Below are 72,089 nucleotides of genomic sequence, written 5' to 3'. Positions count from 1 at the left end.
AGACTCCGTGTCTAGTGATCTGAAATGTCTGTTGTCTTGTGCTTTTAGGCTGTTTAAATTCAGTTTGTTCAACAAACTAGAGGAAAAACACTCAGAGTCCCATTTCTCTCCGTGCAGGCAGCAGAGAGGACACATTCTTCAAAATGAAACGACATTAAGCCTCAGAGTGGACTCAGTAGGGGAAAAATACAAAAGCAGATCTCATGAATAAGGGATGAGCTGAGTTTAAATGAAGGAAAAAGCACTAGAAACAAAGAGAAATAAACACATCAAGATGATAAATGTAAAGACTTCACACATACTGAACACCGGGAGTAATATAAAGAGTACATTTGTCAGTTTTGTTGCCTGCGACACTGATGGTAAAGAGCCACGGGAGGAAGCAACTTGGGGTTAATTAAAGTCTCTAATTGCATTAAGAAGCAGAGGTGGAGAGGGGGAATGACAGCAGCTGAATCTGCCACTTAACACTCTCAGGCCGTGCTGGCGGCTCATTTACATCCCTCTTCTAGTCGATCAAGCTGTCATTGTTGGCCCTCACTGGGGCGGACCGGCCTGTCAGTCGCATCACCTCAACATCAGGTGCTGCAGTCGGAGCGGCTGTCTCCCAGTGTGTGTCGGTGGATGTAGACTTCAGCAAGAGAGGGGCTGAACATCCTATGTTACAGCTACACCAGCAAACTTAACAGGAAACTTGACTTAAACTGACCCTAATTGACTGATTGCTAAACCCCTCCCCCAACAGCAATTGTCCAATCAAAGCTTAGAAACCATAACTATACATAACAAGTTTGGATTTATCAGAGTTTAATGTTGTGTTTCTTTTTTTAAATCCTCTGTTTCCAAAAATATAAGAGCTTATGTGTACTGTGTGTTTGATCTTATGCTAGCTGGAAACATTAGCATGTCTGGATAACTAGATACCTACAGTAGTAAGTCAGCTGTATTTCCAAAGGCCAAGTCCTATTTCATACACACTGAAAAAGTTCAATATGCATCTCACACATTGACTGTGTAGTATTTCCACCCTTTTTGTGGTGGCAAATCCTCGATGCTACAGTGCTACAAGAGTACAAGCTAACATTAGCGGCTCTTTCTGGCTCTACTGGATTAGGGGTGTAAAAGGGGCAAAGGTGATGATATTTCCACATCCAAAAGCGAGGACCACACGTTCATGCACTGTACGTGTTTTGGTTTATGCAGGAGCCATTAGTGTTTTTATCAGGATGGGGGGGAATTATTTCTGCGTGTAGCACTCATAAGGTACGCAGCACACCTTTGAACACAGTGGACGCAGCTTTGAAGGAATAAGTAAACCTCCTGGTGCTCGACAGGGAGGTACATCTGAGGTAGCATTGTGGGGTTTTTTTGCCAAACACATTGTCTTGCCTCTTTGTAAAATTCTTCTGTGAAATTAAAGGGGAGAGGTTCTTGTTTGGCATTACCAACAACAAAGGAGGAAATCATTGAGCTGTCATTTTAAACATCAAGTTAATGATTACTGCGTAGGAATGAGAAGTAGAGCACCTGTGACTCACAAAGCCTTAGTGAACGGTCAGTTCCATAAACATCTTTCCAACGTTGAACTTTGATGTTGACCCACTGTCGGGTTTAGATCCCATTCCAACGTCAGGTTTGGACCCAGACCCAACGTCTGGTTTCGACGTCAATCCACCATAGGGTTTCGACCTCGACCTTAACATCAGGTTTCGACCTCGACCCAATGTCAGGTTTCAACCTCGACCCAATTTCGTCATCAACCAATTGTCGAGTTTCCACGTAAACCCAAGGGGTTTTAAGGAGAAGAGAAAGACACAAAAATAAAATAGTTGCAAAAGGTGTTCAGGATTGTTGGCAGGAAGTGAAAAAGCTTCAAAAGAAGAAACAAAAAAAAACAAAAAAACATGTCACCTGTCGTATCTTTTCAAAAGAGAGAAACCTGCTCAGAATGATTCAGTCCGAACTGTCTGAGAACATTTTATGTAACATGTCTGTCCACCTCAGGCTTTCATTTGTTTCATTTCAATTCCAGAAATCAGCTTTGTATTTTAGAGAAAAAAATCCCTCTGAGGTGGTGTTACAGGATTAGTCCTTTGAAAGACACATTTCTTCTCACGTCTTTTCAAAATAAGTCTAAGCTGTCTGAGGCCGCTCATTGGACTGCTTTATATTCCTTTTAGGATGGAAAAAATATCCACCTGTAAAAACGGCCTTGTGGGGGTTTTAAACTCGTACTTTATCACTGACAGACCAGGCAGCACTTACTTAATATTTGTGACATTGTGACTAAACCGCGAGAAAAAAAGAATGAACTGGAAACTTCTCAGTGCACAATATTCCAGAGGCAGTATTTTTATTATAAATATCAATCCAAAGGACATTTAAAAAAGGAATAAACTCAGAGACAAAGACAGCCATCCTTCAAACAAATCAGCTAAAGGAAGACACTAATAGTACTGAATGAAAAATGGTCAGTGCCCTTCATATCTAATGAAACTGAAACTAACTGAAAAAATCAATGAGGAAATGTGGAAAACTTCACTTTTAATTCCTCAGGTGTCTCGCAGATAGAAATGGTGGGAACATGGTGGTACAATATACACAATGTTATACGCACAAGTTCGAAGGAATCAAACCTCAGAGAGGCATTTCACCCATCTATCGCACTTCCATAAAGTATGGAGGCTGGAGCCTATCTCAGCTGTCATTGGGCGAGAGACGGGGTACACCCTTGATCACAATCACAGGGCTGACACATAGAGACAGACAACCATTCGCACTCACACCTTCGGGTAATTTTAGAGTCACCAATGAGCATTGCTGTGTCCGAAACCGCATACTAACATACTGCCTACTACATACTCAAACAGTATGTACTGCATACTGCCTACTAACCTGACTATTAGGATGCCGGTGGCATCATACTCAGAGCCGTCTTCTCCGTATCACGTGACTTAATCGTTTACGTATGTCCGGTCTGATCCCCGGTCCATCTCCACCATAGTAGAAGCTGAATAGCCGCAATGCAGTTTGGGGCGGTTGAGTACAACCAGTGAGCTCCCGTTTCATACTCAAATATCCGGGCTGATCTAGTACACATCCGGGCATTTCTAGCATACACAAAATTGCATACTATGAGATGGGAATGCATGACATACTCAATTTTATGTCACGGTTAGTATGATTAGTATGATAGTATGCGGTTTCGGACACACCGACTGTCTTTGGACTGTGGGAGGAAGCCGGTGTACCCGGAGGGAACCCACACATGCACAGGGAGAACTTGCAAACTCCACAGAGTTGCTGTAAGGCGGCATTAACCACCGTGCAGCCCTGAACAACTCAATATAGAGAGTAAGTTGGATGTAAGATGCTTTAATTCTTGTATGGATGATGGAATTTACTCAGTTTTTTATAGACATATAACATTTATATAAACATAGTTCTACTAATCTTAACAGTATACATGATATACAACTAATCTAAACTAGGTAATATGACCTTTGACCTCTTCTCTATTTGTCAGTCGTTGGCTTTTAAAGCTATCCAAAATAGTTGTTGAACCAAAATGTCGTCTTCTTTTAAAAGTTGTTCTTGCATGTTGCACTTTAAAAGTATCTCCGGCCTGATCCTCAGAGAATGTAAATGTCAGCTGGTTTGTGTGAACTCCATTTTCTCCTCTAAAAGGGCCGGTTCACACCTCCAGACGTTCCCCGCGGCCACAGTTTAAATGTGCTCAGTGAGACAGGACGGAGAGGGAGCGAGGGGGGGGAGAGATGATGGAGCTTCACACAAACAGAGAGTGATGGCTGGGTTTCACAGATGACAGGGGGATAAAGAGAGGATGATGAACAATTCTGATATTATAATAACGTTGAGCGTTGTTTCTTCAAAAATAGAAATTGATTTTTACTTATTTATGTTTCAGTTTTCTGCTATGGCTCTATAATGATTCAATTTGTGATATATACAGCAAAATACCCAAGAGCATGACTTTGTTTAAACATGCAAGCTATTGGATGACAGCCTTTCAGTGAATCACCTATGTTAGCATCTATCCCCAATCAAAAACAGTACAATATGTTACATTTGCATGAAGTGCCGAGGGCAGGGACATGCTGAGGGCTATGATCAAAAGCAGAGAATGAATGCATGTCCTTCACTACATATTGGACGGCACACTGTCTGTCGAGAGGCTTTGAAATACAAACCACGGTCCATATCGTTAATGAAGCTCAACTGGCTCACAAACAAAATGCAGGGGTTGTGGAGTGTGGAGAGAGACAGAGATCAGCTTCCTTTCTTCTTCTGCATCCGCTCTGCTTCTTCTCCCATGGGAGCAGGTGATTTTGTGGGCAGACGGGCCTCGGGGAGCATCTCTGGGGGCTCGATGCACATCAGCTTCAGGGAGTGAAAAGTGACTTTAAAGAGTAGGAGGTGGAAACAACAGAGCCAGTTTGCATTTTGCTGCTAGTCCCCAAGAGGTGGCTCATGTGAAGGTAGAATAATGCATAAAGGTCAGTCCTTAATAGAAACTTATTGCAGTAAAATATGGTCTCTCTGTGACTGTGAAAAATAGTCACATGCTGTTATGATACTTGGAAGACTCTCTGGAATATGTCATTGCCAGCCTGTGTCCTCACATTCCAACTGCTGTGTGGTTTTGAGGGTTAGGGGTTAAGATGAATGCTTTTGTTTGATTTTAGCGTGTTTTTCAGCATGACCTTATCTTTATATTTAGCTTGACTTTAGCTTGACTTACACTTGATTTGTAGCTTGAAATTTTAGCTTGACTGAAGCTTGAATTTAGCCTGTTTTTTGTTTTTGTTTGTTTGTTTGACTTTAGATTGATTTTAGCCTGACCATAACTAGATGTTTATCTTAAATTTAGCCTGGCTAAATTTTGACTTTAGCTTGATTTTTATAACTTGACTTTGAGTTGACTTTAGCTTGATTTTTAGCTTGACTTTGAGTTGACTTTAGCTTGATTTTTAGCTTGACTTTGAGTTGACTTTAGCTTGATTTTTAGCTTGACTTTGAGTTGACTTTAGCTTGATTTCTAGCCTGACTTAAGCTTATTTTTAGCTTGACTTTGAGTTGACTTTAGCTTGACTTTGAGTTGACTTAAGCTTATTTTTAGCTTGACTTTGAGTTGACTTTAGCTTGATTTCTAGCCTGACTTAAGCTTATTTTTAGCTTGACTTTAGCTTGATTTTTATTAGCTTGACTGTAAGTTGACTTTAGCTTGATTTTTTTAACTTGACTCTGAGTTGACTTTAGCTTGATTATTTATTAGCTTGACTGTAAGTTGACTTTAGCTTGATTTTTGGCTTGGCTTAAACTTGATTTTTGGCTTATATTTAGCTTTATCTTTAGATTGACTTTATCATGACTTTAAGTTTAGCTAAAAAAATTTTTTTTGCTTGACTTAATTGGGACATAGAAATCGCCAATTTAACGTACCTTTGTCTTTTGTATATCCTTTGCTCCCTTCTATCGTCATTATGGTTGAAAAATCATGTTGCCATTCTCTCATGGTATTCTTCAAAGCACAGTCGCTAACACTGAGCTTCATGTAATTTATACATTTGTAATTTGTACATATTTGAGTGCCAAAATTCTACAGGGTATTTATGGTACAAGATAAGTCATTCATGGTGGGTTTGTATAATTTTCATTGCACATTTTAGCTTCAGTTCCACTATCCCTAAAATGATCTTATTTACTGTGTAATTTTATATTTTTTCTTACAATGTACTGCTAAATCATTTTTTTTTAAATAAATGTATTATCAGCTTCAAATAAGTGTTTTAATTGTTGGCTTTTTCTCATATTTGAAATGCTAATGTGTTTGTCTCTCAAGGTCAATGAAACGAGTTAAAAAGGAGGAAAATGTTCTGCTGGATGCCACTTTGAATGTCCGCCAGATTAAAGCTAAGAGCCCCCAAGGGCTCAATTTGCAGTCGCATGAGATAATGAAAAAGTCCAAGTCAAAGGGGAAGACAAACTTCTGATTTGCAGGGGTGTTATTGGAATAGCTGGTTTTATGGGAGGGCAGGGGGGAGGATTAACTGGGACCACACTCACCAAGGAGACCATTAAGAAGTCCATAACATCACATCATACTTTTGTAGTTTCCTTTTTCAGACATGACATTTTTACTGATTTAAAACACTCATCACTTTGTTCAGTAAGGCAACATGTCATTGTGTCATTCATAGTGTTGTGTCTCTGGTAGTCCTTAAAGAGGCCTTTGTGACCTTTGTTGGCCTTTTGGTTTAGATCGACTTGGTCATTTTTGAAACGGTGGGCGAAGGGATTTTTCCAAAATGCTTGTACTTTTAATTAATTTTGTCTGACATCTCTTATAACAGTGCTATATTTTTGGCATTGATCTGTGCAAGTTGTGGATTAGTAAGTGCAGGGAAATGACTAGAAAGCTGCATAATGGAAGAAGAGCAAAACTATTTGCACAGATGGGTTAAGCAGAAAAGCTTTCTTTTGCAAATCCTGCTCAGGTTCTACATTTTAAGCGTCATTGGAAGGTTTTCCAGTATAAAACAGTAGGCTACAGCTGGACATTAACTTGTATTTAGTTTGTTGGAATAATTCAGTATATCTTGTATTTGTACCAGGTGTCATTAGAAAATCACAATTGCCAACAAGCATAGTACATCTTTTTGCAGAAGTGAAAAGGCAGCTGAAGTTGAAGGTGAGGTTGGTATTTTTTTCTGGCTTGAAAGTAAAAGCTTGTACATTGATTGAATACAGACTTGTAGCCTGCGCTGTCCTTGGTGCTGAAGTGGTGTTGCGGTTTGACAAAATACTGTCGAGTTTACCGCCTTCCTTGGTCTCCTGTTTTAAGGTGGTAAACTAGTAGGAAAGGCCAGGAACAGGTTGTCCTAATGATGCTAAAAAATATATTTATATAAAAGCATGTGAGGGCAAAACCATCCGCAAACAACATATACAAGTTTTATTGATGACATCATGCACTAGGGTGAGCGGGGAGTTAGGCCCGCAAACAAAGCCCGTCCTGTTTCCTCGTCTATCCTTAAAATGTCAAACTGCCCCTGGCTGCCAGTCCCCTGTTTGCTCCTCCGCACAGCATGCGGTCACCAGAGCGGCTCCGGGGACGAGCTAAAATAGTTCGGACACTTTTCAGAGTAGTCAGAGTACTCTTTGGTGCTTTTAAGCCCCCTGATAGGATGTTCCAAGGTTATACGCAGAGTCAGCCAGAAATCCAGCTCTGAAGTGTGATGATGGTTTGCAAAAGCTCTTTAAAAGTGATGAGGACATTAGAGGGAGCTGTTAAGGTGAAAGAACACCTGCATTTCATCTCAGCAAGCATTTTTACAACAATAAAACCTTAACCGGGTGCGGGTCGCTGTAATCATCCATCATTACTTTTTCTGCAGATGCAAGAATTTTATCTTTTCGTCGTTTCAAATTATCACCTCTTTCACAGGAAGTTTGTCTGTTGTAGTTTAGCAGCACGTCTGAGGTCAACAAAGTTATACCTTTGATTCCTTATATGGGCTTAAAAACTTTCTCAGGATTGTGAGATAAGTATTTTCTTCATAAGTGCTGAATCAATACAATCCTTGAGTCTATACACTGAGAGAGTGTAGCATAAAAATCCTGTTTCCATTTCTCTGATGAATCATTTATATCTAAACACCTTATAGAATATATCATCATCAAGCTGCAGCAAGAAGGAAGACTGTTGCAGAGAAACAGAAACAGCTTCCTGTTGAATTCAAGCAAAAGTATAGTTAAAGCCGTCTTTCTTTCAGCCTGAGATTGAGAAGATTTAATCTACAGACACGCTGCGGTTTTCTCAAATCCCCGCACTCAGCCCTCAGATTAATTACCGGAGATCCCCATGACACTCATCACTGCATTCTGTGCACACAGCCGGTTGGTCTTGGTCTCCGACAAAGAGGCGAAATAAACACTTGTGCCCTTTTATCTATAAAAAGTTACAGGACATTCACCACCCTGTATTTCATCTTTGCTGGACTTTAGGACCAAACTCACTCTTCTGGCTGTGATATGCTTCAATGCTCTTTAGTGTTCGTGCACCAAACGTAGATGTTTTTATAACACACTCTCAAGTTTAATACTCACATTTCCTGCAAACAATTCAAGATGATTTCAAACTACGTCACCTCAGTGTGCAACTGTTTTACCTGTCAGAGCTTGCAGCACAACAGCTGGTACAGGCTCTCGTGATATCACACGATGACTGATGCTAACTCCCTGCTGGCAGCCGTCCCTGCGTGCACATTCAAACCTCTGCAGATGATCTTTATGATCTCTGACCTTAATGATACAGATGACATTGAGGATGTTGTTGATGTCGCTTAGGATATTCATGACGATGATGAAGATATCGACCTTGTTGATGTTAATGATGATTACGTTGATGCTTCTGAACACCCTGCAAATTGCCTCTGTGCACTGCCCGTCAGCACCAGTGTCTGATCACACTTGAAGCTGTTTGTTGGCACTTAATGACTTTGTTCCCTCCCGCTTTGATCTTTGCTTTGCACAAAAGCGTCTGCTGATTGGTTTTAATCTGCATTTTTCTGCATCTCAAAATCTTTCCAAATATGTGAAACCTCGGTGATTTGAGTCTAAATAAAGCTTTGATTGAATAAATTAAAGTCTAACAGCAGCACGGCAATCAAGCCAGGAAGGTTTCTTTCTCTAATTTAAATACGAGAAAATGTAACATTTAGCGAATTTGATAAGTAACTGTTTGCACTGTGTTAATGCTGTCGGATGTCTTGACATTTTTTACTACCTAAAATCACACTCAGCACATAAACGGGGGCCACATGCATGGGGGGGGGGTTACACTGTACTCATCAGATTCAACTCACACTGCTAAGCCTCTTGTTCAGGTGCCAGGCTGACACTGAGATCAGGAGGACTTGCTGCCTAAAATGAAGTGGGTAAAAAATAGTGACAATACTCTGCTTAGCCAGCTTTATAATTAAGATCTCAGACTTCTTTATAAATTCATGCTCTCTCCTTCATGCTACAGATTTAGCCTGCTCTGGCTGTAACCTCAGTTCGCCTCCAGAACCTGCAGCTGCTCCTGTTTGCTGCCTCTCCAGCATGAGAAACGACAGAATAAAACGGATTCAGATATGATGTCGAATAACTAGCATGTGTCATCATACAAGAAAACATGCTTAGATTAGATGTTGCATCATTATGTCATCTTCGTCTTCTCTCAATCCTCTCTCCTTCTTCCTGCAACAACTACGGTCTCACGCGAGATTTCAGCGCGAGACTTCTCCTTGAGCGAGACTTGGTTACAGACAACAACAGAGAGCATAAGGTAAAGTAGCATGGCTGCCACAGTGTTGTCAGACACTTATTATAACGATCTGAGCCTGTCAGTAGCAAAAACAAGCGCTTTTAGTGGCTGTATATTGGCGTATGTGCGGTGCCCCGTTTAGTTAGATTGTATCTCATTACACGGCTGCCGGACGGTGCGCCCTCCCTGAATACTGGATCGATTTAAATAATCGTTGTCTCCACGAGTCACTTACACACAAACACATGGGAAAATAGGGTGTAGGTTGAAAAATCCCGAAGTTATCCTTTAATAACAGATGAGTTCTGGGTGAACGAGTGGCCGAAAGTGCGTTAAGATCTTCTTAAACTCTTCTCACAGGAAGTAACCCTTTCAGCACACGCCTGATATCTCTCCCACTCTAAAATAACCTGACTAAAAATACAGCCCACTACAGAGCCACGGATGATAATGTGCTACTACTTAACAGTTTTATGTCAGAGTGCACATCTATCCGAACCTATTAGTGGCACACGCAGCAGAGAGAGTTCAGACTCACACCTGGGAAGCTTAGGAGTGGATGGCCGCTCTATAAAAAGACTTCAGTGAAGCTACGCTTGTTTGGCTGAGATAGTAAGAAGAGGGAGGGGCGGGAGGGGTGAGGAGGGGGAGTCACTCGGGTGAGCCCTCACTCTGCATGCTCTACCGCAGGGGTCAGCGGGCGGGAGCAGCCGCAGAGTCCATTAGCACATTACACGGCCCCTCTCAGCCAGGAAAGGAGAGAAAGCCATTGAACATCCCATTCCGGCCTGCCACACAGATTAGAGTGGGCCTAATGCAGCCGCGGCGAGGTAGAGGAGGAGGCGGAGGGAGAGAGGAAACAAGAGGGCGAGAGCGAAACGGGGAAGTGAGCGAGCGAGAGAGGGCGGCGAAGAGAGTGTAAGGAAGAGAGATGAGGAGGTAAATGAAGTGTGCGCCGCTGATGATCATTCTCTTTGATGGCGGATCGGTAACGGCATCCGATGGAGCGCGCGCTCATTAGGAGGAGAGAGGGAGCAGAGTGCCACTCCTGTGAGGGTGAAAGCAGAGCAGAAGTTAAGATAGCAAAAGGTAACGCAGGAAGCATCAGTCCTGCTTTATCGGTATCAATAGTGCAACTCCAGAAGTGAAAGTCTTACATGCTACCTCTCCTCCTGGGAGAGGTGTTTGAACACGTCCCCTGTAGTGAGTTGATTGGGAGGGCAGGCATGCTATCGTTTATAGTGTTTGTGGGTTTCTGGGACATTGCAAGCACACCAAGCGTGTGTCAATGCATTTGTTGTGTATGAAAAATTGTCCCCAGGTTCTGCAGGAGTTAAAAGTGCGCATAAAAAAGCTTCTAAAGTGCTTTTTTCACCACTTATAACAACTACAACCTCTGAGTCATTCCCCTCTGCCTCCTCCATCCTCTGGGGGTTCACTTTGTCCTTTCATTTGTTTTCCTCTCAAACGCTGTAATGCACTTTTGCGAGATGCATAAGAGAGCAGTCGCACACTCCAAGGAAGGCTAATATCAGCCACAGGCTCGGTATTATCATGCCGACGATAATGCAGACTGTCTCAGAGGCAAATGAAGGCAATCTATTTATTAAACTTTCACAGAGTTTCAGAGGTTTCAGAGTGTGGGCAGCCTCTGAAATCATTAAACAATATCACACTCCTGCTTCTCCTGTAATTGAGGATGAAGTTAGAGGAGTTTTGGGGGAACTAGAAATAATAATGAAAGAATCTAGAGGACTCATTTGTGCTGAATTTATTTTGAAAATCATTACAGGAGGAGGACACTGAGACAAATCAAAAGAGGGGAGGAGGGACAGCGATTCATTAAAGATGATTCATAAGCTTTCCTGCTATCTTCTTCCTGCAGACACGAAACGCCTCCGGGGATATTACACACACAGTGGGAGGATGACCTGTCCGATGGATCCGCCGATGGACAAACAGAGAGGAGGATGGGAAGCACCAATGATCTATAAATAAAGTTCATATTTTAGCTTTGGATCAGGAGCTGGACCACGCCTCAACCACACCTTTAATCCAGGGGCTGCGGCCTTCGAAGGGTGTATTTGAAGGCCGATTGCGTCACAGCGGCGCGTCGAAGGCTGTCTTATTTTGAATGTTCCCTCTGATGCGGCCGACAAATGCGTCCTCCTTTTCAGAGGATCCAGCAGGTGCATCCTTCACGGCCCAACATATCCACAGATTCATTGCCTTGAAACACATTATCTTTGAAATAAAAGGTTACAGGAAGTTAGGTATAAAAGCTAGTTAGCACGCTAGCTACCTGTTGCTAGGCGACAGGAACGGAACTATGTGATGCAAGGGTAAGGGCGGGAACACGCATACAGGAAATCCTCCGTAGACCAGGCCGTCTCATTTCAGTTTCAGCCTTAGCGGTCTACACAGGCTACGAATAAGTCATCCTCTATAGACCGCGTCCTTCGAAGGAAGGAGCGCCCTGAATTGAGACACGGCTTCGATGAGTGGCTCTCCCATGTCTCTGTCTACTGTAGGTTCAGTCTGGGCTGAAATCAGCTCGGGTAGAATCACGCCTGAGACAGGACCCCCCACTCTGAGTCTCCCTCCGCTCGCTCTCCAGTACATGCTCCCAGACGAGCCAAGCACACCACATTCCTCCTACTCCTTCCTCCTCCTCCTTCACCGCCCATCCTCTGTATATCAAGATCTGTACTCAACACCAAAATCACAAACTAACTAAACATTGAAGCACATGTTGTTGTGGCGCGATCGCTGCTAGTGTGAATGTTAAATAAAGCCCTGCATGTCATTGAGATGGAAAACTAGAGTACGTGGACAGAGAGCAAGCTAAATATGCAATGACACAGTATTCCTTGCCCTTAAGCCCCGCCCCTCATCAATACATGTTAGTCCTAATGTGTGTGTTTAACAGCTTCATGAGCCCAGTCATTTGTCCCAAGGATATTGCCGCCCTCTTTATGCTAATATTATAATGATGTAATCAGTTTGCTCTATGAGATGGAAGAACGAAAATAACTCCTGTCATTACTTGTTGCTATAGTCCTTCGCCTGTCTTCCTCTTGTGCCTGCATTTATATTTTAATGAGCTCATTGATTGATTAGCTATATGATGATGCTGATACATTGCAGGCGAATATATCTTTAACTGCACCTCGTTATAACTGCTAATAACTGCAATTAACAAAAAACTGTTTAATAAAAGTTCACTTCTCTTAAAAATTTAGAACGGAATAATTATGATTTGGAAAAATTAAAATGTCAGAAAAATTAAGCTGACTGAGTCACAACTCCTCGTAGAGACTCTGAAAGTGCGTGTGCGTCGGGGTGGGGGTGGGGCTGTGTATGCACATGATCCAGCCTCACCTCCACATCTCTGGTGCATTTCAAATCGAGCGCATGACAGAAGTTGACATTTTCTCGCCTAATTTTATCTCCCTGCTCGGAGACTTCTTCCCCTCTTGTTGCAGACTCCGAACACTGGAGGCTCATTCATCTCTGCAGAAGGCTGTCAGTTCCCATAACACGCCCCCTGTGGTTCATCTGAAAGGCCAAGCAATTGCAAAGGTTTTGCAGGAACGCAGCCTTTGTGTTAATCATGGACATGTCACAGGGAAATTAAAAATAAACTGACAGGTCTTTCAGTAACCTGATGTCCAGCTTGGCTGTAGAAAAATGTCTTTTACAGAAGAAATTATGTCCATGATTTAGCAACCAAGGCTCATGCAGATGAATCGTCTGTGCAGGATTGATTTCTTTAATCGTACCCAAAGTAAACAGAACATCTGTTCAGTAGGAAAGTAAAAGTGGTAACTAAGATGACAGATTATTCACACCCAGTTTCAAACATGAATCTGTAGACAGCTTTAAAGCATCTGCAGAGAGATAACGCTTTTACTCCGGCCGTTATCTTCTGATTTATCGCTCGAGTTACAGTCTGATTATTTTGCATTCACCAGCTTCGTGCCAAAAAGTCTGCTATGCTCAATATCTAATGTGCTCTATTAGTGTTGTTGTGTGCTAAATTGTGCATGAACACAAAGTGACAAAAGTTCATCAATTAAAACTGCTTCATCTTATTGACTCCATCATTCACTTACTTGCTCTGCAGCGTAAAAAATGCCACAATATGTGCGATCTGGATTGTAGCTGGGAACGAGGCGAAGACAAAGAAGACATGTGACATCACTGTCAGGTGAATGACTCTTCTGAAAGCTTGCATCAGTAGCAATTCCTCAGAGAAATGTCTGCTTATAAAGAAAAGGCATCTCTTATAAATGGCAGCTCTGCAAGACACAAAAGAGCCAGACAGGAGGGAAAACAAAACACATCAAACCCTGGTGCCAAGAATGTCGCTTCCATAACATCCTATTCTAAGCAGACGCTAACAGACACTGTCAATCTCGATCTGTCACCCAGGAAAGCCTGGATTTACCGCCTATTGTGATTATTTGGGCCACACAGAGAGAGAGAGAGAACACAGCAGACTGAACCTCATGCGTGTTTCTAGTTTATATAAACACTGGTGGAATACAGCGTGAGGAGACAACAAGCTGATTTAAAGGGCCAATTTGGTCCACAATGTTGTGATGTTTCAAAAATAGCCTTACATGTAAAACCGTTTAAACGGCTTGGCTTCTTCTGAGCGTGTTCATTTAGCCTGTTCGGCGTTACACAGCATAATGGAGCCAAAATTGCCTCTGCCTGCTCAGGGATGTGGAATCTGGAGGGCGGGAGCAGAGTGGGACGCTGTTGACTGAAACAAACAAACATCGGGCTATTTCTGGCCGCACCTCGAAATATCATTATTGTGCTGATTTAGGGGAAACTATATATAACTCAAGTGTCTGGAAAATATGAACACACTCATAAAAAGCTGAAGCCCGGTTATTTTTCACAAGCACGGCACACGAACTGCACAATGTGGGGTGATAGCGTGATGCAAAATGGTTTCATTCAGTGGCCAAAGAGGAGAGAGACGCTGTTAATAGGGAACATGCATACACCATGCAGCTTTCAAAGATCTCAGGCCAAGTCGACATGTACACGGGTATTATTGAGTTCTTTCTTACCAAAAAAAATGCCGTCCACACAAGCACGGTTATAAAAATTCCTCGTCCGAACGAAAACGCAAAAACACAACAGAAACGCTGTCATGAGAAGGCCACACCAACAGGCGCCGATATAACCCGGTCACGCAAAGAAGAAGAAGAATCGTCAACAGTCTGAAAAAGTATTTGTTTCTCAATATAGTAGACGAGTAGCTGCACATATATGTGTAAACATGTAAAAAGTCCTGTTACGTATCGCTGATTTTGTCACGTCTGTCGCCTCATTAGCGACGCGTCAACATGGAGATAAAAGCGCACAGCCTGACGTCACGAGCCAAAAACAGCCGAACAGCGGAAACAGAGCTTCTAAAAGTCTTTACCCTGGCCGTACAAGATCCGTTTTCAGTGACCTAAAACTGCGTTTGTGTGCGGACAAAAGGACAAAATGAAGAGGGGACCTGTGGAAATCAATCTCAGTCATTGGGAGAAGTCTTACTCACGAAGTCTTCTGTCCAACGTCTGTCCATCTGTTCACTCTGGTCAAGAGCGAGATACTGTATCCTCAGTATTACTACAGGCTGGATTAGCATGAGATTTTGTTATTCATGGTCCCCACATGATAAATCTTTATCGTTTTGGCTACACATGACTTTTTGCGAAAAATGTCACCAGTGACAATATTTACAAAAATCTGACGGTTGCAAAGATCATGTTCCTGGGAAGAAGAAGAAGAAGAAGAAGACATACTTTATCAATGCCTGAGGGGACATTCAGTGTTTTTCACTCTGTTTTCACAAACATGCTCCACACACATCAGCCCGAATACACACAACAGAACCCTATGGACATGCACTAATGGAGAGAGAGGCACCTCGACAGTGCCCAGGAAAGGAACTGGCACCTCTCCAGCTACCAGCCCAAATTACATGCTTGGTCCATCCTGGGACTTGAACCATCACCCTCTGGTTCCTGAGCCAAGTCTTGACTAAGACAGAGCTAGCTAGACTGAGCTACCATCTACCCCACAGGATGAGTCCATAGCCCCTTTCACACATGCACTTCATGCACTCCTGAAAGTTGTCCGGGTGGGCTGCACGTGTGAATGTATATTTTTCAGCCCGACTTTTTGTAGAATTTTCCTGCCAGCCTCCTAGTACAATGTCTGCAAGAAGTCGGGGTGAGCCGATGAGTGAACGCAGCAGGTAATAGTCGGGAACACTGACAGCGAGCGAGTGTGCAGTGGATGATTAAGAAGACAATAGCAAGGATGTCTGCAGACTGGAGCTTTGGGAGCTTCTGGCTTTGAGGGCCGAATTTGTTCATCAGTTGCGGGGAATGGTAAGGGACGTGTATGACTACGCTGTTACGCCACACTGTGACTTCTGCAGTTCTCAGTATGTTGGAAATCCGATCATCCAACAGTTTTGTAAAGAACACGGCAGCCTTGATGGGCCAGTTCTGGGTCTGTTTGCGTGCATCTTTCCATCTCTCACACACAATAGTCATCAGGATGTGAGTCACTCTGTGTTTGTGTTGTCAGAAATAATGTTGGATCATTTCAGTGATTACCTCTGACACACCTGGAGCTGGTGCTGCTGGAATACTTATAACATCTGCCTGTTATCAGACAAGAAGAAAAAATAACAACAGGTATGAATAAATCTCCACCATGACAGGTCTAATGGTTTGGCTGCTGCATTAATCAGCGCACGTCTGTAAGAACTGGCAGATTTATAATATTCACAAAGAGCCGTGCTTTGTCTCCGTCTGTCTACTGAGGCGAAGATGAACTGTGAAAAAATGAAAGTGATTTGGTTTGTACACAACATGCACACTTAATTATTGATTAGTTAACTTGTATGACCTGTTTTGATGTGTTTTCTTTTTGATGATATTGACCTTCAAACAGGGAATGCATAATGAAGTTAGTATGTGAGTTAGCCCGTTGTAAGCGGGAAAAGTCTTTTTATCTGTCTGTCTAACTATATGCTTTTCTCTTACACTAGTGTCTAGGAGATTTATAGACCTGAAAAAGACAAATAAGTCATATTTTTTCAGAAGAAAATCCTCTTTGGAAAAGTCACCAAACTTTAATTGAACGTTCTTGCTGCTGTTCCTCATTTCTGAGCACTTTGTTGCAAGCTGCTTTGGAGGAAAGTAATTTACTTACAGGGCAACCACTTGAATCTCCAACCCCCACCCCGCTCGCTCCACTCCTCCGACTGAGGAAATATATAATACACCACAGCGTTATGCATGGGCCAACACAGAGTCTGACATTTTAATTGAATTTACAGAGAAAAGGCCTTGACAGCCAGATTCTCTGCACACGGTAAAGTAACTCCAAGTTAAGTTTTATAACTAATATCCACCTCCGGCTGAGTCATTCAGTCATAATCTCAGGAGCTGGAGGGTGTCATCACTTTCTGCAAAGTGAGAAAAAATGTATTACTCCACATAACACCCTTTAGCCGTCAGTATCTCTTTGCACAGAGATTAGACAATATGAGGCGTGATAAATGAGGCTTTAATTGAATTGGGGATTTAACAAGAAGCATATGTCCACAATCGTATTCGCTCCTATCAACCCTCATATTTGATATCATTCAGTTGTGAGTTCGTGCTGTTATAACTATGGCAACTCTGTCGACCACGAAATCCCAGAGCACCGAAGAGATAAACGTGCTACTTTATGACTGAATGGTCACAAACTTTGAATAGAAATTAGGGTGATAACTATGCAGTATTTAACAAATTGGTTTTTAGCAAAGTAATTAATTATTAACAAATCATTTAATATAAAGGAAATGCTATGAAAATAGAAACTTTAACAAGCTTTCGCCTCATCGTAACGTCAACATCAATTCATCATAACATTGCTATAATAACAGCAGTATAAAGTCACACATTGGAAAATTGCAGACATGCCTTTCATGTTTTGAAATATTGGCCAGACCGCTGCTAGGGATGCGGCTCTAATCACACAATTTGGAGGACAAACTGACACTATCAATCCGCCAAAAGAAGAAGAAATTTGACGTTGGTCTGTTAACAGAGGAAAAAGAAAATAGACAAAACAGCAGATAGAAAGCAATAAAGGTTAAATGATGCAAAAACTGTAGGCAACAACAGAGAGATCTACAAAGCCAAAGACACCACATGAAGTAAACATTAAACCGAACACAATACGGGATACGGTGGTGTTTAAAGACGGTGACTGGAGAAGAAATTGTAAACAGACTCTGACAGTGGTGAGACAGAAAACCTCCATCAGGTGCTGCACCGATGCCTGTGGTCCTGTTAACCTGGTCTTACTTCACCATCAGTGGAAATGTTTCCATTTAGTTTAGAGTTAAAACAGCTAGGTTAGCTTATTTTAATGTGAGTAATAACAGCTGGGTTAGCTCATTTTAATGTGAGTAAAAACAGCTAGCTTAATAGCTCATTTTAATGTGAGTAATAACAGCTGGGTTAGCTCATTTTAATGCGAGTAAAAACAGCTAGCTTAATAGCTTATTTTAATGTGAGTAATAACAGCTAGCTTAGCTCATTTTAATGTGAGTAACAACAGCTAGGTTAGCTCATTTTCATGTGAGTAAAAACAGTTGTTAGCTCAGTTTATTGTGAGTTTTAACAGCTCGGTAACCTCATTTTAATGTGAGTAATAACAGCTAGGTTAGCTCAGTTTAATGTGAGTAAAAACAGTTAGCGTAGCTCATTTTAATGTGAGTAATAACAGCTAGGTTAGTTTAGTGTGAGTAATAAACAACTAGGTTAGCTCAGTTAAGTGTGAGTAACTAGGTTAGCTCATTTTAATATGTGTAAAAACAGCTAGGTTAGTTCATTTTGAGAAGGCTACAGAGTTAACCGATGCTATCCACGCAGCTCTAACTGTGAGTATAACAGACTGTTTTTTAAACGGAAATCGGAAATGTATTCATTTTACTTAATAAAATAATTTCCAAATAAATATATTGATTCAAATAGTTGATTTCGTAAGTAAAGCTGTGTAATAAACTAGATAATCACAGATAACAACCTTGCAAAGGTTACATTATCCCTTATGCATTTATACTTATTACTTACATATAAAGATGTAGGTTTAAATAACCTTTTCTGCTACCATAGACTTTGATGGATGAAATAGCTACATCTATAAATTTAGCTATCATTCAGCTAAATGTCAAACTCATAAAGAAAAGTCTGTAAAGCATTCATGAAATTTTCAAAATGAGCCGAGCAGTAGAGACAGCTGAAGCTAGAGACCAGTGAAGCATGGTCCTGATTCTGTGCTTTGTTTTGGAGTAACTCTGGTCTGGTCTCTGCAGGTGTGTGTGTGTGTGTGTGTGTGTGTGTGTGTGTGTGTGTTGTTTCAGAACTCAGGCTTGGCTGATTAAACTCCCTTGCCTCCTTCAGCACTCAGCTGTGAATATTCCTGCTGCAGTCCCTCATTTTGCATTCTGACTCATCTAGATATTTCTTCAGATGTCTGCCCACAATGGAGGCAACTCCAATAACCACCTTTTTGCCAATGTGAGGCAGGTTTACTTTGACTGTTAGAGAGCTCTCGTGTTTTTTCTCATACAAATATGAAGGTAAGTTTCAAACCTACATTTTTTATGATCCCAGCTCAATCACGACATGATTACAATGGCGACGTCACATATAATTATACGTACAATAGTTTTCAGTGTCCTAACGTTCCTCAGAATCTAGTCAGATTATTTTTAAATGAGCTAAGTGGGGTAAACTACATTAGATGTGGATTTTATTTCTTCATATTTTCATTTTCTTTCCCTGTTATCAATTGCTGACAGCCCAAAGGTGCATTTGTGGTAATATAAAAGGAAGAGAACAGTAAGAAAATCATTGCAAGTTAATCCATGTTTTTGCACCTGAGTGCTTTGAGATAAATCAATCAGTTGAAGAAAAATATTAATCTGGTAACATTTTATGGTGTTTGCACAGCAGAGCAGCACAAGATACTGGAAGACAACCCCTGAGAGGGGGAAGCCACAAGGTCAGACAGCTCTGAGAGATCATTAGGACTAAAAGCAAGGTAAAGCCGAGTGTCGTCTGCATACGATCGAATACGCAATTTAGGCCAATAGATAAAGGCCATTACTAAGAACTTAGATGAGCATTAAGGGATTCTACATCTTACAATATGGAAAGGTAACTTATATATTGAGTCAAGATTTATTATTTTGTAGGCAACAGTGCTAATTTTGGCAGCTATTTTAGATTTAGTCTTAGTTTCAGACAAAAATGCTAATTAGTCTTAGTCACGTTTTAGTGATTTTTACCCTTAATAGTTTTAGTCTATTTTTAGTGAATGACAAGTCAAAACATTTTAGTCCAGTTTAAGTCAATAAAAAGTCATAACCATTTGGTCATAATGTTTTTTCTTTTGAGAAAATATGACATTTTAGTCCAGTGTCGTTAATGAAAACAAAACATTCGTGTCGTCCGAGTTTTTATTATCAACAATCTATTTTTAGCTCATCAACGTCTCGTCTTTGTCATAGAAAAAAGGTTGTTGATGAACATTTATCGTCATCAATTTTCATTAACGAAATTAACACTGGCAGGCAATGCCAAAATACCAACAGTTCTAAATTGCTGACACTAGCAATCTCAAGTTGCTAGGTAACTATAAGATTATTTTAGAAATCATTGATTGCACAAAGAATATCACCCAGGCCAGACTACTCAGGCCACAGACTTTCAGTACAAGAATGATTTTCCAAATTCTGCCAGATCTGCAGTCTGTCAGTTGGCTCTAATGCAAGCTGAAAATATGTACCTGTATGTCACTGCTGATCAAAGACAAGAAAATACAAGCCTAGACAAGGAAAAAAGAGAAATGAGCAGGAAAAAAGAGAAGTCAGCAAGGTTGTTGAAGTGTAAATACAATAATACAACCGCAGCATATGTTCCAGCCGTTAACACCGAGCAGATGGCCTCACCTCAGAGACATAATATCTTAAAGTCTGATCTGATGATATGAATCTTCCCCAGAGAGTTGCATGAAATGTCTATTGTGGCCTTTGACTGGCATTTGGACACGCTGCTCCACTGATTATCCACGGTAGCCAGGACTGTATTCTCTGTTAATAGGGCAAAACTGACACGCTGTTCATTAGTGGGGCCTAGTAATCAAAGGTACACAGGTCCTCATTAAGCAGTTGCCAATCATGTATCCAGGATCAAGTCAGACAGCCACAGGAGGCTGGCTTAGAACTAAGGGATGGTGAAATTAGGCCTGTATTCACACAGGCACCACTCTTTTTTTAGAGATGAGTTTGATGAACCACTGAAGAAGAAGCTTTTCTGCTCTCTAAAGAAATTGAAAGTTGTCTCCTGTGGATGAAAGAGACTGCACCAAATTAAAAAATGGATGACTTTAAAATATGATAATACGAGAAGCACAGTATACCCAGCTGCGTGCGGAACTGTCTCTGCTATATATTTCCATTAAGATAATTGTATTCACGGTTAAATTAATTGCTAAGGAGACTGAGCTGCGACAACCATGCAGACCGGAGCATATGTTGGTGAGGTTCTTTTTTCAAACATCGATGGCTCTGTTTGTTGTTCAGAATTCTCTGCTGGGCTTGGCGTGTGTTTGAAAGGCAGTCATTAGGGGTTATCCATGGCCATACAGGCGGAGATGCTGACTGATGGGTGGCTGAAATAGTGGTGGCTTGGCGCAGCACAACAAGCACAGGCAGGTGGTGGAATCAAAGAACCAGAGAGAGATGCTTAATAGGACACCCAAAGGCTGGCAGTGATGCAATAGAGATGGAGAGGGTGCTGATCAAAGAGGAGGATGAGCTGAGTGCAGCCATCAGTGGGATTTAGTCCCAAAGAACTGTCATAGTGTTTTGCACTGCATCTGGTATATGGCACATTATTAATGGAAAATGCTGGCCAAATACCATTCAGACTAATGTACACTACATTGGCATTTTATTACTCAAGCTCCTTTCATGCTACTAACAAGCTAATGTCTAATTACGCTACTTTTTTCACAAGCTAACGTCTAATTACAACAAGCAGGGACTTCAACATTTCTTTTAACCTTTTGGGAAATTGTGCTTTGATGACAGGGATGTAACTGAAGAAAGAGAAACTGAAAAGTGAAGAGGGAAACTTTTGTTATTTAGTGCCCCATCCTCTGAACACCTCAGGCACCTCAGGCTGATACCTTGGATTACATTTACAATCATTCCATTCGCTATTCAACTCGCTACTGTCAATATGGCCGATCATTTGTTTGTGAAAATCTTAATGTCGATTTGTGGACATGGCTGGTTAGCTAGCTAGTCTTACTGCTAAACAGGCTGTCAGATTATATGTACTTTGTGTTAAAGGCACGCAATGTTATTGACTTTGGATCTTGCTAGCATACCGTTAGCTTTCTGACTCTTAGCTAACCTGCAGCGCTCTCTGTCAGCAGGTTGTTGCTCTATCACACATCCGTCCTGGAGTAGTGAACAACATTTCCATTGCTTTAGAACCTTATGAGATTGGAATGATTTTTCAGGTTATAGTCAGACTCTCTGGAGTTACCTGGAAAACATAGTTAGGGCTTGAAATTGATCTCCTTTATGCCCATACTTATTACACGTTCCTCTTCCTGAGCAGCATAAAGGCTGTAATATGATATGCAGTCTACTTTACCCTTATCGGTTACAGTAGTTCGAACTAGGTTACACACTGGAACGGTTTATTCAGTTTTTGGGAACAAATCTTTGAGTACTTTATTCTCTTATCTTGAATAAAATTCATTAAAACAACCGACAGTGAAGAAGCACTACAGTATGTGCAGTTGAACCAACCGAGCCATGTTCACTCTGCTCTGACAAGCGACTCTGTGGTACAGGATTAATCTCAGTCTGAGTATGTCTATATGCCTGATTTAACTGTACTCGGTTTTTCTTCTCTTTATATCTACTTCCACTTTCATGCAACAGAATTTATTCATCTGGGGGCACCGGTTTAGCTCAGTGTTAAATCGTACGTCCTATATACAGAGGCCACAGTCCTCAATGCGGCGGCCTTGGGTTCTTTTTCTTCACACAGGACGATTTTAAATGTGAAAATAAACAGGAAACATGATAAGTACAAGGGTATTAGCAATTAACTATAACTTCTAAATAAAGCACAAGTAGAGTCAGAACAGGGAAAGGATTTTTGCATCCTTAAAGACAATAATCTCTCTGACAGAAAAAGTTGTACTGCATGATTTTTAACTGCAATAAGTTGGTAAAAGTCAAGCTCAACAACAAACCAACAAACTATTAAACTATCAAAGCATTTTTGAGCCCTCTAAATCAAACTGAAGCCGTGTATTGATAAGAAGACATGGTTCTAGTGGAGAGATGTGTCTCTGTTGTGACAGCCTCATTGCTTTGTCCACTTATCTGCTTTTTCCTTCATATTCAAACGAGAACAAAATTCATGAAAGACCTTCAAAGTCCTTTTAAAGCATAGTGTGTGTTCAGAGCGAAGAATGGCTCGACTTCCAGCTTGATTATTTTCATACATTTTTTTATTCTCCATTTCGTTTGGTGCAGAGAACACAAAGTGTTGTTTGAAAAGCCGCTGTGATCTGCTCTCGTTCTGATTATAAAATCCAATGAATGTGAAAGCGAAGTAACAGCAACCTCCAAAAATGAATTGGATTTCGTTGATATCACTGAGAGAAAATGCCTTTCATTAACACAGACTCGAGTCAAAAGGATGAAGCAAGAATTAAAAAATACTGTTTTCTTTGTGCACTGACTTCAGAGGGATGCCAACGGTGTGTAGGTAGCAGGCAGGCACTGAGTCTGTCTCTCTTCACGGCTTGAATTTCTCTAAGAATGTGCAGCTCTGGTGTGTAGGCTCCATGCTATCGAGTGTATGTGACTGATCTTCTTACCTACTGATCTTACCTTCAGCTGAAGGCTTAAAGGCATAGGGAGCCCACAATAACACTTCCTTTTTGTTTACCTCGAGCTGCTTCTGTTTAGTATGCGGCATTCAAACCGTCAGCTCTTCTGCGATAGCCACATTAAACACATGAACTAAAAGGTTGGACTCTACCCACCTTGCAGTTATCATCATGAGACAACACTTTAGCCTGAGGGTCAGGAATATATTCAGCTGGAATTCAACACGACATGCAGCAGACTGTGGGGAACTTTTGCCATGTATACAGATTATTACACACATTATTTATTTAATATACCACTAAGTAACTCTTCTCAATGCATTGCAGGGCTGCTTATAGATTAGTAAGTAGATTAGAAGTTACAGCTGTGGTATATCGTGTTTTTTGTTGTTGTTTTGTGTGTTATGTTGTGAAGAGATTTTGGGAAACACACTCATGTGCCTTCTTGATGGAAATTAGATGAGAAGATTGATACCAATCTCACATCTGCTCTGTAAATATGCAGCTGCAGTCAGCAGGGCAGATGTACAGCCATACAGCTGATTACCCCTGCTTCCAGTTAGCTAATCTAAACAGCTAGCTTGGCTCCATCTGAAGGTAATCATTCAAACTACCAGTACAAGCTAACGTAGCTAAATTGTCTTTTGTTTAATCCATACAGAAACAAACAAAAAACAAGTTTCTGTTGTAAAGGTGTTTATGTGGCAGAATACATGCCCTAGTAAAGTTACAAGCTAAGCTAGCATTACAGGATGTTTCTGCCGAGAAATAGTCACATACATGACCCCACATGAGACTTCAAGTTCTATGGATTAAACAACCTGTATCACATTACGCAGTGAATTTTCATTGTTCTTGTAGGCAAACGGAGCATTTTGGTAAGTTAGGTCAGCTGCTTTCCAATGTTTGTCGTCTTTATGCTAAGCTAACTAGCTGCTTTACCTTGCTTCGTTTTTACTCCACATGACACGTGAGGGTGATATTAACCGTCTCCTCTAAGTCTTGGTAAGACAGTGTGCAGATGTACAGCCGTACAGCACAAGATTAGCTTAGCATAAAGACTGGGAGCAGGGGTAAATGGCTAGCTTGGCTCCGTCTGAAGGAAATAATTCCAGCTACGGTATCTCTAAAGCTAACTAAGCTAATATTTATTTTGTTTAATCCACACAGAAACTCAAGTTTCTGTTGTAAAGGTGTTCATGTGGCAGTATATGTCATGGCCTTGGAAAGATGGGAGTTAGCCAGAAAAGACTGGACGTTTCTGGTTGCAGCCAAGAAATAGTCGGGTACATGAACCCACATGAGACTTCAAGTTCTATGGATTAAACAAACTATATCTCATTATGTAGTGAATTTTCATTGTTCTAGTAGGCAAACAGAGCATTTTGGTACGTTAGGTCAGCTGCTTTCCAATGTTTGTCGTCTTTATGCTAAGCTAACTAGCTACTTTACCTTGCTTAGTTTTTATTCAACATAACATGTAAGAGTGATATTAATCGTGTCCTCTAAGTCTTGGTAAGACAGTGTGCAGCCGTACAGCACAAGATTAGCTTAGCATAAAGACTGCTTCTAAGTCTCCACTTTTAAAGTGTCAAAATTACTCGAAAATGTATTATAATGTAATTGACAATTAATAATCATATATTAACATTATTTCACCAGGGAGCTACACTCTGTATATTTTGAACGTATGCATCTTATGCAAAGAAGCATGAATATTTCTGTTCAAGCACAGATGGCTGGCCTCAGCATCATTGCCTGCAGCACATTTATCCCGCTGTGACTTCCTTTAATAACGACGTGTGATTCATATATGATTTATTACGCTTAATGTGTCAATTCAAATGTACGTGGAACAAATGGGGAAATCAATACAACAGATATATTGAACACTTAATACAATATTAACACTGTGTAATGCCTGATGCAGATGCATGAACATTAACATGGCTTGATAGCACGTGGCCAGAAGAAGTTGGTCTTTGGCCACTGAATAGAACATGTATGTCCAATAATTTCATTGCTATTTAAGCATGGTGGCCTTTGGGGCAATCAGGTTCAGCTACAAGTCAGAAATCCTCGAAACTTTATTTTCCTTCATCACACATTTGTATTCCCTTCTGATCGTCCCTGTGAACGTCTGCTGAGAGGTGACTGAAGAGTGACTGCAGATGTTGAAACTCTGAGCACGACGCTGCAGATGAGCCCTCTACTTTCTTATCTCAACTGGGAGAAGGTCTCTTAAGGCGAGAGATGAAACCATGAGGGAAAATCAAGACGAAAACAGTGGGAGTGGAGACAAAGGGCTTATAAAGACAAGGTACCTCAGGTCTTATAGAATTCCCACCATGCATCTGCCATTATCCCAGTGTGCCTGTCTCTCGAAACAGACCTGTGAGCCGCTGAGCCCAGGGATATTCATTTGCAGCCTTAATGTTCTGTGGCAAAGGAATTGGAGTCATCTCAACACAAACAAATTGGATCTCGCGGCTCATCTGTGATGCAAGGCAGACCTGAAGGTATGGCGGCGAGCTGAAAAAGCAGGGGAGGATTCTGCTGAATTCTGTGGTGTGAGAGCGGTTCGGTGGTCAGGCTGGGTTCAACACAAGAGGAGTGAGAAAAGGGAGCGAAGCTGTGTATGATATCTGTGATTGATGGGTTTGTGATGAGGTCCAGAGTGCAGTCGGGCAGCGGATCGGAATCTATTTGTCAGATATGATTGCAGTGATATTGAGTTAGGGGGAAAAAAAGACGACAGAAGATGACAATATGGAAAACAGAAGTATTGAGAGACGGAGAGGCAGCGCTGCAGGGTGGAAACAGACGGCGTATTGGGAAAACTGTTGAGATGGAGGTGTGAGCAGTGTTTGGCTATTACACAGCCCGTCAGAGCCGCCTCCCTCTGTGTCTGCCCATCCTTTGGTCATCCTCGGGAATGATCGCTGCAGCTACAAGGCGATTTTTTGATCATCTCACTATCAGGCTATTTGTTGACCTTTTTCCCCCGCCTTGCTCCATGTAGCGCACAAGTTCAAACGCCAGAAGCACAACACATGAAAGGGAAAGGGAAGAGTCAGTGCCGAGGAGCTCTCGAGCTCGCTCATGAAAGATCAAAATGACAAGATCGTGGACTCCACTTACGCGCAGTTAAAGGAGTTAGACCCCAGATAATGATATGGGATTTCAGGCCTGCTTCCTGCTACCTTTTGAAGTTCATTCACTTAAATGAGCCACTTGAACCTCGTATTAACCCCGCCAAGGCTGTCCCAACCTTTAAACAGTGACCTTCATTTAACAGCAGGAGCATAAACCACACCTATTCAAGAGTTATAGTCTTTAAATCCCACTCTATTAATATTTCTACATACATTAGTGTTCCACATCATCAAAATATTAGGGCAAACAGGATATTTTGGTCCACACTGCAGTGACATCAGGCCCGGCTTATTATAATCACATCACATTTCTAAATATAAAAACGGCAGTGAAATTACAGCAGTGAAAGTGACACTACATTTATGGAGCGGAGTCCTTCAGCACAGCGGCAGGAAACTGCTGCACTCCCCCGTTTTCATTTCCACACAAGCCTTAATAGAATTCCCTATCGCTCTAAATTCTTTTGGAGATATCCGGGGAATATTTGCACTCTTGTGCAATGATGTCTTGCCTCATTTGAACTCCAAAACACGGTAATGAAAATCTCCAAAGACGCTAAATATAGGCAGGCCTTTTCGTCACATCCTATGGCGTGTGTTTATTTCTGTTTATGTTTGTTGTCATCGGTTTCCTAGGAATTGCGTTTGCCTATAACTCATCTGTTTTCCTTATTACATTACTGTGACAAGGGCTGCTTGTTGTACAGTGCACACTCCAGTAACCAGGAGATGTTCAAGATAAGACCAGAGCTGTACATTGAATCAATCAATGTACTTTAGCGTTAAATCTAAAGTACACTCAAAATAGTCATCTTTTTTGAAAGTTAGGGTTGATTAGAGTTCTTTCAAATTCATTATGACTATATATGTTTTATGTAGTTTTAGGGTAAAACTAGTTAAGCTAATAGCATACTTTAAGCTTGATGAGGTCATCATCAACATGGGGCAGGTTCAAGGAGACCACTCAGGCTATATACTGGTGAATAGAGTTGATTACAGGAGGTCAGGCGTCTATATAATAATAAGGTACTGGCAGTGTGCAGGTCGGCTATTTCAAAGTTTGTTTTTTTTAATCAATCAGACTCTGAAGTGTTTTTACAAGAGTGGGGAATTTAGAATGGGTCCATAGGTGACTAGTTTTTGATTTATGGATTGTCATAGCTGCATTCCCAGTGAGCATTTTTCCGTTTAAAAGACGACTATGTCCAACGTTGAAAAGACGCTCAAAATTGGTTCACCGACTATTTGAAGACGTTGGTTCAACGTTTGTTTCGACCAGATTTCACCTGCTTCTATCACACATTCACACACATATCAACGGCAATTTTCAAGTCGCATAGCGGCTAAAATGATTGAATAAGTTAGCCGTGCATCACAGTCGCCCACGATTTTTTTTCCCCAAACATGGGTGGAGTTGGATTCAATCACACGAGCGCTGCATTCAAGGCCAGCGCTCATCACTGTCAGCCACCAGGATTATCTTTCAGTCAGGTATTAATGAACTACGTCAGTATCCAGGGGTCGCTCTGCCTTCGTAGTCAGAGCTGCACAGCCGAAGTACCTGGGCATGTGCAGTCTTTTGTTTTCTTCTTCTGTGGGGAATGTTTAACACGGCTTCCTTTACGATGTCTCTGAACCCTTTTGTATCACACAGCCTATAAAGCGCCCAGTTTTTGATTTTTGTATGAAAAATTAATTTCCTTGGAATTACGTTTTTGTGTAGACTGCATTTAACCAACTGCTACAAAATGATTTTAGAGAAATGCAGCTACAATCATCACTTTTGTCCTCCTTTCATAGCTAAAAGATTCAAGATTCTCCTGACGCCATTGGTAACCATGGAGATAAGCCCCGCTTCCTCTCCTCCAATCTGGAAGCGAAGGGCGAATATTCGCCTGTTATTTAAACGCAAATTTTGATCCAGCGGTCAAACTCTCGGTGTGAACGCACAGTCAGACATTCAGACCTGATTTCACCTTGTTTTCAACCAGTTTTCAACCAGTTTTCAACCAGATTTCAACGTTGAAATCCCAGCTGGTGCTCACTGGGTTTAGTGAATGACTAGTTGGGAGGAAGGGAATAATTATCATTACAAGGGAAAATTTAGTTTCATATCTTAACATAATCTATAACATTAAATATTCATGGACAATCTAAGTTAATGCCACTAAAATAAAACACACTAAAATCTCAACCTAATTGCATCATCAGTGCTGTGTGCTGGGTTTGATCAGGGGCATCACAAGATAAGAAAAACAACCCCTCAGATGTTTTGCAGAAATCTGATTGGTACTTCAAAAAAGATGACATCACCACGATCCAACTGAGCCACGCCCACTTTTAACCAGTGAGCAGCAAGGAGAAAACACATTGGCAGAAATCTGTCATGTAAAATAAACAGAAGTGTTCAAACGTTGGCAGGAGATTGTGTGATCATGTCAGACCTCATCGCTCATCATAAAAAGCTGATTAAGAAAATGGGCTTGGGGGTCCTTTAAATGTAATTGTTTTGGCTCTCCCTCCAGGTCCTTAGGAAAGTTAGAGGGACTAATTTGAGTGGCGCAAAAATGTCAGCAAGTGCTTTCTCTGACATTATTGTCGTTTGGCCACTTCATCATCAGAAGCTCGCAACAGGCATAATTTAACCCTCATGGAGGTCTAGTTGTCCACTTCTGCATGATAAGGCTTTGGATACTGCTGCCTGGAATAAAAACAAAAGACAGAACAGCCTCTCTAACATTAAGCTCCTCTTCCTCACACTGGAAGTATTCAGTGAGAGTAAGCGCATGCATGCAGGGAGGGTGGACGCTGCTTTCTCCCTTTTACGCGCGTCGCGAAGCGTATCGGACTGCACTCCTCCTCCTCCTCCCTCCGAACCTCCCCGCACCAGGACGCACCTCTCTCTCTCTCCCTCTCCCTCTCTCTCTCCCACAGAGGCTGTTTCAACTTTCCGAAGGCGACTACATTTCAGTCGACTCTCAAGGTAAACGGTTTACTGGGAAAGAGAGACCTTCATGTTTATAGAGGAGAGAGAGATTACGAGCTGTGACGGTGGTGTGTGTGTGCGTGTTTTTCCTGCCGAGCGGAGACCTGTTCGCCAGAAATGATTTGCTATTTCTTGAAAATGAGAAAGTCGGAGAAATGTCTTTTTCCCTGGGCGACACCTTCAGCAGAACAGCCATAATGTACAGGCGGAAACAAGCGAGTGTTGGCACCTTCCAAACAATATCTGGATTGTCAAGAACTTAAGGTAGGAAATAAATTCGTCCATCGAAGCTAAAAACATCTCTTCAGTTTTATTTTAAAATCACGCGTAAATCTCGTTTAAAGCTGGGAAACGTTTTTTAAAAATCACATTAATTATCTTAATAGCAATGGATATGTTAAATATGTTTTAACACTACCCAGTGTTAAATTGAGATACTCAAAGTGAAGTGTCGCAATGCATTGTGTGTGTTGTTGATGAAGAACTCTGCACACACTTCCCACCTGCGTCTGCTGGAGCAGCAATCCATCTCCTCTTTGTGTGTGTTGTGACTGGAGATATGCTGTAGCATGAAGTCATCAAGTCTCCGTGTGCTCTGCACTGTATACAGAAAACGTGTGAACAAAACATGTGTGGCCAGAGAGTGCTGTCAGGAACATGTGTCACCCTGTAAACAAAGAAAGCCTGCGAAAAAATAACATAAGGGCAGGATAAGGAGTGGTTCAGAGTCTGAATAGCAGCTTTATGACAATTTAAATGCAGGAAATAGGTCTTATTTTAAAGGTGGTAACAGGTTTGAAGGTGTAGCAGCTTTTTCAAAATAAAGTGACACGCAGCAAGAAGCTAAATCCTCTCTCTCAAACGCGCACACACACACACTCACGGAGCTATCAATCCCCACCTTCTCCCTCTCATCTACCCCTGTTGGCTGCAACAATTGGTAAGGCACAAGTGATGTCAGGTCTCATCTCTGCTTGAGCTGCATCCCTAATAGATTGAAAAAGCCTCAGCAGGCAAGGAGCTGCTTTTCAACTCACAGTTTCAGCAGAGCATTTGGACAAACAGATATTTTTATTAGATTTATTCCAGACTTAATCCAGTGCGAATTTTTTTCACCGACTTGTCTGGTTTGAGGTGTTTTTGCACCTATCTACCTACCTACCTATCAAAAGAATAACAAGCTGCATCTAAATCATGTGCGTTGCCATAAATAGACAATAAAGACAACTTTCCCCGTCCTCTCTCGAACAACAAACCTCAGTAGCAACAGTGTACATGGCTGCTTTTGACAGCAACGTCCCATTGAATTATTCAAACACATGTGGCTGAGACTTTCAATGGAGGATTTACACATCAATGAGCACTTTGAATCATCTGAGGGAGGTGTGGAAAACACTAAGCCGAGTGATAAAAGTGTGGTGGTACACGCGAGGAGACAAGGAGACAAGGGTCCAGAGGAGAGCGGAAGCTTCCTTCGCCGAGGGTTTAATGTTTTATCAGCTCCACAGATAGACACGCAGACGGAGCGGGGACAGACTATCAGCCGGGGCTGCTGACACAGGAGCAGGATTCAGATTAATTTCAAGTGGATTATGACATTTTTACACAGTCTCCTTTGATGATAATAGTCCATAAAAGGATCAGTCAATACGGTTTTAAGCCCATTACTCACTCCATCCTTTTCCCGTCGCTTAATCTGTCAGTGGACTTTCATGTGCTGAGGCCAGGGGAAAGGTTCACTGACAAATGTGCTTTGGGACTTTTTCTGCAATGCATGCATTATCCGCATCTGTGATCATCAATAACTACCTGGTGTTCCCTGATTATGCATATTATACGGCAGCAACTGCCTTCGAAATCAAATTACAGGAAGATGAAGCTGTTGTTGTCGAGCGCACAGACAGAGCGGAGGTATCCAGGAAAAGCTGCGAGAGACAGACGCTGGATGGAATGGGTGGGTAAACATGGCCGACAGATAAGACACATTGGTATTCAGCTGCATCCCGCCCCGCTGGCCTCGAGGCCTGTCTGATAATACCCGCTCTCGGCTTCAGGGTCAGAGGTCCGAGGTTGATTGGCATCGGGCTGACACAGGGAAATAAAGTGTGCTGACTGGAGTCTAATGGGGTTGCAGACATATCAGCATGGCTGGCATGTTAGCAATGCCGCCGTCTCATTCTTACTCCGGCGTACCTGGATGCTTACAGGTTGTTTGCTAATCTATTAGTCCCTTGTCAGGCACCTCTGGGTGCTCCTACACTGCAGTACACAGGCCTTGTGTTTTCGCGTCTCTGTCATGCCGAATTGTTTTCCTTGCAACAGCGTTTGCTCTGCCTCATTTCCTTTCAGCGGTACCTCCCAGCTCTTCATGCCTCCTGGCCGCCGCTGTCTACCAGCGAAGCCTAAACGCACTCAACCAGAGAATCGCATATAAGTATGATCTCTCTTCTTCTCTCTGTGTCTCTTCCTAACACTCGCACTCTCTCCCAAACACTTCCACCCACTCGTACACATGTATATTTACTCACAGCCGCACACGCACAAAACACAAACGCCCACAAACAAATGTTGCACACGCATCAACACACAGAGCGGTGGTTATTTCTATGACATTCATCCTCACTGGTGAAGTGTCCTACATCACTCAGCTTGCACTAAAACGGCTTATTCACACTTACATCCCCATTAACCAAAAAAAGCCTGCCCTGCACCATCATGCAGCAGCAGCAACAAATTTGGAAGCATTACAACACCAAAAAGATTTTCAGAGCATCCCTTAGTAATGACACCAGAAGTAATCCGCTGTCAGCTTGTAGCATTCGTGCTGGGAAGCAGTGTTACAGTAGCAGGGAAATGCTTGGAATAATGCTTATTATTACAGCAATTATCCTTGTTTTGTCAAACGCGTTTGATACGGTCGACCGCACTTACATGGCAGATAAAGTCCAAAATATTGGTTTATATGAGCGTGCTGTCAGTTGGTTCACAAATTACCTGCCAGCTAGAACACAATGTGTCCCCTCTTTCTTCCTCCCTGTATCAAAAGGTGTGCCCCAGGGTTCCATACCAGGACCACTGCTCTTTACCATATATGTAACCTTACCTCTGTGATAGTTATAATCAAATGCTGCATTCTGTTTTTACACAGATGATAGTTATCTGTCAGTCTGCCTTTGATGTTGTTTAGTCACATTTAAATTTACTTTAACTGGTGTTGAAGGCGGACAAATCCAAATTCATGCTTTTTTTCAAACGGTGAGATGAAACAGCAAATCTTAACTGTTAAAGGGGACGAAGTTTAAATGGTCACATTGTACATGTAATACAACTTACGTTACTAGTTATATTCATGACTGTATAAAAAGATGGACAACATGACAGCTCCCTAAAAGTGAAGCCAAAACATTTCGAGCGCCCCCTGCTGACTGGCTGCAGAATGATTGACAGCTCTGCAGCCGATCTGTTCTTGATTAGCAGAGTAGAGAAGGAACGGCGAGAGGAGACGTAACTAAAACAATCACTACAATGATTGAAGTTTACATATCTGTGAACGTCTGCTTCAGACCGACACAAGCTGTTCTGCTGTTAAACACGCAGACGTGCAGGATCTTTGCCGGATTTTTGTGGTAAGATAAGTGTGTGTTTTGGTTAGCGGAAGTGGCTACGGCAACTCCACCCGCCGATCTCTTCTGCGCAGCTCTGGCTCCAAATGAAGTCACGATCGCAGGATGGCAGCGCTGTTGCGGGGGTATTTTGGCTACAATTTTGTACAATGAGAGCAGATGGAGACGCATCTTTCAAAAAATTAAATCCTGTTTTCCCCTCCAGGCTAGAAAACACTTCATATCAGGAGCTTGTGCCTTTATTGGGTTACAGCGACCTGCTCTTTATGAATGCACCTGACCAGTGCACAAAGAAGCTCGGTAATGTCGACCATTTCTACTTAGTTGTCATCTCTGTTTACCTGCAGCCTTTCACATTGACTGCCTCGTGTACATGAATCTGTCCTTGTGCTGGTTACTTTCTACCTGTGTTTATACATGTGTAAAAACCATCAGTGTGCCCTACACGGTACTTTCACACTGTTGAACAGATGATGGTCCCCAGAGTTAGAATAGAGCTTTTAAATACTCAGCCCTATCATCGTGGAGTAATTTAAAGAAGGACTAATACCTGTCAGAATTGATTACTACGGGGAAACAGGTCAATGTTAATGAATGGGAGAAAACAGTAGTCCTGGTTAATGCTTCTTGTTTTAATGAAATCTGTTTTGAAGAGCAACATGCTGCTTTTATGTTGAGGTAGTCCCTCTTTCAGCCCAATTTCTATACTGTGGCTTTAGAAGTAGCTTGTCCTCTGGCAAACTGTCTCATGTGATTATGCTAATCACATTGGCGCTTCAGTTTTAATGAAGTGGTGATTTATTGATGTTAAAATGCTATTTGTAGCCCATTTAACCAAAGTGGCTTTCCTTTGATTTGAAAAAAACGCTTTCTGACATTTCAGAAACTCTGGGAATCTGGGGGGAGTTATGTAAGAGCGTCTTTGCACCCAGTTGGAACCAATACATAGAAAGCAGTTCAAATGTATTAATAAAGCACATTCAGTTCATGTCCTTTAAATCAGTTTGGATTATTCATCAACGCCACGCAGGAGGTCACAGCTAATTTTCTGCAACAAATTACCACTTGCAGTTGGCAGGAGTGCAGTGTTTTAAGGACACTTAAAATACCTGCAAGGCAGATGCCAGAGGCCGTCCTTCCTAAGTGTGTGCAGCATCCTAAGTAGAGCGCAAACTCAGCACCTGCTCTTATTTAGTTTTTCATGAGAATTTGTGAGTACTCACAGTTTCAGTCAACCAACCCAAGAAGTGCACGAGTGTGCGTGCCCCCGGAGCTACATGTGGACCACAGGGCGCACGGGTGGTGGAACAAGAGCGTCAGCACATTCAGACGCAGGAGGTCCAACGGGGGGAGGAACCGTGAAAACTTTGTAGACTGTCCGGTGCCTGCTGCAGTCGAGGAAGCCCAGGAGCATAAGGGTCATATTTTATTCATGGGGCAGAAAATATGAAAAGTGTAGCAAATATGAAGCCTATGTTGGAGGGGGGGGTAAGACAAGTAGATATATAAGAGGAAAGATTGAAAGAAGCAAGTTATGATTAGAAAGTGATTGAGGATTAGGCGTTTCGTTGATGATCTCCTGAGCTTCTCGTGGAACGTCTTGGTTTCGTTCACTTAAAATGAATATATGACACATGATTTTGCAAAAATGTGAGATAAAAATGTTGGCTGGATCCGAGTCAGCAGACGTTATAGACAATGATGAGCTAAAGTATAAAGAACATACACGAAAAATCGAAGACAATCGTGTTTAAACATTATTATCCTGTGTACCAACAAGCTATTATCCATTTCATCTAACCTGCTATTGTATTATTATTTTGTATAATCTTGTTTCCTTCAACTGGAAATACAATCTCTTTAACTATTGGGCAGCAGTGCAGTAAGGGAGCCATGCTCGATTGGGGTCAGGACCCCGAGAAGTAATCTGCTTTTGGCATGTAATTTCTAAACACAGATTAATCAGACAAAGGTTAAGGGTGAGAACTGAGAAGCAAATAGCTTGGAGGAACAGTTGATGGTTTGGCTTTGATACTTAAATGTAAAGTAAGCTGATTTAGGCCCATGAATCAGGTTGTTCTGTGCAAGTCAGTAAGTGCCTACAAACAGCTTCATGTGTGACCGGATGCAGGTGCTGACAGGAAGTGCACAGAAGCAATATCAACAAAGTCAAAATCATCATCCTGAATATCATTATCATCAATAGCATCTGTATCATTAAGTGCAGAGGTGTTCATGAAAGAGCTGGGTCTTTAGCAGGTGATGGAGTTTGGTAGCTCATTTCACCACCGAGGGACTACTGAGGAGAAGAGTCTAGTTAGCGACTTAGGGTCCTGTTGTGATGGGAGCACCAGGCGCCTTTCATTGGCAGAGCGTAGTGGGCGGGACGGAGTGTCGACCTGGGTGAGGGCGTTCAGGTAGGCAGGAGCCAATTTGTTGCTGTTTTGTAAGCGAGCAGCAGAGCTTTGATGCAAGCGGCGACTGGGAGCCAGTGGAGGGATATGAGCAGTGGAGTGATGTGTGATGTTTTATGTTGATTGAAGAGCAGTGGTGCTGCTGCGTTCTGGATCATCTGCAGAGGTTTGAATGTGCACGCAGAGAGGCCTGCCAGTAGGGAGTTTGCATCAGTAGTATAGAGGTTTAACATTGTTTGCTTACTTATGCAAGTTCTAAAGGCTGTTACCATAAGGTTAGGGTTAGGGTTACCATATTTGCATGGTTGTGTTGTGTCTCTGGATTTCATTGAAGGCCCTATCCTCACGAGTTGTGTTGCAAATATCCCCAATTCATTTTTAATGTGTGGAAGACAATAATGGCTATAAAGATGTCGATTATTTAAGCAACTGAAGACCTAAACATGATTTATATCCGTCTAGGAATTCGTTTAACTCGACATCATTAAAACAATTTTAAGTTAGGAGAAAAGAATCTGCCTGCTGTTTTTGACTTCTTCAATCTATTTTTAACTTCACTCATTTCCTCTCACAATTTGCAGCCAATGTCAAACTAATGTCAGAATAAATGTCAGCCATATATTTCCAACGATATGACAGATTGAAATCCCCTGAGCTTTGTAGGTGTAGGACACCTCAACTGATCCATATCTGTTAGCAGGGCTAATGACACCCAATAAAACCCAAACAATGGAGCTTAGCAATCAAACTTCTTCTGAGTTGATGACAGCGCTTTGATGTATCGCTGTCACTGCTCCGGTGTGTGTGTGTGACTCTAGGTGTCTACAGTGAGGAGGTAAATTAAAATTAATTGAATCATCTGCAGGAGGCAGCTCCTGACAAGAGTGATGCTGTAAAAGTTGTAGCTGCCGAGGGAACGACAGCTAAACTTTGATCTTATGCGAGCATGTGTTGGGTAAAGTGTAGCCTGCTGGTAGACGTCAAATAACATATTTCCTCGAGTTCTTATATTGAATCTAACAACTCGCTCTTTTTCTGTTTCCTCTCTAGATCTCAGAGTGCCGACTGCTGAATGCCATTAAGACTTTTACTGACATCAACGCACGCTATTAAGGAGCACATCCCGTCGTGGTCCGCCTGTCCCATTTGCAGTGAGAAGCTCCACCCGCTCACCTTTTGACCCCTGCTGCTATGGAGAATCTCAGTGAGCTCCAGAACCCGTTGTTGGACAAAAACAGTAAGCACATGGTCAACGGTTATGGGGGCGACTTCCCAAATAACCAGTACCAGGAAAATATTATCAATTACTTTGCTGGAAGTGGAGGTGAAGGTGGAGGAAAGGTGAGTAACGGCAACGTAGTGAGCGCAGGAAGTTGTAACACCAACGGGAAGGTGAAATCTCAGCAGCTTTTGGACGCCACCTCGCTGCACCTGGCGGTCGAGGCCTTCTACAGGCCAAACTTCATCCTGTACAAGGAGGACAGCGGCAGCATCAAGGCTAAGGAATACAAAAGCGAGTGCTGCGAGACCACCTTCACGGAGAAGAAGGCGAAGGAGGCGTCCAACACGACGGGGGCGGAGACGCCCGGCACGGAGGATCCTCAGGCGAAGCTGCTGGAAGACGGCGAGCACGTCAAGATCCAAACCGTTTCCTACGAGGTGGAGGAGGAGGAGTACGTGGAGTATGAGGTAAGAGAGGAAACGCATGAGTAGATCAAAGGAAAGTTTGAACAGTTTTTCAGCTGATTTTATGCTTGCACCATCATCCAAAACAGTCTCTTAAGTGTCCTTGATAGTCTACGCACTAAAACAGATGAATTCATTTGAGTTTTAAAAGGAATTTGAAGGCAGGTTATGCTCATTTCTTTGGGGGTCAGGCAGAAGCTCGTGTGATCGTAGTGTGTCATTGAAAGGCGGATGCATTCCTCTGCTTTGTAACCTGTTGTGCATTTATGTTCAAAGAGAGACAGAGCGAGCTTGCCTGTATCCTCACGGTGTGTGTTTGTACACATGTATCGTCACATGTTTGGGCTCCATGCCCGGATCAGACTGACATTTTACTGACCACAAATCCCATTCAATCCACCGACCTTGGCCTCAATTCCCAACTCTAAAATTCATCGTTAGATAATAACAACCCACCCATGCCTGCCTCAGCCGGGGATATTAGGTGCTATGGCGCTACGGCATTAGCCACAGTATTTTCACTCTCCACTGGCACAGCCAATAGCACAAAGCACTCCAGAGGATTTAGGGGATTGGACAGGCGGAATAGGGTGTTGCGTTCGACCAGTGTCCTGCAAGACCTAATGGACTGACTGCCACACAGCCGCGAGTCCGCTGGAATTAACCTGGATTGCTGTGATAAACATGTAGCTGCTGAAATGCAACGTGACATGGGTGCATATAGCAGAGAGACGGTGCATTTCAAATGATGTATGAAGGAGCAGCTTAAAGAGAAAGAGATGAGAAGAAGACCAAACGACCAGCACATGTACTGATGTGCTTGTTGCACCATTCTCTGATGGGATGCACATAAAATAAAAACACATGATTTAGAAACAATGTAATGCACCGTCTCGATTCTACTGCTGTTCAAAGGTTAAGTGTACACATTACCATGGTGTTCATATTGTTTCATGCGCTTCCTGTTCACAAATGAACAAGCACATCATCAGGCCTCACAGCCGGGTTTGAGATGTAAAGAGGAAAATACACAGTGGGACTCATTATGGAGCCTCGCAGCAGCAGACCATTGACACCACAAAGTGCAGCGTGTCTCCACCACCCTGCCCGCAGTCTGACACAATGTAAAGACCTCGGACATGAAGCTCTTCCGCTTCAGACTGCCCAGCACTTCAAAGGACGCCACTTCACAAACTGTATTTATTATGTAACATGAGTCTGAATTGTCAGCAGACATGTAACGATGAATCTTTTCATTATTTATTCTGTGTTGGAAAATTCTTCCCTAAGGGGTTACACAGAATCAGTCAGGGCAAAATGTAGTTCTGTTTGTTTCTTTGGTTTTACCTTTAAATGGCTTAAAGCTACCCCAGTGGAGGTTTCTTGTAAACAAACAAAAGTCATCTTATCAAATCTAATGTGGGTATCCTTGAGCTCTTACAAATGTGTTTCCTACCTCATTAAAAATGAAGAAGCCTGCTTTTCATGATCATTTTATCAATTTGTGCACGATTTACATAAATGTTTGCCAGCTTGCAGTTTTTCTGTTCGCTGCTTACGCTGCCTCGCTTCTTTGCACATTACTGCTACAACGGCTGATCAGCTGATTAGCATAAAACTTGGAAGCATGGGGGACAAAATAAAAAGCTTTCCAGCTGCAAGTGCATGATAGAAAATAACCCACTGGTCCCACTTGTAGAAACATTGCATCATGGCGCTTCTAGTTTTCAAAAGTTCCACAGGGTACGTTCAGAGGCCCACTCTGAAATTATAGTTCAATGGTATAACAGCAGTCCCCGTGTGCTGAATTACTTCTGTTTGCTTTTATATGAATTTTTTTCATATAAAGCTATATGATGGCAGCGTAATATGATAGTTACATTCATTTTTCAGGTTTATTACTTTAATCACGTTCTTTATTTAAACAGGACTGTAACTTAAGTCATAATGGACTTGCAAAGTAAGAGGGGCTATTTTGGTTGCCCCTGGTGCTAAAAAGGAACGTCCCATTCAAAGCTCGAACATTTAAAAGCTATGCTCATAGCATAAACCAACTAATTAGACCACTATCAGCAGTAAGAGTCTCTTGTTTCTATGTTGATTAAGAAACAACGCTGTACACAAGCTGTAACTGTATTGGGTACTAAGAAGACATGGATGGATGTTTACTCAGATTTTCTCCAATTTAATAGAATTCATCTTTGTTGGTTAGGGTTGAAATTAAGCTTGTGTTTTACAAATGTAAACACATATTGCACATTCACCCCATTAGGGCTGGTGCAGGGCTATACATGTTTGAATGCAGTACAACAATACTGCACTCAGCTGTTCCTCAATCTCTGTTTCTCTTTATTGCTGAGGTACAAAGAAAGAATGAAACGTGTAGGTAGTGGAGGCTTCCTCTAAGGCGGCTGGGATTTGGTATTTGATACTCTATTTTCAGGTATAATCTAAACTGTGCAGTTCTTCGTAGTTAAACAGCAGTTCTGTGTGAGACTGTCTTGTTTGTGGGAGACATTTCAGGAAACTCTCTCCTCCAGGAAAAGTGAGTTTCTCTTTTCCCAGAACAAAGAGGAGAGAATCCGTCTTTAGCGCAGCTTGAAGCCTCATGGAGAAAATGGAGGATGCTAGCACCGCTTATTATCTGTTACTCCTCATAAGTACAGCTTGGCGATATAACATGGCTGAGTTATGAGGTTGAAAGAAACATGCAGCACCTTTTGAATAACTGCATTTTACTCATGCTTCTATTCTCAGTTATGTCGCTTTTAGGTGACCGATGTTTATATTTGGTTTGTCTAAAGCACACTGAGTTTAATTGTAATGAAATAAAGAATGAAATTGGCTTTCTAACTGAGACGAAGCGGCACTACTTTCTGTTGTGCGCAGGCCTTCGGGGACATCTCCCAGTGATTGAGCTGCTGCTCCTTTTTCACACTCCACATCTCGACTGTATTTTTAAATCCCAATCCATCCTCTCCGTTTCTCTTTACATGCCGCCTCTCCTTAATGACTTGTATTGATTTAATAAAGGAATCCGTAAGCTGTAATGGCTTTTGCCTGATTCAGCACAAAAGTCTTCAGCAAGACAAGAGTTTGTGTCACTACAAATTAGGTTTTTCTCTGATCCAGTTGCTTAACTGAAACTTGTACGACGTCTAATCTATAATCATCAAAAACCTGCGATGTGGAATTACAGCCATTACAAATGCATTGTACACAGCTCGTCTTTCATCAGTGCTTTTTAACTAGATCAGACAGAAATAGTGACAGAGGAAGAAAGCTGATTACAAACAGAGCTTTCTCTTTCACTACTGTAAACTAAAACAAGTCTAATCTGCTCCTGAGTGAACACAGTGATCAGAGTTACTCTTGTCAGGCGTGAGAAAGTGACACAAGGATTTGTAGAGCTACAGCCTGTTATGGAAGAATGCCACCGCTTGCAGGTGTTGCTTACAACAGTGGAAATGCCATTTTCTCGCTTTCCAAGACTAATCTACAGAAAAAGTCCGTCTGATGTCACATTAGTGCAGCTCTTCATGAGAGCACAGAGAGAACTGACCGCTGAGCTGCAGAGTGTGTGTGTGTGTGTCACCTGCCTGTAGACTGTAAACAAGGCACGCTATGATGCTGCCGTCACAGATCATGTTAGCGGGATGATCGAGGCAGGTTTGTGTGTGTTTTGCCATCATCTGTGGCTCCTTGTCCCGGTGCTCATTAACGCTGTGGTTACACATACGGGCTGGTAATGGAGCGGGCGAGCTGCGGACTGTTAGACCTGCAGCGCAAACACGGTGTGACAGGAAGTAGGATACGGTGAGGTTTCATTCCCAACAGTTAGGGGTGGGACAAAATATCGTTACAGCAATGTATCGTCGTCCTGACTGTGGCGCTAAATATCGGTATTGTAATTTTCCCTGCGATTTTAACTCATCACGTCACTACTTCATGACTCCTCACGGTGGCGCTTGTGACATGACTGAGGGTGACATGAACGGAAATAACAGGCCGAAGAAGAAGTCGTTATATGATTGTCGTGCAATATATCAGTTACTGCAGAATCTATCGTTACCGCGGGCCACGTATCGCATCGTGTCATGAGTTACCCTGCGATTCCCACCACTAGTCACCGGGCCGGTCACGCCGATTAAACATACATATGAACCTCGTTAGAAATAGTAGATGACATTCAGTATAAGCAACGCAACTGCAGCCCATACGTCTGTTTGTATGTATTTATAAAGAAACGCGTCGCTTCACCTGAGCTCTAGTAGTTCAGGTGGAGGGTTTGTTTTGTTAGAGGAAAAAAAATCCCAAATACTAAAAAGTATGATCGTTAATTGCCTATATCAAAACACACCGTTTTTTAATATCGCAGTAAATATCGCAGAACAAAAAGTTATTGCAATGTCAAAGGTCAAAAGGTCATTAACTCCAGGTGGTACAGGATGTGCATGTTTTGCTTTCTCTTCAACCTAACGCTAATAAAGTCCATCTCTAAAAACTTCAGTTACAGAATAAAGACTTTTATTTTGAAGGGGATTTGTTAACACGCTCCCATTATCAAAGTGCAGGAGTCAATTAATGAAAGCCTTTGAGGAGGATCAGTACAGTGGAAGAGGCGTTTCACAGAATTTATGATGTTCTTACTTTAGAGTTCAGTCAGAGCTGCAGAGGAAGAATCATATTTTATTCTAACATTAAAAAACATCAGATTATTTAATGTTGTGGAAGCGTTTCTGCTAAGTGTATTCTCTTTGTTATCTTTCCTTATCTCTACACATAACTATCGTCTTTGTTAGGATGTACAAACGTATCATTTAAAAGTATAAAACAAGTGACTAACAAGTCTCACTGCTTGTTTTCATCTTCTTCCTTTTAATGAAAGTTTTTGAGCTATTAGAGAAAGAAGACAAGCCGTGCTGTAAACATCCCTCTCCGCTTTAAGGTCACATCTGCCCTGATGAAGATTAAAGCAAAAGACCGTTTTGCCTTCAGACGCCGACGAGCCGAACACAGAGCTTATCACTTGCAATGTTACAGACTTCTGTGCTGGACAACCTCGAAAATCTGCTCTCTTCTTATCAGCCTGAGCTTTAACAAGTGTACAGTTTGCACTGGAGCTCTGCCAAGTGGACCCCCCTCCATCTCTGCCCCCCCTCCGAGTCTCAAAGCTCAGTAGCAGGTTGGATCATGCTCACGCTCAGGTACATCTGAGGAAGGCTTCTTTTTGCTTTCCATCCACACACCGTAAACCGCTGGGTGTGGATAACATACTCTACGCCTGCTGTAGTCGCTCATTTATAAAGGTAGATCACTGAAGAGAAGCAGAGCTGCATTTGTGTTGATGTTTTCTGATGATTTCTCAAACAGTGTTTTAATTGGTGCTATCAGTGTCTTAGAGGCTGAATTACTCATTGTTAACAGGTCGTAAAAATGAGCCTCAGACAAGTGACTGTTTTACTTTGTATTCATCTGATTGTCTGACACATGAATCAGAAAAAAAGTCATTTCCGACAGAGAAATTGCTCCACAATGACAGGGATCTTGGAGAATTTGAAGTGACAATACTGAGGTTTGATGGTTCCACTGAAAAGAAGGAGAAAGAAGAATGAATGTGGCCAATTTTTGTGCGTCAGTGTTGGGCAATGACTGTATTGAAGCCAAAACACCCCACGAGGCAGGTGCTGCCATCTTGCGCTGGTGACGTCTTTTGTTAGCCTGAGACTGCGCAGTAGAGACCGGCGGGTGGTCAACAGAGCTGTCAATCATCCTTTTTACAGCATCAAATAACTAATTAAAACTAAACTTGTCAGAAAAATGAACACTTGGACGTAAATCAGCATGATAAGAACTAACTATAATGACAGAAACCATGTTTGAGGAACATTTATTTGGCGTGTATTTTGATTTTATAGTTTGACTCATGTCCCATCTGTTAACATGGAGGAGGCGGGCTTTATGACCTATTCTGCAGCCAGTCAGCAGGGGGCGATAGAGAGGTTTTGGCTTCACTGTTAACGAGCTGTCATGTCGTCCATCTTTTTATACAGTCTGTGGTGTTGAGAGACTTTTTGCAAATGATGAGGAGTATGATTTCGTAGCAGCAAAATTAATTCCGATTTATAAAACCGTGTGCATGCACACCTGCATGCAATGTACCCTTAATAAAGCACAATCCACCTGCACACACGGGTCTGAAACTGCCCTCTACCCGCCCACATTACTCCAATGCAAAGCACCTCATAAATATAAATTGCATACATGTGTGCCAGCTGATCAAAGGCTCTTTACTGTGGATCACGACAACAACAAAGGAAGACAAAGAAATTAACTTCCTGACGCAGAAATCAAAGTGCTTGTGATTGAGGTCGGGGTTAGGAGGTCACAAACACATGTTGCTGCTGCGTTCAGTCGTCCAGCAGTGCCAATGCAACCATCAGCAGAGTTTACTCACCTGTTCGCACGTTTTCCTGTCAATTTGTTTTTAAAGATCACAACTTTCAGGCCCTGTTTTGTGCGTATGCAGCAGTTATAAATGAGACTCCTGGAAATGCTGGTGTTGCAGTCTGTTTTAGATGTATCTGCTGCTGATGCACATGGGTAGATGCAGTGACACAGTCCTGGCTAAGGGAAGAAAGCATGTTGTTTATCACTGTGAACCTGTTCTGTGATTGACAGGAGTTGTGTCAGGTTCCTCTCCTTGTGTGGACACACCTGACACAGTTAGTGCATCTTTCAAAGGAGTGTAGTGGAAGGATAAGGTGGATGAAGAAAGGGCGAAGGTCAAGGCATCAGTTAAAACGACTCGTCCATGTGAAAGGTGGTGGAAGCTAGATGTAGGAGCTCAGTGAGGTTAATGAACCAGCAGGAATGGATTAACCTTGATTTTATTCAGGTCCCATTGCTCCACTCCTCCTCTGGAGTTTGACTTTTCTTTCATTATAACGAAGACATTTTTGTTCGTTACGCTCCCTGAAGTTGTAAGCCTGAAGAATTCACTTCTGGTTGATTTGGCAACACCAGGAGTTCCTTGTAGTCATGTTGAGAAAGTGACTTTTATTGATCACTTTGGGGAAGGAAAAAGCTTTGAGCAGCTCCTCTTGTCAGAAACACAACTAATGAAGACAAGCAACTCATGCAATTTGTTTAATATTGAACTGTGAATCACTGAAGCTTTACTTGTATAAACCTGAATATTGGAACCTGACCGATATATTGGTTGGGGGATATTATCAAGCCGATATTGGCCTGTAACCAATATATCTTGTGCAACTTTTCTGTTGTTGTTCGCTGATGATTGTCATTATTTTTATTTTTTTTTAAGAACATAAAATACAGAAAACAAGACTAGGTCAAAACCTAGTATGTGGCTGACCTCATCAGGTCAATGTGCACTTTTGTGGGCACTGTGTTACAAGGACTGTCCTTATGAGGCCAGTGACAACGTGTTTGAAAGCAGGTGTGTGCTGCGGACGTAGGTGAGGACAGCGGATGAGCAGCCCCGCCTACTCCCCAAACAAGACTCACTCACTCTCACATACAGACCCGTGTGTAGGGCTGACCCCGGCGGCTTGGGGTATCATGACATGGTTTGAACAGCAGACCGTACTCAAACGATGTAGTTTTCAATACTCGAAGCACCGTCTGCAGCACATGTAGCACATCCAACACACTGGAATGGTTTTAATAATGTTTAATCATAAATTTTAATAATATTATAATTTGTATAAAAGGTTTTTTCTTTCTTTTAAAACGTACCCTCTATTATCAGTATCGGTCTAAAATCGGTCATATTAGGGGTGCAGGTTTAGCTCAGCAGTTAAAGCGCTTTCCCCATGTACAGAAGCAAAGCCCTTGACACAGTGGTGTGGGTTTCACTCCGACCCTCGGCCCTTAGCTGCATGTCATCCCCACTCTCTCTTCCCTCATTTCCAACTCTGTGAAAGGCCAAAACAAATTATCTTACTATCTTGAAAAAAACAATATTGTTTGGTCTATTAAATATACTTCCAACTTAAAATGACCACGTTCTACTTCTCTGGATTACTGGAATGATGGACTCTGCCATTGAGACAAATACAAACTACTATACACAGAGGTGAATGATGAGTTGTAAAACAAAGGTAGAATATACTAACCATACTGTGAAAGTCGGTGTGTAAGACGCGCTTTTAATACTTTTTTTTTCATCTAAAAAGTGGACTGTGTCCAATAAATAGGTGCGACCAGTATAACAGTATAAAATGCAGAGAGAGGTATGTTATTGTGTTACAGTATTTTACGAGACGATGGTGCTATAATGTAGCTAAAGCTTCGTCATGAAATGCGCCGTCGTGATCGTGAACAATCAACTACCGCACAGGTAGCTAGCAGCATTGCAAACTTGACATGGCAAAAACAGACAGTAGGCTCTAATATGTGTGCTTTGAATGTGCTTCAAATGAAAATAAATTGTTAGTGTTTCAATAACTTGTGTACACATATTTGTTAATAAATAGCTGCAGAAAACATTGCCCTCTAGGTAACCCCTCAAAACAGACTGCAACTTATATTCTGGATTTTACGGTAAACGGTATCAAACTTCAGCTGTGATGTAGGGTTGTATACCTTTAAGGACAACGCTCCCCGGCTGATGTGACCCTGGATATCTGTGATCCCTCGGTCACACCTTCAGTCCCTTAAAAGTTTCACCTGCACAGAAAACGGCACTTGAGCCAGGAATATAAAACCCGCCATTTTCTATTTGTCTGCCATCTGTTCGACATCTCCAGAGCAGGAAATTAGCATTTATCAGAGTATTTCATATTCACAGAATAATGTGAACATGTGGCAGTCCTTCCCCCTGTGCAGCGCTTCAATAAAAGCGGCCTCTTCATAGCTTTTCTAATTGAAACCTTTCATTACGGGCTTTGGAGTGTTTAAATCATAGCTGTGTGTATGAAATCAATATCAGTTTTAAAATAAGTATATTAATAACTGCCCTCTGCCTCACCTCTGCCGCGGATCAGAGCAGCTGTGAATGGAGGGGTTACCCGTTCTCACTCACTCTGAGGGGACGTGAGCGCTCATGTCTTCATTAGATGTAAAATGTAGTCATGCTGCAGCTCACTGCACACAGATCGTTCCCTTCCTGACGGGCCCAGCACCCACTCAGAGCCGGTGTCATATATCCGGTAGAATCTTCCAGAAGGATCCCATTTCTCATTAAGCAGTAAATGACAAGCCGGTCTCTTGGATCATCAGCAGGAAGCAGATCTGTCCACTGGATTTAAAGCCGGCTCTTCCCCCCGCTAAGTGAGGATATTTTTCCGATGGTGTGGTCTGTGTGAGTTATGGAAATCATAAGCTGCACTCATTGGATAGTGACACGACTAAGGATGTAACCATAAGTTGTTGAATAAATTCAGTGGGCTTTCAGAGGAGGAATAAGTGTCTTACCCTCACCAGAGCTCATAAAACACAGATTGTAATTGGTCGATTTAAAGAAACACAAACAAGACGCACCCTTTGATAAAGAAATCATTGTCAGAGGAATCCCATAAATTTAGTTTATTTGTTGGTGTTTTGTTGCCAAATCCATCAGCTGAAAAACTAAACATCTAGTCTGCCCTCTCAAGTGGTATTTTCATTTGTTTTAGTCAAATCTGTTCTGAGCCTTTAATTACTTTTGTACTGTTCAGTATAACTGAGGACAGTCCAGGACAGAACCGGCCCTCCTGACCAGTCTGTTCAGTCTCTTCCCGTCCCTCTCTGTGCTCCCTCCTCCCCAGCAGACCACTGCGTAGGAGACTGCAGACGCCACCACAGCGTTGTAAAATGTCCGTAACAGAGTCCCGCACACCCCAAAGGACCTCAGTCTCCTCAGCAGGCGCAGACGACTTTGACCCTTCTTGTACAAGGCGTCTGTGTTGTGTGACCAGTCCAGTTTGTTATTGAGGTGAACACCCAGGTACTTGTAGGTCACCACCCTCTCGATATCCAATCCCTGGATGCTCACCGTTGCAGTCTGGGGTGCCTTCTGCTGAAGTCGATCACCACGTCCTTCGACCTGCTGGCGTTGAGCTGATGATTAAGCTCACACCAGTCGACATAGTCCGTGATGACCTCCCCGTACTCCTGTTCATTCCCCTCAGATACACACACCCGACGATGGCTGTATCGTCGGAGAACTTAAATGGCAATATACACTCGCAACAGTATAGACGGCGCCACGTAGCTGTAAAGCGAGTGCACAGCCGTCATTCTCAGCTACAGTGCGAAGGGGATGAAAGATGGAGAGACACAGTGATCGTCTGGAACAAATGGCTTAAAAGTTGGCCAAGTTTACCAACAACTGAGGCGCAGTAATGATGCCAATTTTAAGATAATTGTTGTCACAGAGTGAAATGTCTGAAAATGGTGAGTCCAAAAAGATCACGGGCCATTGTAGCGCTGTGCCCAGTCTTCACCCGTTCTCAGCGAGTTTAGCCCGGCCCTCCGCACCTTGGTTTAGCTCCTGTGAGTCCCCCACTGCAACAGGTGGTTGTACCGCCGCGTCTTAACAAATGCTAACAGTCTTACATAACAGATGCTAACAGAGAAAATCATACCGGGGTCCTCAAAGCGCCCACTTCCAAGAGAGTGTGTGAGTGTGATGCTAGAGCTGTCATCCAGAGGTTTCAGGACTGCTCTATAAATAGACCTCACTTTAATGCTTTATGATTTATTGAAATTTTGAGGCATTTTAATTAATGTAAATGTGGCAATTGAATCTAAAAGGTATAGAAAACATGATTTAATTTAAAAGTCACTATGCATTATATGCCAGTGAATAACCATCGTTCATACCTGTCTCGCTCGCCCCATTAGCCTGAAAACTTCACAAGCTTACAAAGGTTTGAATCATCAAGACCTGATCCTTAATAAGGTGCAAGAGAGTGTCTGTAAATCTAGAATTAAACAGGTTTGGACCTTGAACTGTCAGCCATCACACTCAGACGCTTTATCTCACTGTGTTCTGTGAAAATGCATCAGAATAGTGTCGGTAAAAAGCATCCGCCCACCACTGCAGAGACCTTTGTGTGAACACCAGCAGCAGCTCTGTAGCCGTGCACATTAGTTGGCAATGTTCCCAGCTACAGTTGAGGGATTTCTGTCACAATTACAGTGATTGGTACAGGGTTGATTGGTTGTCTACACTCTTCTTCTGTCTACCCAGCGTGAGTGGGAGGGAGCTCACATGAAGCTGTGGCAGGTTTTTGGGTATTCACTAATCCAGTGTTTATAACACATTGCTTGAAAAGGAGGTTTGGATCTGAATTGCTTTTATATTTCTATTCTGGAAAAAATCAGTTGTTCACATGAATAGTGACAGTAATAGTTGTGTTGAGAGGCTGCTTTTACACCTGGCAGAGCTGGCCAATCAGAACGTGAAGTGGGTGTGAATGTTGGATTGCCAGTTTTGGAAGATTACAGAATTTTTTGGACACGGCCTCTCCTGATATGATATCGGGAAGGTGTGGGCGGGCCGGCTACGTAGGCAGAGGAATCATTATTATTTACATGAGTCGCTGAGGGTTAAAAATCTACACACAAGGTCAAATTAATAAAGTCATTGCTATTATCAAAATGACCTACTTCATCTCCCTTCCACAAGGAAGACGTGGTTGTGGTGCTGCCTTCACTGGCACGAGCTACCTCCTTGTCAGTCCTGTTAGCTGCAATGTAGTGTTAAGCATTTTCATCTAAAGACTAAATCTAAAATAGCTGAACAGTTTTAGTCATATTTAAATCTATTTTACCCTTTATAGTTTTAGTCTAGCTTTAGTCAACTCAAACCTATAAGTTTTCTCTGTTTAAACTTATTAAATTAGCCTCAAACAGGTTTCAGAAATTGGTATTAAGGTGACATGTTGTATGAAGTGTATTAACATGTTTACTTGTGTAACATACAGATCCACACATCCTTACCTGATACAACAGTGCAATGCGTTAAATAAAGTGTATCTGTTGTATTCTTTCGTGTCCGACAGCCCACCACTAACATTTAAGTCTCGTCTCGTCTCGTTCACGAAAACAAAATACGCGTGTTGTCAAAGTTTTTATTGTCATAGGTCTATTTTTAGCTCATAAACATCTCGCCCTCGTCATGGAAAAATGGTTGTTGACGAACATTTTTCATCATAATTTATGTTAAAGCTCCTGTGAGGAACTTTTGGTTTATGTGGATTTTGGCGCCCCCTGTGGACAAAGCCGTACCTCTTCTCTCTTTGCCGATTTTTCGTCCCGTACGTTCTTAAGTGGTGTTTTTTAACTAAAAATCTCATCCTGCTTTCTTTAACAGTCATATGCATCACTCACTTTAAATGTTTGCCCTGGAAAATGTAAACAAGGGCAGTGTGCAGTTAATCACTTTGTCTGACACCTACCCCACCCACCAGTGGTTTAGGCATTTAAAATAACTAGAGATAATCAGTATTGTTGCTGATGGTCTGGTTTGCTTTTATCGGTCATATAGAGTGATCAGAATGTCTGTTTCATAACCAGTAAAAAACTCCTCACAGGAGCTTTAACAACATAAACACTGCTGCAGGTAACCTGGCTATAGTTTGTCTCTTAAGCCAAACTCAGAGCAGCTTTCTGAGCAGACAAAAAAAGTTGGTCTGTTCTGTTATGGCATCCCAACTTAAGCAACAATAATTAAATTACATTTTTGGTGTTTAATAAGAAATGTTTTAGTAAGTAAAACGAGTATTAACGCTCACTATTGATTGTTTATCAATGCTGATATTTTGGGATGAATAGGGTTCATGCTTGCTTCCTTTTGCTAAGACAGGTAGAAACAACAATAGTCTGTTGTTGCTAACCATATTACAAAATATATGTGCAAGACTCAGGTTTGATGTAAACTCTGTATTTTGAGACATGAATGAATGCTTAAATTATTAATAATAATTCATATAGCTATCTTTTATCATTACGTGAATGTAAGTTTTAATTTTGACATAAAATGCGAAATGCCAACATGGCTGAACTGAGTAACTGGTCAAACTGTTTTAGTAAAGGAAATTCTTGACATGTAGAAAGTAATAAATAATAGGAAATCCTCATTGTTGGTTTTGAATGAAGGGCCTAAAGGAGATATAAAGCACCACAGTGTTGTCTCCCTGCCAAACTTCCCTGGTGCCTCTTTAATCCTTGTCTGAATGGCAGCTCACTGTATTAGAAAGTGAATTATGAGAGAGATGCTTCTGTCGTGCATTGTGTTGTGAGAAGTATCAGCCCTTTGGGGATGATTACATGTTACAAATCTGAGCACTTTTCCTGGGCAGACGTGTGTGATTGTCCGGCGGTCTGTTGGATTAAGATGGATTTAGATTTCATATTCAGAAACAAACTGAAGGCAGATAAGACTCTTTTTGCTGTGTAATCATCGGGCAGTTAGAATACCTTGGGGCCTCTCAGCCTCGTATCCACTCTGTCGCTCCACATCTGGCAGGTCACCTCCTCATCGGGTGTGAATATGTAATGCAGACCTATAATACTCTGTATTAAATGGCCATACGCTCTGGCTAATCAAGGACCGGCTAAATTATAGATGCTAGCTGCCTGACGCTAATGCAGCATCTGTCTCAGTCAGTGGAAGTGTGCTGTAGCTGAAATCTTAGGAGTTTGTTTTTTTTGGATCAGGTTTCTAGTTGTGTTGAAGGATTATGGCATGAGAATAAGCTTTTGGAAAGCTTATTGAGACTATGATATCCTGTCCCATCTGCAGCCTTTGATTGAGTTGTTTAAACATTATTGCTAATAATTTACTTTGGCAAAATAAACTACACCCATAAAATGTGTGATAGAAAAACACTGATTGAAAGCATTTAGCTAGCTTTTAACATTGCACCCTTTGTTTGAAGCGCACTGTAGTTGTTTGCTAACATCACAACTTCTTCTAAGTTCTAAGGCTCGACCTAATATCCGGGTTGACATGGACTGTGTAAGTTCAAACTTTGGCTTATGGAAGGCATTTTTGTTAGATTGAGAGGGATTAACAAGATGTGATAGGTTGGATTGTGATAGGTTACTGGTTGGCTATATTGCGTATACACCAAGTCCCATGGGTGTCCAAACAATATTTAAAAAAATATATGAGTGATACATGTGTGTTTCTGGTACTTGCCAAACTCAGAAACCCTTCAGATACAGTCTAAAATGACAACAACTCCTGTTTAAGTGCTGAAAAGAGGTTGTGACGTTAGCAAACAACAACAGTGCGCTACTAGCAGAGACAGTAATGTTAGTGGAAGCTAGCTTAACGCCAGCAATCCGTGTTTTCCCATTACGCATTTTAGGAGTGTATTTTTTAAAACGGAGTAAAGTTGAGATCATTTAAAGAGGTAAAACCACAAAATAAAGCAGCTTCATCTTCAAAATCAGGGTTTCTCTGCCGTCAGGAGAGCCCACAATCTGAGCTTAGCTGACGTTAGCGTAGCCTACTACTAAGTGCTAGCTTGTTTGTAGGTTAGGATTCTGTTAGTTTAGCTAGTAGGACATACAACAATGACATTGATACAGTGTTTGTAGTATACAGCTGTTAAGATATCTGTTTATCTAATAAGTGTAGGTCTTGGAATTAAAAAATGGTGTCTGAACACTTCAGAATATATTGGAAGAAACCAGAAGTACTCTGGTTCTTTATGAGAAGGTTTTTCCTCTTGCATTTGACAGATTTCTTTGCCACACAACACATTTCTGCTCGTGCATTTCCACCTGTTTACAGAGCACAATGTGAATACTAAGCGAGATGTTTAGTGTTTCCTTGTTGTAGCCTCATTACACCATGCTAAATTACACACCTGTCAACAAGAGGCCACTGGAGCACGGGAGAGAGAGAGAAAAAAAAAAAACATAGCAAATATTATGTTCATTAATTCCCCGCAGGTACTACGCCCCCCTCCACTGCCTGCAATACATGTTTGAGAGGGCTGCTTCTTGACGAGACTCTTGTCATTGTGATCACACACTCTGTGTCTGAGGGTCCCTCGGAGGTGGGTGAGCGTGGCGGACCTCTGAGGGCTGCTAACCCAAGGCCCTTTGTAAATCACATGGTCTTATTAACCAGTCTTATTAAAAGCTTGTATTTCTGTCCACCTGCTGCCCCCTTAAGCTTTCCATTGTGCTGCCTGAAAAATTGCAAACTCTTACGACAACACTGAATCACATCTGGGGCTCCTATAACTGAACACGACCATCTGGAGCGCAGATACAGAGTGCATGTTCCACTAATGCAGCATTAGGATGCAGAGGGCACGACTTGAATATCGTCTTGGCTGGAAGTCTCTGGCGGCAGACAGGGAGGCCAGATGACCCGCGGATGACTCTTATGCAAAATAAACTCGCTCCGTCTTTTGTAGAAATCTAATTAAATGAGAGGGGGCTATTAAGAGGGCACACATCCTAATGACTTCTGCCTGCTCCCTTTCAATTTGCATGTTTCCTCGTGGACATGGGACACTGTTGCAGAAGCAATCATAACATCATATATGGTTTTTCCCATTACTCTGTATCTGGCAGGACCACGAATGTGCTGAAAATGTCTTTTTGTGCTGTGTTGCATCTTTAATGACATTTGCTTATTAACTTTGCTTATGCATTCAGCCAAGTAATTGAATTCCCTTTGGTTGTGAAGCTGTTTCTTTCTGCATCTAGACCTTTCTGTGCGTTTCACCTTTTTGTGTGGCTGCCATACAAAGCAATTAATTTATGTAATCACGACTGCCGGGTTTGGTTTGTGAAACAGTTGGAAAGACAATATTAATTTCTGTGGGGGTTTTTATTTGATTCAGAACGGTCGTGTTTAATTTGTGACGTGTTTGTGCTTTCTTATACGTTTCTATGGACGCGCTGCCTATGTTGGATAGCGTAGCATCGGGAAATGATGTACCAGTTTTCACTCCTTCACTTCTGTGGCATCTAAGCTCTTACAGAACATTCATAAGCAAATCAAAGAGACACATATAAAGAAACCTCTGACAGTCGGATTTTGATTTACCTCAAGGACGATGAGCTTCAAACACGTTTTTCTATTCTTGTTTTGTTTAAAGGGATTAAAAAACAACTGAATGACAGAACTTGGAAGAGCTCTTTCACTAAAATAGTAAAAAAAAAAGCAGTTCAGATAAAACAAATGTACTTCAAACGAGCTATTAGAATGATAAAGTTAGCGTTTTGGCAGCCACAACATGTCGCCTTTGTATTTTGTGTCACTTTCTGTGTTCATTTTTGTATTTAACTGTCACATGAACAGATTCTCTCCTTAGTGCTTCTTTGAATTTGATGTGCATCTTAAAAAGGTACATTTGGCAAACTGTGAGACCCCTTTCACACACAACATTAAAAGTCACCATCAAGTGTACACACAGGATTTATGGTATGAGACAGTCACTTGACACGATCAGGACAAAGACAAATCCCTGCAGGGGTTCAAAAAAGTGGACAGGGGCACACTTCCTGTGTGTCGTGGATGCAATTTGGCAAAAAATAAATTACACGAGCTCTCCTCTTGGTTGTGCTGTCATGGCGGAGTGGGGAAACCATCCATTAGCTCTTCATTACCTGTCAGCCTGTTGCCTCATGTTGACAGGATTTACGCCCCGCAAGACATATCTGCTCTGCTAGCAGCACCGGCATGCATAGTCATTAGGTATTTCTAGTAAAGCATAGAATGGGGAGAACGAATGACACACACACACACACACACACACGCACGCTCATTAAAAGTCAGACAGAAAGTGGGTAAACAAACTTGTGTTTACTTTGAATCACATGCAGCTCCTCAGCCTGTCAGTGATGGAGAGGCTTGTGTAACGTGGACTCTTGAGGGTTTTATTTTGCTTTTGAAAATAAATAAAAGAAAATGCTGTGATTAGAGTTTTATAATTGCTCCATGAGACAGCTTTGTGCAGGGATTGGTGGCCTTTTTTCATCCGCTTTGGATCTAGCCCTTTGAAAGGTCTATGATTAATGACCCTGCTGTGCATCCACACCGGCCCGCATGTACAAGCAGCTTCACGCAGGTCTGCACCGACGCCAGCCGACCTATTTGCCGGCTTGCTCGACTGACTTCCCTCCTCTCCCTTTTAACTTCCCTCTCCCGCTTCCCTGGTAACCTAAGCCAACCCAACAGCCAGGATCCCTGGATGATGATGATGTGTGTTTTCATTCTCCAAACAGCCAGAAGGCTGTGCAGATATTGTCAGTGAGCTCTGAGGCACGGAGCGGAGCAGGCCTGGCTCTGCAGAGATTGCACCACCGCGCTCGCTTTAGGCCATGAAGGCAGAATGACATTATGCAGAATGTGGGCTGCATTATGCTCGTGTGTTATGACCTTTTTTCCCCTCAGCGTTGCATTATGAAGAGAATGAATATATCGATCATCATGACGGGGCCGTGTGTTCACAGCTTCTAACAGATTCATTATAAGGCTTGACACAGAGGTGTTGTCTGAGGGTGCACACATAATTCAGAGAGGTTTTGCTTGCTCTGACACTTTTGGACTTTAATAAACACGTCTTTTTTCTTCCACGTGTCTATTTTTGGAATAAATTAATCCAGCGTTGCCCCTCTCATTAGTGGGCAGGCCCCCCCACACATTATACCACCCACCTACTAATCCCCATCATCCATCAGGCAACATGACTGTGAGGGCTGCATGTTATTAAAAGTAATTGAAACTGGTTCAACCCCCAAAAGCAAATGCAATCCCAACACCAATTTAACTTTTAATAAGAAAACGCTCTGTACTGCTCGCTGGCTCGCCAACATAAAACACAATGAATACAAAAGGGGACATTTTTTCCTATTCGTATGAGGCTGACCCTTTTATAATCAGAAAATAAAATACCCAATAAAGTAAAAAAAAGGAAACAGAAAGAAACATTCCGACACCCATATGCTGCACAATTTAAGAGCAGTTACCAAAAGAAGTCTAAATACTCCAGGCTAAAAGGAGTCATGAGCCTGATGCAACCCCGGCTGAAATGTGTTGTTTGACAAAAAACATCAACCCAGAAAAAAACAACAACTCTGTCCAACATAGACGTGGGCAATCCCACTCCAGGCCTGAGGCCAGCACTCTGCACATCATGACAGGCAGGATTTCTGCTACAAGACTCACAGGACTGTAAAAAGTGGGTACCTGCACCAATCAGCCATGTGACCACAATTGTGTAGGTCCACCTTCTGCCGCCAAAACAGCCCTGACCCGTCGAGGCATGGACTCCACTAGACCTCTGAAGGTGTGCTGAGGTATCTGGCAACACGACGTTAGCAGCTGATCCTTTAAGTCCTGTAAGTTGTGAAGTGGGGCTTCCATGGATCGGACTTGTTTGTCCAGCACATCCCACAGATGCTCGATTGGATTGAGATCTGGGGATTATGGAGGCCAAGTCAACACCTTGAACTCGTTGTCGTGTTCCTCAAACCATTCATGAACCATTTCTGCTGTGCACACGGGCCGGCCTTCGCTTCCCACGTGCATCAATGAGCCTTGGTCCCCCATGACCCTGTCGCTGGTTCACCTGTTTTCGTTGCTTGGACCACTTTTAGTAGCGACTGACCCCTGCAGTTCTGGAGATGCTCTGACCCAGTCGTCTAGCCTTCATAACCTGGCAGTTGTCAAAATCGCTCACATCCTCATGCTCGCCCATTGTTCCTGCTTCCAACATATCAAAATGTTCTCTCATATCCCACCCACTGACAGGGGCCATTGTTTGTTCACTTCGTCTGTCAGCGGTCATAATGTTATGGCACAACCACAAAGACACATGCAGGGAGTAATAAATAAAACGGGAATCCTCAGAGACGGGATGTTGGAATGCTGAATGAAGACGTAGGAAATCATTTCCTTTGTCAGATTACAATCTTTAATGTGATGATTTGACGTTTGAGAGCAGCTCACTGCTTCACATGTTTTAACTGATTTCTCCAGTTTCTAATGAAAATATCCAGCTTAATATTAAACTCAATTTCTTTGGCACAACAGTTTATTGTTGGCCTTGATGTCTTTCATTTATTTTCCATGTTCCGCCCTCACGCCGGATCATCCTTCAAACAGGATGATGTGTGAAGGATGCAGCTTAATGGCTCATATAGAAAGCGTGGCCTCAATCTGCGATTCCTTTTCATTCCAGGCACAGAGGAAAATAAATCTCTGCTCTCTGTCTAGCCTTTGTTGAGCGGGGAGATACACAGTATGTGTATGTTGAAGGTTGTTTGGCAAATGTGCTCATAACAAACCTATTCTAAGAAATGGATATTTTCTGCTATTTATCAGGACTGGGAGTCTGTAACCCTCTAAACAGTATGCAGATATATGGACGTCTATTCTCTTTGCTGAGAGGCATTTCAGTTCCATGTGAGGAATGCTGCGTGGAGCGTGAAATAGTTTCATAAAGCTTGAGGGAAGAGGTGTGTTAGATTCAGAATGGTTTCATATCTGAAATGAGGAGTACCGTCAACCGTAGCGTTCTTTTTTAATGCCATCTGTTGTTTAGATGCCAAAATGCAGGAATCTGCATATCTCACAACTAATGAGAAAGTAATGGGCCATCACCAAAAGTTCATGAATACGAGCTGTGACATTACGTGGAAGCAGTGACTCGTCTGTGTTTTGTTTCCCATTACACAAATGTCTTTTTCCTTCCCACTGACTGCAGATTCTTTCTCCACCCAGTCGACTTAAAAATCACCTCCACCTGTTTGAAAGATAAGACGTCTCCTGGGCAGGACAACAGTCTGCAAAGTCAAATATGCTGTGATCACACCTGTGGAAATGTTCCAGGGAAATGTTGGCACTGCCCATTTGAAAGTGGACCATTGACTTTTATTTATGTATTCTGACTGAGCCAAATTTGTGCTGCTAATATTTATGGGGGTTTGTTGGGTTAGGAATAAAGGAAAGAATTAAACAGAGGGCGTATTCTGAAGCTGCAGTTGTAAATAAAAAGTGCAACACTATGGAAAGTTTTATATTATAAGTTCACCTGTTGAATTTCTCTCTGTGACCTAGATGTGAAGACCGATTCCACCCTCATGTTCGAATGCTAAATATGAACTTTAGCCAGTTAGCATAGCTTTGCACAAACACTGAATACAAAGACACAGCTAGCCAACGACGATGGTGATGTCATTTGGAGCCAGAGCTGCGCAGTAGAGATCGGCATGTGGAGCCACCTTAGCCACTTCCGCTAACCAAAACAGACACAAATTACTGATAAAAACGGCAAAGATCCCGCACGTCGGCGTGTTTAACAGCAGAATAGCTTCTTGTGTTGTTCTGAAGAAGACGTTCACAGATATGGAAAACTTCAAAGACTGTAGTGATTGTTTTAGTTACGTCTCCTCTCGCCGTTCCTCCTCTACTCTGCTAATCAGGAACAGATCGGCTGCAGGAGCCGGATTTGACAACAGAGCTGTCAATCATCCTTTTTACAGCATCAAATAACTTATTAAAACTAAACAATGAACACTTGTAAATCAGCATGATAAGAACTAACTATAATGACAGAAACCATGTTTGAGAAAAAAATATTTAACTTGTATTTTGATTTTATAGTTTGACTCATGTCCCATCTGTTAACATGGAGGAGGCGGGCTTTATGACCTATACTGCAGCCAGTCAGCAGGGGGCGATAGAGAGGTTTTGCTTTCACTTTTAGCGAGCTGTCATGTCGTCCATCTTTTTATACAGTCGATGCTCTTAGCTCGTTTTTACAAGAACTTTAATTTGCAGTTTTACACGCTATGAGGTAGCTAATTCTGCACAACCACAACATGTTAGTACTTTTTAAACTCACTCATTTATACCTTTTATCTTATTCAGTAAGTGTTAAAAGACTTCTGTTTGCTCCTGTTTGTTCCTCCAATTGACAGTACTTATGCTAAGCTAAAGCTAACTGTCTGCTGGCTGTCGCCTTAAATTCAGCGTGTATATATATATATATAAGAGAGCTATTAATATTATCACCAACCCTTGGCATAATGTTCTGAATTTATGTCTCTGGTTTTCCTCACCTTTAACTCTGACTTAATCCTCTTTGCCTCTGATTGGTTAGTTCAGTCATGTGACTAGGCAGGAGAAAGTGCGGTTACATTAAAGCAGAAGAAAGCTTCCCTTTTCTACGCTGTTATTTCTTCTCAACAAGAGCAATCCAACCACCACATATCTAACCCTAGCGTTAACAAAATATCCAACTATTTCTTTGTCACAGTAACTTCCTGTTTTTACCGCTGCATGCCACACATGATTGGTAAAACTTGCCCAACAACAGGGCTAAAAACAGGCGTGTGTTTTGACCTCGCTTGCTTTTTTCTTTGCAGACGGACTGTTCCAGCGACAGCGAGAGCGAGGACAACTTCATCGTCGTCCCTCCTCGAGACCACCTGGGCCTGGCCATCTTCTCCATGCTCTGCTGTTTCTGGCCTCTGGGGATTGCGGCGTTCTACTTCTCACAGGGGGTGAGGACACAAACACACACAAATACAAACACATGCATGCAATGCTAACACCTCTGAAAGTTGTTGTCTGACAACATAAAACAGGTGCCTCTTTCTTCCCACACAAACAAACGTATTTAAAAAGGACTTTGTTGGCCTGCAAACACACAAACACGCACCTAGCTGTATGTATGACTCATCACTAAAGATTAAGGACTATCACACATAAAGAACTGACAGCTGACTCTCCTACTGCCAACGCAAGGCCACTTACTGAGCTACCCATCAATAACTCAAGGCCGCTCTGTAATGGCTGCTTGATGCTCGGCAAACAGGCTGAGAGGCGCCTTTAGGACGAGTTTATAAATCACTTTCAAGGAAGTTCCACAAAGGAAGTGTTCAAAATACGAAGATGAGAGAGACAGACTTTGAACCTGTGGTGTTTTCAAGAGGATTTAGGATGTACCCAATTACAGGAGTGCTTGTGTATTGAAGGTGATGAGCTCTCAGGCACATTAAGCAGCCTTGCTTGAGGCTGCGGGCTGGAAAGTAGTTTTTTAAAACACATTTTTGCTTTAAAATAGAATTTATTTGGCATAATTTTTCAGCAAATTGTTGAAAGCAGCCGTCTTTCTGGTTTGATTTTTCCCCCCTGGATTTCATGCACAAATCCCACTTTGCATGTTAACTTCTTTTTAAACTTAGTGGTTAAAGTGTCTGATCTTAAAAACACAGCTTGGATGTTAAATCCCTTTATGGCTAATACATTGGCATGCAACGTTGTAAATCTACTAAGTCAAGGCTATTAAAAGTAATACTGCCTTGCTAAAGACTTCTACTTTGATGTGCAGATAAATCCACATAAGTGTAGAGAGAGTCGTTATTTGGTTTTTAGAGTGCAATCTGACAAACAGGACAAAGCTACACTGTGAGTTTTGACGCTTTTCCAATACGTTCTTAGCTGAAGAAATCAGCAAACAGCACATATTGACTGTCTAATTGATTCCAGCTGGACTTCCTCTCTCTTTTCAATTCTGTTAGGAAACATCTCTGGTGATGGGGTGTCAGTCAAACAGAGAGCACAGGGATCGCTACAACTCCTGCTGCTAATCAATCCTGTCTCTCTAAGCCGAAGGCCATCAGCACACACGCACATTATGTATATTTAAAAGCACAAGTAAACACACACACACACACACACACACACACACACAACAGACCAATGAGCTGCTCCGTAAATTGTCCGTCCTTTGACTATAAATTCTTATCAAAAGCTGGCGCGTTTAGCCGTCTTATCTGTGGGCGCGAGCAGTCCAAGGCAGATTAAGGCAGTCAGTGAATTATCTTGTCAGGAGCTAATTTGATTCTTCCTGGGTAATTATGGGGAAGTGATGGCTGTGTTTAGGGATGGATGGCTTTCCTGCCAATCTCCGTCCTTTAGAAGGTGCCGTCCAGAAGAGCTGTCAGGGAAAGATATGGTGGGAGTCTGGGATCGCTTCATTTTATGGCTCAATAACCCACTTCACTGGTCTTCGTTTCATGCGGTTGTACAGGGAGCACTCTGACTAAATGAATTAATTCTGTAGGAGTTAGCATGAGGATAATGTTAATTTTTAGCAGAACATGAATCTGGAATTGGATTACCTGTGTGAGCTCTAATGCTTCTGCACCAACTATAGTGAGAGAAGAGTGTAGGGATGTGTACTGACCTTCAAAACAAAATACAATTTGTTCAACATTAAACTAAAATCTCATTTTCTCAGGAACGTTTAAATCCTGGAAAAAACTGCTTGAAATTTTGTACAGTTAACGTACGAGTTTTGTTAAAGTGTGAGCCAGCTGACTGTCATAATTTTTGCCATCTCACTACTGACTACTAACGTTAACGTTACCACTACTAATTACTACATTTCAAGCTAGCTAAGTTTCAACAAGTTGCCGCTAAACGATGGCAGAGACGGAGCAGGTGGTTGAAAATTTGCATAGTGGGCGGGGCCTATGCACACTCAGGAATTTTTAATGAGGGAGAAGGAGGAGATGACACAATTTATTATTTCAATCAGAGCATTTGATGTGTCTTTAAACATGACTGGAGCTGCTCTTTAAGCTAAAGCTCGCTAGTGAGGTAGCCACAGCTAGCCTTAGCTGAAGCTAAATTTACCCACCTCTTACCTCTTGTTCTTCTATGAATACAGAACATTTTATCTGTTACATAGCAACTGTTTGTTACCACACGTAACTATGCATACACGGTTGCAATATTTTCCCTTATGTTCAGCGCAGGTTCACAAACATGTAGCGTATATGCTAATCCTTGCACTATATGTATTTTCTTGGGTATTGGGGGGCAATTATTTTAGTGCAGCAGTTCTGTTGTTGCACATTTATGTTCACAGAAGAAAGTAGACCTCCTGTTCTTTAGAAAGTCTGACTCTCTCTTAGGCTAAACATGGCAGCTAACCGTTAGCTTAGGGTGACCATACATCCAGATTTGATCGGGACCGTCTCGTTTTCAAGCTCTGTGTCCTGACAAATATCTCTAAAACACTAATATGTGTTTTGAACAGGCCCTGTCCCAGTTTTGACCAATTGACATATTAATGATGCACCATGCTTACAACACTGATTTGTCTATATATATGTCAATCAATGTCATTGCCAAGGCTGTTGCTGTTTTAACCAATAGAAAACATCACTATGTCATTTGTTTGTACATGTGTCAGTCAATCGGTGTGCGGCTTTTGCTTCGCTTGCCCATCTTATCATACTGACAGTACCTGCTGCATAACATCAGGTAGGCTAATTGTCATGCCAGTTTTATGTTTTCATTTTTCTGTTTAAGTGACATTGGCCTCCAGGTATTTCCAGGCCTACCTTGTTTTTGTTAAAACGACTTCCAGTCAAGACTTCCTTTTCCACGTGCTGCATTGTTTACAGAAAAAGAACCCGCTTTTCCTGTGATGTACTTTAATTAACAGGTCTTACCTTTGCCGAAATTTCAACATCATGATGCAGATAAGTAAAAAGTAAAAATGAAGCTTTGTCAGGTCTGTCGTCAAGAGGAGAACAAAACTACTTTAAAATGCTCGTTTGTTGAACGGAGGTCGGCTCGATCATCTGATGATGCATTCAAGGAGGTCAGGAAATCTGAATGCTCTAGCGTCAAGGGAATTTATCTCAAGTTGAATTTTCGATCTAGTACGGATTGTTGGCTGAACATTTATAGAGATTAATAAGACTACAAGCGTACTACAAACGGAAACCAGAACAATTGCAATCCCTTAAATCCACGTCCCTTTCTACATTTCTAGAAACTGTAAATAGAAATGACCGATCTGGTAATAAATACATTAATATGTTTTGTGTTTACTGGTGTTATATAATTATATTTTTCAAATAGGCCTAAAGTTTCGGTTGATCTCGAGGGACATGATTTTTCATTTGCTTACTTTCCGTGGTGTCGAAAGGTGCACTGATAAAATATCCAATTGTACCATGAGCTCATATATGTGGGTTTGCGGTAAAATCAGCCTGAAAGTGAGCATTAGTATATTTATCAGCTTAGCTTACTATCAGGCTTTGTCAGAAAGAGCTATGAGCTTAATAGCTTATTACTCATGGACTAGCAACACCCTTCACACACAAAAAATGGATAGATTGATACTTTGAAGGTCATAATCTACCCAGAAAGAATTTATTTATTAATACGCTTGTATAATTTTGTACATATCTTTGGCTAACCTGTTTCTACACTGTTTTTTATTCCTCTCGGCCTTGTGCACACAGATGCATAATGGGATTAGACAAGGGCAGCAGACTGAGCCGAGGAGAAGCGTTTAGAAATGATGCCACATCAGCTTCGTCACTTACTCCGAGGACATTTACAAACAAACAGGTTAGCGACTGTAATGGAGTCTGCGGAAGGCGGATCAATAGTGTTTTTGTTTCGTCCCGCTGGAAGGTCAGGCCGGGTCGCACAGAGAGAGACGCTGAATGGCTTCCCAAGGAGAGGAGAGGACACACACACACACACACACACACGATTATCTCCTGCTTTTAATTGCTTATATCCTATTTGGCAAAGCCTACATCTTTAATTCGCTGTAACGTCTTTATGGTAAATCGTGCTTTACAGTGTTAGCATTCAGCGTTTACCGCCCACGCACGCACACACAGCTGATAATGACTAAAATACCGAGAGTATCTGGAGAAAATGAGCTTGGAGCATTTGATTGGGAAACAGAATTGAGTTTCAATTATTGCCACTAATAGGGTGAGTGTTTTTGTTCCGGGATGCTGATAAATGTTTCTCTCAGCTCGCAGACATCTGCGCTGGAAAGTTAAAAAACCGCTGCGATTCCTTTCACGATTATGCAAATAAGACTCCCCTGAAGTTATCTCACGGCATACGAGTCTTTCATAATGGATGGAAATGAATGAGCTAATTATTGTGGAGCAGTTTGTGTATTTGTGTCTGTGCGAGGAGGGTCGAGAGACACAGAGGGAGAGAGAGAGGGTAGATTTGGGGCTTAATGTGTTGTTTATTGGGAAGAAAAACCTGTTAAGGGGGCTGAATTGACTTCCGAGAGCGCATCGCAATAAAACTCTCCACGCAGTCTGAAGTCTGCGATGTTATCTTTTTTTCCATGACACCACATTTCAATCATTTTGCCAAGGTTGTGCAGATAAAGCCTTAATGCGTCTAACAGTTTCCTCTCAAGGGGATTCAAGGAAAGATCCTCACGTGGACATATACGTTACTCATAGAAGAGCGCATACAGTAGGCACACGCTCGTCTCTTTAGTCCACATTAGAGCCTTATTATATTTCAGTGTCGTGTTCCTCGGGGAGAGCAATAACACGCTTTGATTTAATTATTTGTGTGAAGGCGAGAAAAAGACGGATAAATCAATTACAAATGCTTGGGCAGGAGAAAAGAAATAACAGGCATGTGTCCTTCACCGCCGTTTCCTGCCACTGCTGGGAAGAATTAAACCGTCCGCTGTCACATTACGACTCTTTTCAGGACTTTCTCCCCGCAGAAAGACCTTGCTGTGGGGAGTAATACATCCTCAAAGAGGAGAATGTGCTCTGTCTAGTTTTGAAAGCAAACCTGATTTCCCATAAGGCCTCCATAATGATGCTTTTGTTTCAATAATTACTGTATTGACATGGAAGCTGCTTCGATTACACGTCCTTTGTCAAGATTTGCCTCCTGACCTTTCCATGTGTTTGTCTGAAGAGTCTCTCTCTGGCTTTCATCCGGCTGCCTTTGTCTCACACCGTTTGTCTTCTTCTTGGCGCTAATGATGCAAAGTGGAGAGACATCATGTGTGTTTTTTTCAGCACGTTCAATACGTCGACTTTTTTCATACTTTATTGAGAGGTGCTGCGGTTAACGATGCAGTGAGAGTCAGAGGTGGCTGCTTCATATCAGAGAAACTACTCACATAAGTCTTTGGACCTATTTATCATAAATATAAATATCTGGCGTTACCCTACGAGCAACCCCAGCATGCTGACATCAACACTGAATCAGGAACTGGCTCCTGTACTACGAAGCGAGTTCAACTATTCCTGATCTGGCTTCACTTAACCTGACAAAGGTCATCGCGTTGAGCGGTCACGCGACGCTGGGGTCAACAATCCGAGGGTGTTCGCATAAAAGGGGCGGAGTCTGCAGCGTATGACCAATCGCACATAGAGACTAGTCTGCCGTCAGCTGATGTTAAGACGTAGTCCAGACTAAAATCCACTCAGCTGCAGCTGCTGAATGCAGGAAGGACAACAGGCAGAAAATGACTGCCTTTGTAAAAGTGCAAATTAAGTATAATATCACTGCTCCATCATTAGAGCACCAATGACTGTAATAATACCCGTGTATTATATTAAATTAATATGTTGCTCAGATGTATTTATGAGGCGGTTATGAAAGATTTAGACTTATTCTCTCAGCCGTGTCAAACCTTTGGAGCCAATAAATATAAAAGCACAATTTAAAGCAGTACTAATGCTCACTTTCATATCTCGTACCTACAAAAGTACTTCATGCTTCATTGTTTTTAATCAGCCTCTGTTGTACGTAGATGTTTATCAGGATGAATATCTTTCCTGAATCATAAAGTCATAAGGTAACGAGGAAGTGTTTCACCGCGCTCTCTTCCTTCTCCCTCTCACAATCAGCTCTCAAAGCTCCTGAATCAAGAGTCCTGATTGGTCAGTAAGTGGGGCGGTGATGAGTTCAGGGTGATCTCTTTTCTCGAACATAGCCTGCTCTGGAGCAGGTAAGGTGTTCAGCATAAGTTACCATGGCGATCTACCCCAGTAAGAAGTGAACCACCTTTGTAGTACTGAAAACCCGGAGTTAACCCTGAAGTTACCTCGATAACCGCAAATCCTGCTTCGTAGTATACTACCCTACTGAAACAAACATAGCTAACTTCAGGAAAGAAGCGAGTGGCCATTATGCCTCCAAAACAAAAGCATAAAATAGGTCTCTGTCCTTTCTGCATTTTGCTTTACAGTATTTGGCAGTGATGTGTGTATGCCACACAAAAAGGCTCCTCCAGACATTTCTAGAAACACAGGAGCACGCTTTAGCATAGCATGGCTACATGTTGCCGTATATCCTGATCAACTGGACAACCTTTGCTATAATCTTTTGTGCTCACTCTGCTATGAATTCAATAAAACTGTAACACCACAATCTTTAAACTGAGCCACACCAACAGATATTCTGCAATCTCAACGCGCATACTGAGGCTACAAGCTGTTATACTTCCTTACTAGCGTATCGCTAGGTGAAGCACTTCCTTTAAGATCATGTGACTTCCAAACTCTTACATATTTGCTTAAAGAGTAATCTGCATTCTTACACACGCACTTTTGCTCACCTGGAAATATGGAAACACAAGCACGTTAGCGTAGCATGGCTAGCTTTTGACGATTTTAACATTTTTAAATGAGACTTTTTTTGGTTACAGACTTGATCCTGCAAGATTCACTAACTCTTACACCCCTTAGATTATGAAAAGTTTGTGAAGCTCTTCATGCAGTGGATTAAAATGTACCTCCATCAGTTTTTTAGCTTCTAGTCTAGTTCAGGATGTCAAATGAGGTGACATCCTTCAGCTCCTCCGGGGGAATGTTTATGTGCTCCAGCAGGGAGTTTTAGTCTCCCCAGCCTGTGTTACATTTATACAAACACACACGCAAACAACAGCTTATAAAGAAAGCAGCCACGGGGCCGCTTACCTGAACAAGCTGGCTCCTCTCACTGAGGAGAAGCAGTGGCTTCATTCCAAAGTCCTCCCAGATTTCTGAGCTTTCATCCTGTTATTGCGAGTAAGGTTTGGCCTCCTGCAGAAAACCTAATTTAAGCCACTTTTATCCACAGCCTGAGAGCTTGTGAGAAAGGTCAAAGGTTAAAACAAGGATTTATGCAAAGCTTTGGTGTTTAGTTTTCTATTCAGTGCCACTGTTTGATAGAAAATCCACATCTATGCAGACGCTGCAGCTAAAGCAGCAGACTCACTTCTTCTTAACCTCAGCTGTGAATGAGAGACGAAACCTGGTCAAGGTGGAGCTCTACAGCTCACTCCCAAAATGAATGGGACAGGGTCAGCTTCCTACCTTTCTAACTTGAGGCCATGATCACCTCATATAGAAACCTAACACCAGCTTCATCACATTCACACAAACCACACCTCAGCTCCATTATTACAATGATGTCCACATTTTACTGAAGGTCATTCACACACTCAGACTTCTTACTGTGCTGTAATTTATTCAGCACACAATAAATTATGGTTGTGATTCAGCACTGTTTACACCGGAGACTCAAAAACTAATACGAGATTTATATGTGGCAGAAATTAGTTTAGAAGAAGACAATGGAGAGGGGATTGAAAAGCTAAAGTGCTTCTGTAAAACTTTCTGCTGGTGTAATGTGTGCTTCAGTGCTGACCTCTGCTCAGTGATATGAATGAGACCAGGAAATCCAAGAAGTCACAGGGCTGACACACAGAGACAGACGACCTTTCACGCTCACGCTCACGACTACGGGCAATTTAGAGTCATGTCTTTGGACTGTGGGAGGAGGCCAGGGAGTACCCTGAGAGAACCCACGCATGCACGGGGAGAACATGCAAACTCCACACAGAAAGGCCCACCCTGCCGAACCGGGATTCAAACCGGAAACATTCTAGCTGTGAGGCGAGAGTGTTAACCACTGCTCCACCGTGCACTTAAACAGCAGGCACTACATGTATGGTAAAATGGTATCTACAAACTTATATTCACTAATATTAAGATATTTTTTCAATTCTACTTTTTTATTTATACTGAGTGTAAACTTGTTTGTTTAACATGAAAAACTCACATGGATCTGTTCAGATTTAAACTTTTTCCTGTACATGCTTAAACTGGCAATCTCAAAGATTTCTGTTTTGTTCTCTTTGGTGCCATCTAATGACAATACACGGTAATCGCGGGAGGACGCTTCCCAATTTAACCAGACGTCCACGGTTGGCTCCGGTTGTAACTCTTGATTTTCCTCACTGACGGTCGCTTCCCTTTTTAGACTGTTTGTCTTCATCTGAGCGTCGAGTTTGTTTCTTTTTCTTTGGATTTTCACTTATTTTTGAAGTTGTATCTGTAGTCATCGATCTTTTCTTTCTTTGTTCAGCCATAGTAGATAACTGTTTACTCCCAACACTTGCAGAGACCGGAAAAGCAGCCGCTTAGCTCCGCCTACCCTCTCTGGCAGACCAACCACTGCTGGGTGATGGAAAATGCGTAACTAAGTTGGCACCGCTTGTGAGTTTGGGAGTCGCACCAGACACCCAGTCCATATTTGCCCTAGCAAATGTAAACAAAGGCAGCGTGCAGTTAACCTGACACCTACCCCCCCTCGAGTGGTTTCAGGCATTAAAAATTAATTGTATTGAAATAATCTTGTCGCTGATGGTCTGGTTTGCTTTTGTAGGTCATATAAAGTAATCAGAATAAATTTCAGTCTGTTTCATCTTCATCTTCTTTAAAGCTGCAGGAATCAATATTTTTGCATTAGAAATACATCATAAGACTACATGTTATGTAAAAGGGGATCTTCTCAGAGAATACCCACTGCACCATCACTGAACTGGAGAACCCTTTATTGCTTTGTAGAGCAGCAAGAACAATGTTTCATGGCTGTTGTTCTGTGGTTTTTCAGTGAAAAAGCACTCAAAACCCACAGGAGACTAAACTTGCCTGGCATCAAACGGCAGTCAGAAAAGTGAAAGACGAGCCGGTGAAAAAAGCAGAGCAAATAGCTGCCAGAGTCAGACATGTCCCTTATATATTATATGGTGGAGACCAAAACTGAGCTAAAAGTAGAGCGGATATTCCACATGCATTAGCAAATGAATGCTCCTTCATCAAGAGTAGTTTTATTTTTCAAAATTGTTATGATCTACAAAGATTTAATGCTCAGTCAGTTTGAAATTCAGAAAAGCATTCTACACTTAATTGAGAGGAACATACAACGACTTAATGTATTCAACTTTCTCTGACATAGTGTAATACAGTATTAAGCGAGTATTTCTTTGTTAGGTAGGAATTGTTATTATCCAGTGCACTGACTTATTTTTCTGTTGTGAAAGCTTGTGCAGCTTTAAATCTTGTCGTGTTGTTTTGAAGCTCAGTCGAGTCCTAGGAGAGTCATCAGAGGAGGAAAACATCGGGGCAGAGGGCCACTAACTCGAGCGGCAGAGAAGGAAAACACGGAGCCCCCGGTGTCGTCGACGAGCCCGACTCTGTCGTTGTTTTGATGAAGTTTCAGTTCAGACGGCTCACATGATTAAAGAAAAGAGAAAGTGTTTTGTTTTTGTGGGTTTTTATTGAGCTACAAACATCAGTGCAGACAAAGACCCGTCAAAGGGCAGAATTATTTACCATCTCATGATGATGTCTGATTGAGAAAACAAGTCTGAATGTTCTGCCTGTTGTTTAAAAAAGACTTATCTCTGTTGTTTTATCCCGTCATTAGTTAGTGTCGCTACAGTCGTGTTATTTAAGCAGAAAGGTTAGCAGGACACCACACAGAGGAGCTACATGTGCCTGTAGAGAGTTGTAAAAGTGCATTATAAACCTTAAATACGTGGTAACTGGGTCACGCTGAGGGGGGCTGTTGTCTGGAGAAAATAAGAAGAAAGGCCGTCAGCAACAAAGCAATGAGGACACATGAAGCTGCTGTCTAATGACCTATATAGGCGTTAAAATGTTTCACTTTTACCTTACAGCACCAGTTTATAATAAAGCCTTGAAATGTTTGCCTGAGCGGAAGTTTGTTTGAGGGTAATTATGATAAATCTTCTCCGCGCGTGTCATTTATCATTCAGAGCGAGCACACATTATGACCATAACCTCCGCTCCCTGACATTTTCACACTAATTGCCATTTTCTAGTCCTGCCGCGCATGATGAGCTCTCCAGGGTTGCGCTTTCCCGCTCGGTCAATTGGCCCATCCTCCAATTGCATTTCCCTTTTCCTCCTTCCAGAAATAACAGACAGCTCCTGTAATTATGATTCTTCTGAAAAATGGGTCAGTCTTCCTCTTGAGGTGCCTCTAACCTGTCCGACTCTCTTCCTCTCCTTTCCAGACCACCAAGGCGGTGAACAAAGGTGACTTCCCACTGGCCAACATCGCCTCTCGACGAGCCTTGTTCCTCGCCGCTCTCTCCATCACTATAGGCACCGGCGTGTACGTGGGGGTGGTGGTAGCTCTCATCGCCTACCTTTCGAAACCAGGACACATATAGCAGACGCACCTTCCCCTCGACGCACCTCCGGGGAGCCCGAGAAGGAGAACAGCCGCCTCTTGGGATCAGCTTTGCTCCTGCTGACTTGGAAGAAAGTTTTTCGGGGATGTACAGTTTTCCTCCTCCACCTCTCTTTTTCTTCCAGCTTTCTCTCCCTACAGGCCTTCTGTCAGCCAAGATTAGACACGGTGACTGAGAGAGGTCAAGCTGGAGGGTGAGAAGACGGGGATTTGGGGATAGACAAAGTACTTTTTGTTCAAACAGAGAGAGGGGTTTGAGTAATGGATGGTATCCATGTTGGAGTCCAGTTTGCATCACACTGACTACGGCTGGATTTTTAACTTCCAGCACCCCAACGGAAGCATCGAGGAGAAAAGACTGAGACGATAACTCTTTAAACATTAGCAAGTGAGGTTGAGAAAGGTTAGAAATCAACACAAAAACACTCTTAAACCAACTCTATGTTGTTGTTTTTCGCGCTCCAGTTAAAATCGTAGCCTCTCTGTGGAGTCCTGTCTCTTCCTGTCACAGTTTGCCACACAGGACTGTCTCTAATAGACCGTGAGCTTCCCCCATCAACTCCAAACACCACCGAGAACGCATTTGCCCCTGGGCTGACTGCCTCACAGCTTCTTGAGTCATAACTAAGGACTGCTTTTACTTCCTGGGAAAAATGCTCAGAACTAAGGAGAGAATGATCAAAAACAATCAGATGCTGTTTCTCTCATTGAACAATATGCACTGGCATGAATTGCAAGGAGCTCGATGAAGCCTCGGGCCGGAATTTCCCCCTCTGAGACAGTGTCCATCCATCAAAGACATGCCCTGAAATCAAACCACACCTGCTCACGCCTGATACGGTTTGCCTACGTACATGCAAATGTGCTTTGTTTTTATGTTTGTCCTTTTGTGTTCCCCTCAGTCCAAAGCAAACCTTGATTCTCTCGCATTACATTTGTAGCCTTTGAAGTAAAGCACAGAAAGTGAGGCGGACAGATGGTCACAAATCCAGGGGAGACGGTGCGCAGTGTCCCCCAGAAGCGTCTGCATCTGGCAACACAATGTGAAATGAAACATCAGCCGCTCACGATAGGAGAGGACGTTATAAATCAGGTAGATAATGTCAGTGAAAGGCGGGGCCTTACATATCCTCCAGAGCCTGTCTGACAGCTCTGTGATCAGTTATTCTTTGCATGACTCGAGCGATGCCGCCAGTATCCCTTTCCGCATGATTGATTGGATTTAAAAGTTGTTTTTGTCCGACCATAAAAAAGCCTGAATTAAAATTGATCAAGCGGTGAAGGGGCTCGTATTTTGCGCAACACTTTATCCCCACATTCCCCAAACCAGCTGTTAAAGAAAGAGGACACTTTATAGGGAAAAAAGCTTTGAGACATTTCAATTTGTTCCTCCATAAATCCAAGAATTCTCACTCAAGCTGTAAAAGAGACACTGCAGAGAAAGTCACTGATTCTCTTTATATGAAGGGCTGATTAATTGCTGAGATTTTACTTTTTATATTATAAATCACAAACCAGTCAGATGCGACTTCAAGCAGCGAAGCCTCACGAGGTGACATGATACACTTAGTTTCTCCGCGCAGGTCCCGCATTAGTCATACCTGACATTTATGGTGCACAATTAGCTCGGCGTAATGGCTTTTTCAGAAGGAATGTGTACTCTCTGGAGCATAGCCCTTAAAATAGCACAACCACATTAATTTCACTAATAAGCCACTTTTGGCGTCGCTGGCTGCTGTCAAACCCTGCAAGTAAACAATCCATTTTCACATCCTCGGCTCTGTGAACATTTTTAAATAAACACGCGAGTCTGTTCTGTTGTGCTAATGAAGAGTGAATATTGCTCGTGTTCCCCTGCGAGCCAGAAGTTTCCACCGTGCTTAAATTACACCGGAGCTCTTCTTTTGAGTTTTCGTCTGCGTGGATAGGTAAACATCCTGTTGTGTTCCGGATAAAAGCAGCTAGATAATAGGATGAATTGATTTCTAGCGGCCCTCACGTTCACTTCATTGAGTTTGTGGTCATCTGAAAAGCAGTTATTACACTGTATTTGTTCGGCCTTATAACCTTTGATCCCTCCCTCAGAACATGTTCCCATGGTAACTCATGAGCTACGGATTCCTCGTCAGCGTACGTACACGTCACGGCCATCACTGTAACTATACCGAAGCACTCCGTACGTCTGCTTTCATCAGTCGGAGAACGTTTTATTGCTGATAATGATGAACATGCTTTGTGTTATGTAGCGTGTCAATCAAACGATGTGTTTTTATCTGGCTTCTTTGGCTACCTGGTACTGTGCAGTGTGTTATAACAGTATGTGGGAGTCGATGCTGTTATTTTCTTCTCATTGTGATGAGCTGATGTACGCAACCATGCAACAAAGACATTGTCTGAAAGCATTCCTCAATGCCGGGGTGATAGTGCTCTCTTTGTGTCGTCCTAAGCCGAATTAAAGAAGAAGACATTTTTTTTATGACATTTATGTTTTGGGATTTTTTTCCTCTCTTGTGTGAAGGCAACAATGTATATAGTGCAAATAAAGACATGTTCAAATGTAATGACAAATAAATCAGAAAGGAAGGATGGCCTTT

The 72,089-nt window shown here is 42.1% G+C and overlaps 1 protein-coding gene across 1 annotated transcript; it reads left to right on the top strand.

Moving 5' to 3' along the window:
- The first annotated feature begins 29,434 nt into the window (after positions 1-29,434).
- Positions 29,435-70,141, top strand: syndig1l (synapse differentiation inducing 1-like). Its single transcript, XM_069656109.1, has 4 exons — positions 29,435-29,743; positions 36,567-37,205; positions 58,557-58,694; positions 69,317-70,141. The coding sequence occupies exons 2-4, from the start codon at positions 36,708-36,710 to the stop codon at positions 69,473-69,475; spliced, it is 795 nt and encodes a 264-aa protein (XP_069512210.1). The 5' UTR covers positions 29,435-29,743; positions 36,567-36,707; the 3' UTR covers positions 69,476-70,141.
- The last annotated feature ends 1,948 nt before the right edge of the window (positions 70,142-72,089 follow it).

This window comes from Semicossyphus pulcher, unplaced genomic scaffold, assembly GCF_022749685.1.
Source record: "Semicossyphus pulcher isolate SPU_LCO1_2020_fin unplaced genomic scaffold, fSemPul1.0.p SCAF_11, whole genome shotgun sequence".
Lineage (NCBI taxonomy): Eukaryota > Metazoa > Chordata > Actinopteri > Labriformes > Labridae > Semicossyphus > Semicossyphus pulcher.
This window is presented reverse-complemented; position numbering and strand designations above follow the sequence as displayed.

Bases quoted from the DNA above. Each gene is read 5' to 3' on its own strand.
- syndig1l (XM_069656109.1), top strand. From the start codon at position 36,708: ATGGAGAATCTCAGTGAGCTCCAGAACCCGTTGTTGGACAAAAACAGT. The intron at 37,206-58,556 runs GTAAGAGAGGAA...TTTTCTTTGCAG, and splicing joins AGGAGTACGTGGAGTATGAG to ACGGACTGTTCCAGCGACAG. The intron at 58,695-69,316 runs GTGAGGACACAA...TCTCCTTTCCAG, and splicing joins CGTTCTACTTCTCACAGGGG to ACCACCAAGGCGGTGAACAA.